At 33.2% G+C, this 72089-nt stretch overlaps 1 protein-coding gene across 1 annotated transcript; it reads right to left on the bottom strand.

Annotated features, from left to right (window-relative positions):
* Positions 1–1065: 1065 nt before the first annotated feature.
* On the bottom strand, positions 1066–35098 carry LOC143256905 (uncharacterized). Its single transcript, XM_076514749.1, has 12 exons — positions 34877–35098; positions 33843–33882; positions 30692–30768; positions 27984–28108; positions 25060–25208; positions 19967–20065; positions 18046–18163; positions 15015–15102; positions 9879–9942; positions 7526–7623; positions 7100–7169; positions 1066–1856 (listed from the first exon to the last, which is right to left on the bottom strand). Exons 1-12 carry the CDS (start codon positions 35089–35091, stop codon positions 1674–1676), a joined length of 1326 nt encoding a protein of 441 aa, XP_076370864.1. The 5' UTR covers positions 35092–35098; the 3' UTR covers positions 1066–1673.
* Positions 35099–72089: the final 36991 nt, after the last annotated feature.

Below are 72089 nucleotides of genomic sequence, written 5' to 3' on the forward strand. Positions count from 1 at the left end.
TCATATAAGTTTTAATTGTTTAACATTTTTTGTATTTACCTTGATTAAGATAAATAGCTCGAAATAGGAAATAAAGGAGGTTTTAAGTCTGTTCATTAAGTACTGTATATTGTAACACGAGTTACGATGATTTATATCATAGCCAAAAGAACACTGAGAAAATAATAAACAATAGTTGTTAGATTTAACTGAAAAATTAAACATTCTTAATCACTCTTTCAAGTTGAGAATTACAACGAAGGCACACAGGTAAACAAAAAAAGCAGGGTTAAGAATATTTATGATAATAAAATTTAGTTCAAATAGTTTAAAATGTTTGTGATAATAACCTAGGGGTCGCGGTTTTGAATCCCACCACCGAAAATGCTCAACCTTTCAGCCGTAAGTTGTTATAATTTGACGGTTAATCTTACTCTTCTGTTATAGCAGTCTAAGAGTTGACGGTAGATTAGTACAGACTAGCTTACTTCTTGTCTTTCACTTCTTAACAAGGGCAGTTAGCCCTCGAGCAGCTTCGTACGATGTTCACCAAACAAACAGACGTCTTTTACAATCACATAATAATAACACTAAATATTATAGGTAAGTAAAGATAAACTTAAAATACACCCTGTTACTGAAGAGATGGAATTAATTTCTAAAGAATAAATTATTACTATATGTTTTAGCTCATACAATAATGTTCAACAACAAACACTAAAACCTCTAAAGAACACTTGCCAAGTAGAGTTCGATGTATTTTTTATTAGAATTGATTTCATTAATATTTTTCTTTATTCTCGTTTTGCAAAATGTTATATGAAAAAAACATTTTGAAATAAAATTTAAGCATTATTCAGTGAAAACCTAAGATAAAAATTCAGTCAAGGTAAATAAAAACAATAACTTTAATCTATCTACTTTATATGTAACACTTATTAGTTATTTTTGTGATTATTCTGAAAAATAAGAGGATTTTTAGAGTTTACAGAAAGATTTATATACTCTTAAGCAAAAAAATCATATACTATTTTCATATATTCTACAATAGAAGCTAGATGTAACATAAGCAAAAAAATTCTCTGTTTATATGATGTTAAAATTTATTCAGTTGTGGCTAAATTATTTTGTCCTTATAATGAACAAATGAGATTGGTTTAGGCTTAACTTGGTTGCAATTATTTGGTTTTCATGAAGTAGTATTTAATCTTAACAGTATTAACTCCAGTTTTAATATTAATATATTACATTACAATCTTTCCTTGCTGGTTGGGCTACTGGCACTATCACATTACCTAAACTTTGTTTAAAATATAAGAGTAATTATTAAAGCCATTCAAATGTTTAAGTACAATTTCGGAAAGATAGGGAAACTTAAAATTATTGTGTACGGAGGAAACTGTTTTTTCTTAATATAAAGAATGCATTCAAAATATCAACTGAATCCTTCTTAACTAAATTAAAAGATGAAATACACAAATAAGATAAAACTTACATTTGCCAATTAATTACTTAAGATACATTGTATATCACAGTGACTGGTCTTGAAAGTGTTTTTTTTATATTTCACCAATTTAAATAATACTCAGTGTTATCTTAATTTAAAGAAAATGAAGAATGATAAAAATAGTGTAAGAAGAAAGATTTAAGAAGCTTCAGAGAAAAAGCATCTATTTCTTGAAATACTTCTATAACTACATGTAAGGGTCAATGAGAACTGGTTTTGGTCTTGTCTTTTCGTTCGTTGTTTCTGATTTCTTGTTCAGTTTCTTAATCACAGAACCGATGAACTCGATAACCTCGCTGCCAACGCTGAATGAGGATAATCCTAACCACATACCCAAATATCCACCAACATATCCAAACAACTCAATATCCTGAGAAAATAAAAAAAGCATTAATTCGATTTTACAACACTTGACTAATACATAGTTACCATTTACGTTGAATTAATAACTTCTAACGTTTAATACAAAAACAGTGATATATATTGAGTCGCTATGTCAGAAGAAACAGTTTATTTAAAAAAGTAAATATATTTAAAGCTTGTTAATAAAATATTTTTAAATAACATAAGGCTGTACATTATGTATTCTTACTACTAGATTAGAGTTCGATAATTTCGTTTGACACAGCGCAAATACCCACTAGTTGCACAGTGGTATATCTGCAGTCACAAATCACTAGAAACCGGGTTTCGATACTTGTGGTGGTAGAACATAGATAGTCCATTGTGTAGTTTTGTGTTTAATTCCAAACAAACAAAACAGCGTAAATATTCCATTGAGTACCTTCATTCTTATCGAGAAAAGAGGAAATTCTAAGTTGTTACGATTGTTAAAGTATGAAAATGATTTGTCTTAAGAAACCAACGTAAAGTTAAGCAATTCAAACGTATTGATGACGTTAACAATAAAACAACAGACGTATAGATAGATATTCTATTAATATATTCGACTGTATAAGTTATAAAATAGAGGCATATTATATAAGTCCATGTCAAGAATAAAATATATTCAAAATGTATAATTTTTCAATTATTTTATTAAATTTTAATATAAGTAAGAAGGATTGTTTGTTTGGTTAAGTATAAAGTGACATGCACAGTCAGGGTTTTTCGCTGTACCGATCGTTAGGACTGAATCCTATATTTAGTGTTACGATGTTTACCACTGAGCTCCTTGAGGTATCAGAGGTTTCAAATAATACTGAGGGAGTTGGAGATAAAATATAAAATAATTTTTGACATAAGATATTTTTTATTTTAAAAGCGTTTGAAATTATAAATAGTTGGTTAATAATAAGATTTTAATATTTATGAAAAAATATTTAGAATATTTAAAAACAGTTTTCAGAGATACGCCTTTATTCCCACAGCCAAAATAAAAACACAGTAAAGTTTTTGTTCAATTAATAGTACTGACAAAATTTTCATGAATTATTTATTGAAAATTTACTTCACTATAAAACATTTGTAACTTAATAATATTTTTATTTAGCTGTAAAATATCTTTGAGTTTAATCATCTTTGTAGCAGATTTCTTCCTTTTTTCAAACGTGTATTTTATAATCTCGCTAAAAACCTTACTTATTAAAAGATCTTACTAAAAACACGCTACTTGGAGCAGTACTGTGTTTCTGCGCTATCAGAACTTTACAGAAACTACTGTGTAGTACCACGTTATAAAAAATAACTTGAAACTTGAAATTACAATGCAGGAATATGCTGTCAAAACGTCACTTGAAATCTGAGACTGTATACCAGAGTTTCTCTACAGGGATCACACCTTAAACTATATATGATAGTGCAGAACCACACCATCACAATCTTACCTAAAGCTTATATATATAAAAACAGCTGGTTTAGGTTGAGAAAATTTTCTTAACCCAAACCAGCCGTTTTTACACATATTTTTCTCTACAAGTGGGTTTTCTCGTCAACACTGGTTACCTGAATCTTAGAGTATAGTGTTATAACGACGCTACAAGAACATATCTGAAACTGGATACTATAGTGTAGAACCACACTGCCAGAACCTACTTGATAAAAACACTTTTTGAACGTTATCTAATACGTGGTTTCCCGCTAGTACAGCGGTAAATCTACGGATTTACAATGCTAAAATCAGGGGTTTGATTCCTCTCGGTAGGTTCAGTAGATAGCCCGATGTGGCTTTGCTATAAGAAAAACACACACACACCTAATACGTACTTGAATTATACTGTAAAGTGACGCTACCAGAACCAGCTTGAAACTTGAGACTATACTGTGGAACCACGCTATCAGAAAATTACCTGAAACTTGAGACTATACTGTAGAACCACGCTATCAGAACATTACCTGAAACTTGAGATTATACTGTGGAGCCACGCTATCAGAAAATTACCTGAAACTTGAGACTATACTGTGGAGCCACGCTATCAGAAAATTACCTGAAACTTGAGACTATACTGTAGAACCACGCTATCAGAAAATTACCTGAAACTTGAGATTATGCAACAGAACTACGCTATCAAAACCTTACATCAGACTTGAGACCATACTGTAGTGTCTCGTTATGAGAAGCTGATTTGAAACTCGAGATAATACTATAGAAATACGCTAATTACTTCAAACCTTAGACTATAGCCGAGGAACCTGCCCAAAACTTAAACCTTATACTGCAGAACCACGCCATCAGACACATTCCATAAATTTTAGAATTCGTGTTAGAAGTACAATATGCATATCAAAGGTTTTTCAGCGTTTCCATCAAACTCATTTATAATATGTATATTAATTTACGTTTTTTATGTAAGAATTCCTTTGTTTGTGAGCGCAATCTTCCAACAGATATGGTGATACCTAAGCCAAATGTTTTAGGTAAATTCGAGATGGTTTGGAGGTAGAGAGGAAGAATGTCTTTATGTTCTTATCTATATGGCATATAACTTCTACCAAGAGAATGTAAACGGCCTGTTGTCACTCAGGCACTATGGCCTCGGATTTCATGTTTTCGGTCCCCTTCAAGAATGTGGAGGCGTATTTTTTCACACTCTTACTCTGAAGCAAAGGGGACCAAATATGGTATAAGTTCCTCTTGGAGCATCTACCGAAGTAGGGGGGATAATGTATGACTTTGATCAGTACAGTGAGGCCTCTGTGAATTATCACGGGGTCCATTGAACTAGTTAGTTGTCGACGCATATTGTATGTTAGTATTTTAAAATAAATCCACTGCACTTCAAAATATTAGGAAGAATGTTGTAGAACCACACAAGTATCACAATACCTTGAACATAGAATTGTAGTATAGAACCACGCTATCAGCACAACACCTCACACATGGAAGATGTAAAAATACGTTATCGGTACAATAGCCTTATTGTAAGTTATAGTTTTTGCACTAAGGGAGAAAACTTTTTAAAACAGATACGACTTTTTGATCACTAGTCTGATCATTTTCAAGTACTCAGATTTTAACGGTAAAAAAGGTTTTTGCATTTTCTGAAAACAATATTCAGCAATCTAACAATTTATTTGAATCAGTAAATCAATAATTTTTACTTATGCATGTGCGTATCAATTCTTATAAATTGACAGATTATTTGCATCTGAACAGGAAAACAAACAAACAGTAAATCAGTATGAATATATGGAACATGTTATTATAAAGATTTCTATAAGTTTAGGAATGTTCCTGTTTGTTAAATGTGGGATTATTTGATTTTATTAATAAGGCTTCTCTGTTGGCTTTTTGTTTGTTTGTTAATGTTAGGATTCTGTTTTATTAGTGTGATATTCTGTTCAGATAAACTCTGGTTGTTTTTACTAATGTTCATTGTCTTGGGAAGACGGTTTACGGTATTCTTTTAACTTGATCTTTAAGCAATGCCATGTTTCACCTAAGTAAAATAAAGAGCAACCATTAGACTGTGTTTTGTAAATGTTTCATGATGGGGGAGGTTCGTTACATAGTTTTTCTTAACGTGTATTTAATTTTCGGTCCAAAGGTAAAAACCAACCTCACCGTTACCTTAAAATTATATTTATGTGCTGGTCTTTCTCAAACTTCTGTCATATATTAGCTAATATTTTATACATCTGGGATAATGCAAATGATTTGGTTTACTTTGCTTGCCGCGTGTTTTTTTTAGTTTGTTTGTTTGCTTAACGTGCATTGTTTACGTCTTCAAATTCTTTAATAATTTGTTTAACTACCGTAATAGAAAATTAGTTTAAGTTTATTAAGCCCGGATTAAATGTCAACCATTTCATCGATGTTGTCTAAACTGCATATAGTTCCTACTAAATTTAGAAGTATTTTAAGAGCACCTAGTTTCTTGTGAATTACAAGATTAACAAATCAGCTTACGTAATTTTGGTTGCTTGTGTTTTCTTATTTCAAAGCCTTTGGAGATTTGTGTGATGTAACGTTTAAAAACATCCTGTAGTTATTTGCCATTTCAATTATGAATTACATATCTTTGTATGGATAGTTTATGTGTTTAAGAAACCTTATTTATTCATTTTGAAAAGTAAAAGGGTGCATTCATATCCCACATTACAGCTTGTACCCTGGGATCCTTTAAACTAGTGCAACGGTTTTATTTTTCTTGATTTTTGTTTTGGCCTATTTTTGGTTATAACAAACTGATATAATTAGTTAGAGGTCTGGATTGGCTGTTTTTAACGCAGTCCTTCCTTTTTGTTTTGTATTAATTTAATTTACTTAACTTATCACTATCAATTTTCTCTACAAATATCTGTATAAACAAGCCAAATTGAAAACTTGTATATAAGATTGACTGTGGCAAGTTGTTCTATGTGATGTAAGAAAAGAGTAGCCAAAAGTACCTTGTAATGGATTTTTTATGGCAAGTTTACGTTATTAAAGGAAGTAGAAATATCGGTAATGATAATAAATAAATGTGGCTAATTGTAAGAATTGAATTATGCGTTCTTGTTTTATGTTGATTTTCATTTTGGGATATGATTTCTGCAGTAAGTTGTATTGCCTCATGACAAGAAGTTTGAGGGACTAGGTGTACGACTTCAAAGCTAGATGTAATAATATTACTGTCTAAACTATGCAAGCATTGTCGGAGGTCAGAATTGTTTCTTAACTGTGGCTTATCTTGGAATACCTTTATCTTCACCTCTGAAATTTATAGAATAACACATATATAAGAAACTAAATAAACTTGTTTTTAAATAACGTAATCTATCAGAAACTAAATACTCTAACAAGCCTCCTGAACTTAACGTACGCCACAGGAAACATAAATAAACACCTAACTAAATCCAATCACTGGCACTATCCAATTCATATATACACACATATATATATAATACTAGCATATCTCTATCAGAAGTTCGAACAATCCTAGCACATAAATGTAACCTTAAAAAAACAACGAAATTCAGCTTCGGAATGGAAATTAAACACATATTAACAAAATTATATGATGAACTAATCTCACCATGAAACATTTATAAAACATAGTGCAACAATAACCCAACTTTTTACTTAGGTGAAGAAGAAGGTTTAATCTAAAACCAATAGAGAACCAAATATCATTGCTTTTACCACACATTTAATATTTGATTATGGAATCAGATTATTTGGTCCTTACTTACCTCAAACTTTGGATTGTACTGGATAATCACATTATCTGCAGTCCTTGGAATAATCTTGAGATAAAGTTCTCTAGACAGTAGAAAATATAAATGTTGTTTTCATATAAATAATTTATGTTTTCTATGAATCACGTGGCTAATTTAACCTAAAATACGTACAAACTTTACTAACGTGTAACGAGATCGTATCTATTTAATCAAAACTAGAATTTCAACAATACGTATACGTTTGGATTAGATTTACCTAACTAACTATCAGAGATCAAAGTGCTAACATAGTATTACGAAATAAATTGTTTGATATGTTTTTAGATGTCTGACAATCAAATTAAAACACTTTTATTTGAAACGTTAAGGGTAGTGAATTTGATTTGATATGACATATTTTATCTCCAAAATGTATATTAACAGTCAGTAGTGACTTACTCAATTTTCGGTTTACTCTCGGGTTCTTCGTCATCAGTCCCGTTTTTACGTAGGATGAATCTCTTTAGCCTATGCACTGATGTTTTAAAAAGATGTAGCTGAAAATAACGTTAAAAACTTTACACTAGTTAGTCAAAACTCAGCGTATGTAATCCGCTATAATGAGTTTTGTTTATGACTAAGATATAAGGCTTAAAAATCTTTATTCATTTGAATGTTATGTAGGTTGTGTTTGTTTGTTTATAATTAAGCTATGAGCTATCTGTACTCTGCCTACCACGGGTATCGAAACCAGTTATGTAGCGGTATGAGTCCAGAAATATATGGCGTAGGCTGTATATTCATGAAAAAAAGGTTCGTATAAATCAACTTTATTAATCAATCATGCTGAAAAACAGTTTTTAATAACACTATGTGAAATATTTATACTAAAGACAATCCTAGTGGCTCAGCAAAAAGCTTGAAGACGTATAGTACTAAAAATCAAGGTTCAATCATTGAAGTGGGCATGTAGAGATTGTGAGGTTTGCTCCTAATGCAAAACTAGCCCATAAAAAAAGACACAAGGACGATATTAGAGTACTAAATGTGTATAATAAGCCTTCTTTAGCTGTCATAAAAGTGAAGCCGAGTAATAACATCACTAACTTCAATTTTAGAGTAATGTAATTAACAGGCTTTAAATATGGAGTTCTACGAGAATAGCATGCTTTGAACCCAGAAGAGCGTAATATGTTCGTAACTGTAGAGGTACTTACTCCAATCCCAGTTTCCCTTACCAGTTTATGTAAGTCATTACGTGTTAAACGAGGGTTCCTACTAACTTCTCTGAGAACCTTCCTCTTGGTTCTCTCTGGAATTTTGGTGGGGTGTCCGGAACGAGGGAGGTTAGCAGTTAATCCTGTAAGCTTAAACTTGTCAATTATGCTTTTAACAGTAGTATTTGGCACATTAAGTTATGTAGCAATACAGGAAAGAGACATATGAGAGTTGTATTTTACAATAATTCGATTTTTTAAATCACTGGACAGTTGTTTCCTGTTCGCCATGATGACCAAACAGATAATGACGGAGACGGCGTTAAATTGCTGGAAGTACATTTTTTGCTGGCTAAATTCCAATAATTATGAACTCAGTGTCTAGTTCTAGATAGTTCTAGAATGGTATAATGCAGTTTATTTGCTAAACAAAATGTTTACGGGAATATCAGTTTTTTCACACGTTCTGAAATGTACGAACACTTTCTGCTCCTCCTATTTTTGGTTATTTATTTATAAACAGTTTATTTTTCGTTTAATTTACATAAAAAATGTATGTAGATGTGGGTTAGTATAATATTTATGATGTATTTTACTTCTATTAGCCTACTCGTGATACTTTTTAAGTTATGAGCAAAAAACCACTCAGGACGCAGGTGTACGAACACTTTCTGTCGTAACTGCATTTATACAGCTTAAGAGGTCAACACGCATTATAAGCTTTTTATACTCTACATGTGATGATAAAATTAAAGCAATTCACAAATGAGCAGAAGGTATTCTAATAAAATTTTCAATCTGGTTTTGACCAAACACAAATTTGCATTCCACTTACCATTGCAATGAACCGTATTTTTGCAAACTGGACAATGTAACACGAATATGTTACTTTTTTGTCATCATAAAGAACATAAAGTTATAATTTTTGTAATAATTTCACATTACTGAAACACCTATTTTTTAGTCAAGTCAATCAAATCATTTTCAGTGTAATCTTGCAAACACACAACTTTGAATATTTGTTTGTTTGTTTGTTTTTTGAATTTCGCACAAAGCTACTCGAGGGCTTTCTGCGCTAGCCGTCTCTAATTTAGAGGGAAGGCAGCTAGTCATCACCACCCACCGCCAACTCTTGGGCTACTCTTTTACCAACGAATATATAACGCCCCCACGGCTGAAAGGGCGAGCATGTTTGGCGCGACGGGGATGCGAACCCGCAACCCTCAGACTACGAGTCGCACGCCTTAACACGCTTGGCCATGCCAGGCCTATTGAATATTTCAATACTGTTTTCAAACATGGCTAAAACATATAATATTGTATTGGAAGTTTCATAATTATAAGTGACATTGTGTTTACAAAGATATGTGTTTTAATTATTTTGACACATTTTTATGTGGAGTTGTGGTTCCTTGTTTTTTCATTAAAAGCAATAACAAAAATCTTGTGAAACGTAAAATTCTCAAAAATTATTCATATTTCAATACTGTTTCATCTGAAAAAATACAGGTTGCCTTAGTATAGTAATATATCTTAATTGTGATCACTTTCAGTTCGAAATTCATAACATTGTCTCCATTTTACACTGTACTTACTATCTCCTTTTGCGTGCCCTTTGCTAAAGCTGTAGTCTCTCGTACAATATGATAGTTTACCTTCCTGAAATAAATTTAATAAGCATTAATTATAAAAATTGTCTGTTGCAGCTTTTTACGTGAATATATTGTTTTAAATAACAATTCTTACAAACGTAAGTGTTCTAAATATGATATACATAGATATACAAATACAAATTTGTTTGTTGTTGAATTTCGCGCAAAGCTACTCGAGGGCTATCTGCGTTAGCCGTCCCTAATTTAGCATTGTAAGACTAGAGGGAAAGCAGCTAGTCATCACCACCGACCGCCAACTCTTGGGCTACTCTTTTACCAACGAATAGTAGGATTGACCGTCACATTTTAACTCTCCCACGGCTAAAAGAGGTAGCATATTTGGAGCGATCGGGAATCGAACCCGCGACTCTCAGATTAGGAGTCGACGCCTTAACCCACGTGGCCATCCCGCACCGTGGTACACTCTTTAAGTAGTTGGATATCCTCGCTGTTAACGATATGTTTGGTTACAATCACAATAATATCTCACAAAGTTCGGTTAACTTAGAAAATAATAGCTAGTCTTCAATTCAGACATCAAGTTATAAACGCAAAATCGTTTCTAAAATAAAAGTAAAGGGAAAAAAACAAGTAATAAAATTATACACATTCAACAGTCTAACCAATACTACGAACGAAAGCAAACAAAAACAAAGATATGACAGAGTATACTTTACTTTCGAAATAAATAAATACTAGCTCATAAAGATGTAAACACTCAAGTTCTGTCGCCGATTAAATATTTGAGGAAAAACTTAACGTTATAATATAAGGTACAAAATAATAAGTTAAATGAGTAACTGAAGTCTAGCTAGAACATTGTTTGTTTAATGCAAATCTAATAAAATGAAAAGTAATAAAAGGACAAGAATTTGACGACAAATAATGAATAAAACTACATTTTCTGTAAAATCCAAAGTATATGCGTGATAAGCCTCGAAAGTTAAATAGTAATAAGGCTAAGAAAGGACGGATATAACAATCTTAAATATGGTAAAGAAGGTAATGAGAAAAAAATGATGTTATGTGATACTCAATACGGACATAGCTAATTTATGTAACACTTTATATATTACATTGTTCATTTTGTGTTTCCAATGTAAAAATGTCATCATTATGAAAGCTAAAGCTTCAAATTTATTGTTGTATGTTTTAGGTTTGTCCATTATTTTTTCAGCTTGTGTTGCTGTTCCATTACTTTTATTCTAAACTAATTATTCTGCATTCTCATTGTTCGATTATTTAACAGCTGATAACACTATGTAACACGTAGTGTGTTCCTGGATAGTATGTATTATTTCTTATTTTCTCATGTTGTAAAAGTTCAGAAAATGGCCATTATTCCCTTCAAACTTTGCTTTTGTGACCTCGATAATGAAATTTAGAAATTAGCCTGTTTTCTATGTAAAACCTGTACCTATGTATTTATCCTAAAGTTATACAAAAGTTAACAAAAATTTTTAGAAGTGAGTTGTTTCTCGAGATTAGCGACTGTACTGTAAATCACTTTCACGTATCAGCCCCCAAATCTAGTCTCCCATCATGTTTTCGTTATACTTTCCTGGATGGCGGGTTTAAAGTCCAGTATATCTTGGTGAAAGCTCTCGCCTTGCCCTCTGAGTATGCTCCCATCTTCTCCTTGAATTTATCGAGATGAGCTTCAAGGGTATAAACTTTTAGGGATATCCCACAGCCCATTTTACCGTAGTTCTTCACCAGAGCCTCAAACGGTTCCACATAATTTTCGGCCTTGTGATTACCCAAGAAACTCTGAACGACTGTGATAAAGCTACCACAAGCTTTTTTCCCTTCCTACGAAGATCTTTGCGAATTCTGTGAACTCCAGGACCTTCTTTATTTGTGGTCCAACGAAAACACCAGTTTTGACCTTTGCCTCAGACAGCTTAGGGAAGAAGTCTCGAAGGTACTTGAAGGTTGCAGACTCTTCATCAAGACCTGTGACAAATTGTTTCATAAAACCCAATTTTATGTGTAATGGTGAGAACAGCATCTTTTGGAGGTCCAGTAGTGTCTCACACTTGACATTGTGTCTCTCCACAGAGAACTCGGTCTGTTGTGGCCAGTGCTTCCTGCGGTGTCTCTACCGTCCCAAAGGTAAAGATAACAGGGAAACTTGGTAAAGTCTCCTTGGAGACCAATCAGGAATGCCACTATTTTGAAGTCTTTTATAACATCCCAGGCATAGTCATCATACTTCAAGGCTTCTAGTAAGGTATTGACACTGTTGTGTTCCTCTTTTAGGTATACCGAATGAGCTAGGGGAAGAGACGGATACTTATTCCTGTTATGGAGCAGCACAGCTTTGAGGCTTCTGGATGAGCTATCAATGAAGAAGCACCACTCGTTCGGGTTACAGGCAATTTTAATTGTCTCGCACTGACCGGATAAATTGTGACAGAAGCAGAGCTCATCTTGGAGAGTGAAGTTCTACAACATTCTAGAAAGTTCGAGAAAATTCTCTATCAGTTACTCAACACTGAATCTACCTGGAATGTTCTGGTAAAATGGGCAAATTTGAAAATTTTATTACTAAGTTCACAAAAGCAAACTTTGAAGAGAAAAATAGGTCTTTTCCATTTACTTTAGGCAAAAGCAATTGGGAAATAACACTTTCTGCCCAGGAACAAGAAAAAGTAAAAATTTTGTTACATAATGTTATATACGGACTTGACATATGAAAAAAAAACAGTAAAACTCGTTTAACTAAGAAAAAAAGTAAATGTAGTTCTGATGGTGCAAGGAGCTGGAAGTGACGTACTGATATCGATAAATTTCTCATGAGGGAAAATCCAGTCATATATTATTTAGGAATGTGGAATTTAGTAGGAGCTGAAAGTTGTTATGAACATGTTCATCCAACTACACAGCATTTATATCCTGACAAATAAGTTAGTAATGCGATAATCTTTCGTGCTTGTATTGACCTAACATGGATCGAAGAGTAATGCAATAGCTTCTATCATTTTACTTGTGAAGCACAATCACCAGATCTCACTCAGATTACACATTGTATTTGCCTATCAAATCCAGCATATCAGAATTAGTTACAGACTATATTCTTCAGTAAATAATCTTGAATCGAATAAACTAACATTTGAAATCTACAACACGTCATAACCAAGCTAAAAATAGTTCAACTAAATATTAGGTTGGCTTTATGATAAAGTGGATAGTCAGTTTATGTACAAAATAGTGTCTAAGTTAAGCCTAGAGTTGAATGAATAAACTCTCAGATCATTCCAATTTTTTCTCTCCCTTAGACCACTTATGATTGTTTGGGCACTTTTACTGTTGATCTATCATCGGTAAATTCTTGGGCTGGATTAACTGGGAAGAAGACGGACGCTGAATATGCTCGTCTTTTCAGCCATGGAGATTTGAACCTGAAACCCGTAGATTGCGAGCCAAATGCTTTAACCACTAAGATATATCAGGCACTCCCTTTGTTATAGGTAAGAAAATAAGACATCTATAGTAAATGGTTATGTAAAAACTATATGTTAACTTATTATTGTAAACAAACCACCCAATAGAATTGTTGCAGTATCGTTTATTCCTTTCAGTAGACATTCTGGCAGTGTCAGAACAGCTAAGACTACTCACAAAGTGGTGGGTTTTGGGAAAAAACACACTATATAACTTAAAAAAGGAAGGTTTTAGAATAGTCATGGCAACGCTTCAAGAAGTTGTCAAAACAGATAAGAATATTTAATACATGAAGGTCTCAGAACAACTGTAAGAGCACAAGTTCATGACCTTTTCAGGCCATCTCTGTCCGCGTCGTGAAGGTTTCAATTCAGCTAGAAGAATTAAACACGTGTAGTGTTTCAGGGTTAGAAAACTCAAAACGTCGTCGTTTCAAAACAGTAGTGAGAACGTGAAAAGCTATTAAGGTCGTTAAGACAAGTAAGACATGAAGATTTTCATAATTCCTTAGATAATTCATCGGATAATTGTTTCAGAATAACTGTAATAACTTATCAAATAAAAATCTTAGAATAACCAAATTAATGTTAAAGATCTGTAATTATGGCTGTAAATGCATAACGAATAGTCATTAGAATAAGTGAAGCAATTTAAAAGGTGACAGTTTCAGAGTAGCATTGATTGTTTGTTTGTTTGTTTTTGAATTTCGCACAAAGCTACTCGGGGGTTTTCTGCGCTAGCCATCTCTAATTTAGCAGTGTAAGACTAGAGAGAAGGCAACTAGTTATCACCACTCACCGCCAATTCTTGTGCTACTCTTTTACCAACGAATAATGGGATTGACCGTAACGTTATAACGCTTTCACTGTTAAAGGGGCTAGCATGTTTATCGTAACAGGGATTCAAACCTGCGACCCTCGGATTACGAGTCGAGTGCCTTGACCACCTGGCCATGCCGGGCCCAAGTCACTAACAGAAATGCATATTGACTTATCTTTAGTTGAAATGTAAATAAAAAAGAATTTACCGAGACTTAGAAGTGATTAATTATAGTGAAAGTAGTACTTGGAGTGATACTCATCCATGCAGAGAAATTCAATTTTATAAAAAGTATCATGTTTGTTTCAATGATTGAATAAATGTTAAGATTCTCCAAGACTAAATTATCGATTTGTTATTTCTAATCCTTAGTTCGTGGTTTATATGTATAAGGATTACATATTATAGCATCACTAGATATTCTAAACAAAACTTTTATTGCGGTTTGATATCCGTTTGATTTTCATCTCTGTATAAAAAATAAATTGTTTGAAATAGGTATATTTGTGCAATAGAGTTTTCACGGATTATAGAGGAGGAAATAACTTAGAATTCAAATCCACTTAAAGTGACTTTGTCCAGTTTCTTAAAGAGTGTATCTTGAAAATATTAGAAAACATAGTTAGTTCACTAAACCTTACATAACAAAAGATGCTTAACAGATAAAGTACATAATTCAATATCTACTTATCTGTGTTTACACAGTAACTCGAAACGTAAAAAAAAGCAGCAGCTAACTTACACAAATATAAACAAACTCCACACTTGTTTACATGTTTATATGATTTAAAAGCCTAAAATGAATACATGTACCTGCAAGGAGCACGGCAGAAGTCATTACAATACTTCGCGAATATTTCTTGTTTCTCCACTTCTTCAAGGCATGGAGTTCTTGTATGAGCTATCGTCGAAAACACAATAGTCTCGTGTTTATATAACTATTAGCAATAGTATAGTGTTTATGATAAAAAATACGATAAAATAAAGAATAGAACATTTCACTAGCAAAGGTTATTGAACATTCAGAAACGTTGGTAGAAGACAGATCATAAAACAAACTCATAATCAGAAGTTTAAAGGTAAAAATGGTCATGATTTTATAAGTATAACGGACTTACTAATGTCTATTTATTTTAATATTTTTGTTTGTTTCAGTTTAATATATATTTAGAAATGCGAATAACTTTACGATGTTAAATGTGTTTTGCGATAGTCCCACCCATTCTCTAAATTTGTAGAACATTTTCCAGCATAAGAATCAACAGTGTGCGTTGTGTGTATATAAAATATCAGTACTGTGCAAATGAACTTTCGAGAACCTCGTCTTAAGGTTTATAAATTGCAACACGCGAAGAGACAGGGATATATTGTTGGTTTGCTACAGTCAGTATACTATAAACCTAGAAAGCCCTAATTGTGATAACGCGCTTATTAATCGGAAAACTACAAATATGTGACCAGGGACGTTTATAGATTTTGAACATTACGCCCCTATTAAAGCTGAGAAAGAGTAAGTAAACTTCTGTGGGCCGGACAAACCCGTATCAAAGCCGAAAAAAAGAAAGAACAAGTTTGTGTCGAAGCAAAGAAAGAAATTAGGCTTAAAGAAATGGAAATTGAACTCAACTTCGATTGATCAAGACAAAGTTTCAACTCAATCGATATATTAAAGTACCACCAGTTAACGAAAATGTAGGTGACAAATTATTCTGACACTTTGGAAACTTGCCAAAACTATGGAATGGCCCACCGAAAAATAGTTATAATTATTACAGAGTGTTTTAACTAGTAAAGCACAAGAAGCTTATGTCGTTCCGTCTCTAGAAGACTGTAAGAATTGTGATAAGGTTAAAGCCGCTATTCTCAAAGTATACCAGTTAGTAATAGAGGCTTATCACCAAAGGTTTCGAGGTTTTCGCAAGCAAAATAGTCAAACATTCATGGAAATCATCCACGTAAACGAGACTTATTTTGATCGATGGTGTACTTTTGTGCATATTAAGAAAACTTTCGACAAATTAATTATATTGTTGTAGTTGTTTTTGAATTAAGCACAAAGCTATCTGTACTCTGCCAACCACGGGTATCGAAACCCTGTTTTAAGCGTTGTAAGTCGCAGACATACCGCTGAGCAAGTGGGGACAATTAATTATGTCTAATAAAAAATTAAATGCTGTACCAGTGACGAACACAAAACGTACTTGAATGAAAAGAAAGTTGAAACATTACAAGAAACAGCTGCTCTTTCCATTTATTACACGTTAACACATAAAGAATATTCTAGAATTAAGGAACTTATAACAATTGTTTTTGTATAACATTAACTTGAAAAATAATCTAATTGATTTAGAATTAAATAAACAATTTATCATTTTGAAAGCGAGTTTAAATTTAATATTATGACATGGAGCAGGCAATAATAGATATATATATATATTTTCTACAACGGTTACATTAGTCAATCATTAATATCAAACAAAATAAATGTTATGATAATTGTTTCAGTACTTTGGATACAAAACAGGTCAACATTTTGTTTTTCTGAATAAACGTAATTTTTAATGTAAACTGTTATGAAATTATTGAAATATTCATTGCTTGCTACATTTGTTTTCTAAAACAACGAAAATATAATAGTTTGAAACCCCTATTAAATGTCTTTCATAATGCGTAAAAGAAGGCATTACATTGGTATTTGTATGTTTGTTTGTTTTTGAATTTTGCGCAAAACTACTCGAGGGCTATCTGCGCTAGCCGTCCCTAATTTAGCAGTGTAAGTTTAGAGGGAAGGCAGCTAGTCATCACCACCCACCACCAACTCCTGGGCTACTCTTTTACCAACGAATAGTGAAATTGACCGTCACATAATAACGCCCTCACGGTTGGAAGGGCGAGCATGTTTGGTGCGACAGGAATTTGAACCCGCGACCCTCGGATTACGAGTCGAACGCCTTAACACACCTGGCCATGCCGGGCCGTGGTATTTGTAAGCCCCTGTAGTTGCAAGTTAATTGTTTGTTATTTGCTTTTTTCTGTTTCAGTATTAACAAACTCTTAAAAATTCACAACATTTTACGTTATAACTATAAACAAATCAGGATGGAATACCTAAATATTACTTGAATGGTTTGTTTTGTTACCACTGAACAGAGTATGTAAGTTTTATTTGTTATAAATTAATGGACGATTTGTTGTATTTTACATTGAGTTCTTCAACAAAAATGTGTGCATTAATAACGAATGAGAAAATACATTTGTAATAAAGAGTATATATAAATATTTGTTCTAAATAATACGATATGTAACCAATAGGAAGAAAGGAACAATTATAATGGACTGAACAAGCCTAACAGAGGGTTAAGTAAAGCTTTAACGAAATAAAAAACATTAGAGAGAAAGCGGAAAAACCAAACTCCACGAGGAACTTGAAATTGTGGTAGGTAAATTTTTTGAAACAAAGTCAAAGTTTTAAAAAATTATACGAAAGTCGTCTGGTTGCTTAAAATATTTTATCCCAAAACAACGTAACTATTGAAATACTCGTTAAACCAGTTAAAATGTTTAAACTACAGGAAGTTTTATATCGTAAACAGTAAGCGAATTATTAATATAATTTATACATTCACAAACAATGAAAACTGGTTAACTTACAGAGTTGCTTATAACTCAAAAACAGTAGAAGCTGTTCAATTTATGGAGTTACTTTAAACTTCAGTACATTAAAATTTCGTATTTCATGGGATAATTAAGGATCATTTGCAAGACAGATTATCAAATTCACCAATATTGAAATTAATTTATAAGTAGAAGTGAAATACTATTTGTAAAGAAGTTATCAACTTACCGGAACTAAAGTTTCTGCCCAGTTTTTCTTTTGCTTCAAATGCTAACGGGTAGAAAATTACATTCGTAGTTCCACATTTTTCGTATGTTTTGTTGTACACACATTCAAGGTAACACAGCTAAATATCAAAACAAAATAAGGTTATATGTACTACCTTTTGTTTTATTTTCCACTCAAATAAAATACATGTTGTAGATTAAGCTAATTTTAAAAATTATTAGAGGGAAGGCACAAGTCATCGCTACCCAGGGTGGAATTCTTGGGCTAGTCTTTTATGAATACTGGGATTGATTTTCACATCATAATGCCCCACGCCTGAAAGAGCGCACATGTTTGAGATGAGGGAGATTCAAATCCCGACCCTCAGATTGCGAATAGAGTGCTTTAATCACATGGCCATGACTGTTTTCATCATGTTACATGAGTAACATTTTCATTATTCTGAAGTGACGATAACTGAAAAATTATATAATGTTCATTTAAATACACTGTTATATTATCTAATGTTCATTTAAATACACTGTTATATTATCTAATGTTCATTTAAATACTCTGCTAGATTATCGAATGCTCACTTAAATACACTGCTAGACTATCGAGGCCAGGCATGGCCAGGTGGGTTAAGGGGTGCGACTCCTAATCTGAGTCTCGCGGGTTTGCATCCCCGTCGCGCTCAAACATGCTCGCCCTTTCAGCCGTGGGGGCGTTATAATGTGATGATCAATCCCATTATTCGTTGGTAAAAGATTAGCCCAAGAGTTTGCGGTGGGTGGTGATGCATAGTTGTCTTCCCTCTAGTTTTACACTGCTAAATTAGAGACGGCTACCACAGATAGCCCTCGAGTAGCTTTGTGCTAAATTCACAAACAAACAAACATACACTCACACATGCATGTATGAGAATGACAGTGATCGAAACGTCATAGTTTTTTAAGTAAGATTTCTTATTGTAAAAGCTGTAATTTGTAATAAAAATAGTTGAATTATTTTTCTGTTTAGATGTTAACTCTAATTCAAGAGTAATAACGTAAAACAAATGTTAAGTAGTTGTAACAAGAGGCTCTTTTTTGATGTTTGTGTTTCAGAACCCTGCTACTAAGACAATAAAAAGCCTTAAGAATTGAAGTTAGAATGACAAGTGGGGGGGGGAGATTTATGGGACTTTTTGTGGTTCAACGCTATTTCTTTGAGAACTATTTAATTTATTAAATTATGAATAATAAGATTACGAAGTATTTTTTATCCTGTCATTTTTTCTGACTACTTATTGTTGTTAACATTATTTTGATATTTTTGGTACGTCAACGGTATATTTACTGACTTGTTTGTTTGTTTTAAATTTCGCGCAAAGCTACACGAGGGTTATCTGCGCTATCCGTCCCTAATTTAACAAGACTAGAGGGAAGACAACTATGCATCACCACCAATCGCAAGCTCTTGAGCTACTTTTTTACCAACAAATGGTGGAATTGACTGTCTCTTTAACGTCCCCACAGTTGAAAGAACGAGCACGTTTGTTCTTACAAGGATTCAAAGCCGTACCCTTCAGATTACGAGTCGAGTGCCCTAACCATCTGACCATGCCGGGGAAGTATTACGTTTAATAAATATCTTAATTTCTAGCATTCTTGCAGTAGTGTTGTTATTTGAAATGCTTGAAATCTAATAAATCACCTTTTTCAAATGAAGACCTAATCTTAGAAGTCGGTGCAACTCCAAAGTCTGGATTTTCCCCATTCCAGTTGAATTACTTTACTTTGTAATGTATACATACAATGCTTAATATATATATATATTGTTGAACAAGAAGTTCAATGTAATCACATCAAAAAGAAAATATATCGTATATATTGGTGCTTTTATTCGTTTACCTACTTTCTATTACATATTATATCTATTACAGTAAAAGAATAATTCCTACCTTCTGATCTAAGAGCCCAGGCCTCACAGTTGACAAGCCAATTTTATCGTAGTCCGTGCAGTTCGTATGGTATGGAGGAGGTAAGAGATACGAAGTTTGCTATGAGGTAAATATAGTAGTATTTTAATGGTGTAAACATTAACAAATCATAACGTAAATCGGCTACTCATAATTAAAGCATTTACTCATAAAACGTACTACTTTAAGGACTACATTAATTTCCAGAACTATGAGAGTATCTTTAAACACTTTTACAGTCGTTATTTTTAACACCGCTGTTGCTGTTGTTAATTTAGCGAATAAAACTATACAACAGACTTCCTGTGCTTTGTCCATCTACATTTTAGTGTTGTAAATCTTAAATCTTAATGCTTGATCTACTTTGAGACTACTCATAACGTAACCTCAAACTGAATTTCTAGTCGTAGTTTGATAGTTAAATATACTGAATAGCATACCTTGATGATTAAGTGCGGGATATTTATTCTTTTGACTCTGCTTCTATATTGGCACTTAAACTAAACTGTTTGGACAACACGAGTAAATCAGTATTTAAGCTCTCATACTTAGACATTATAAAATAGTCATACTTATGGTGGTACAAGGGTAAACTAAACTGTTTGGACAACACGAGTAAATCAGTATTTAAGCTCTCATACTTAGACATTATAAAATAGTCATACTTATGGTGGTACAAGGGTATGTTTGCAAGGTTGTAACGATAAAAATCGGCTTTCAATCTGCTATGTCAAACCTTATCAACTTTACAGTTTTTGTATATGTATAACAACTGTCTTACAAATATAGGACGGTGATTTGAAGGTGGATTGTATAACTACTAGTAGTGTTGGTTAGGCAGATGGTGTTAGTCGGCAGATGGTCTTACTAATGATAATGCTTTTGTAAATGGACAGTGATGTTATACTTTTGTAGGATTACATACAGATATTTCAAGGCGTCTCAAATTATGATCATAGTTTTCGTCTGTCTAATTAACATCATTATATGTTTAAATAGATGGACAGTGTTACTATATTTCCGTCGGATTGCGTACAGATTACAGCTTGTCTCAACTTATGTTTATAATTTTCATTTATACATTTATTGAAGATCTATAAGTGTATGATATTAGTAATGTTACTACTTCTACGACGGATGTTGTTTTTATAAACGGATAGTTCATTATAGGATGTTTCAATTAAGATTATTATGTCATTAATGTGTAGATTTAAGTATATGCTTCAAAAATCTAAATTTCTAATTCGTTTAATATAATAATAGAATTGTTCATGACCAAATATTTAGTTTTGCTTATAAGTAAAGCAAGAAATTTGCTATTCTGATCTTATCAGTTTCATAGTGTTTGCAAAAGTGAGTAGTGTTTATATAGGTGGATAGTGTTAATATAGGTGGATGATATTACTAAGGGCATTGTTAGTATAGTTCATACGATTATTGATGAATCAATAATAGTTTACCTTATTCGAATAGTGTACGTTTCACAAACCCTAAAAAGAACAGATTTTTTATGATAAGATCCCAAAATATTGTAAAGTAGTTTCACTTAAACTTACCCTAGTTTGACTTTGAGGATGAAATATATTTTATTGTGCTTGCTATACCCACATAACTACGATTGTTATTGTGCTTGCTATACCCACATAACTACCATTGTTATTGTGCTTAACAGTAAATGTGTTCATGACAAAATACTTCATTTTGTACATGTTGATAACTACTTCATAGTTTTCAGTTACTTATGATTTATAAAAGCATGTCATGTTACCAGGTAGGTTTTGTTACAAAAGTTATTCTACAGCGGGTAGTTATTCTAAATGTATTGTGTAGGTTTTACAGAAGTGAATGGTGTTTCTATAGGCAGACAGTGATACTATACTTCCATAGGACTGAAAACAGATTTCAACATGTCTCAATTTATGTTTATTTATATATTTAGCTTTATTACATGCTTTATAAAGACATATGATATTTCTATAGTATTACTATAATCTTGTTAGAGAACATACACATTTCAGCTTTTCTCAACTTAATGTTTGTAATTTTCAGTTATATATTTAATTTGTGTGCGTTTGTGTTTTCATATAGCGAAGCCACATTGGTCTATCTGGTGAGTCCACCGAGGGGAATCGAACCTCTAATTTTAGCGTTGTAAATCTGTAGACATTTAATCTGTATGACATAAGTTTTGCTATTTCTAATGATAAATATATCCTGTCAAACAAGAATATCATGAATACATATTTAGTATTATATAGCATTTAAAAACTAGAATATCATGAATACATATCTAGTGTTTTATATCACTTGTAAGCTAGGATATCATGAATACATATCTAGTGTTTTATATCACTTGTAAACTAGAATATCATGAATGCGTATTTAGTGTTTTATATATTACTGTGTAAAATGATGACCAATAAACTACTGCTTACTGACTAGAGTACGGTGAACATTAAATTTTTGAACTTAGGTAAGAAATATACGATTATCTTGATTTCGGAAAATTTATTTTCAATATTAAGTACTAGGTAAATATAGGTATGAGCTTTGTATGTTAGTAATGAATCTATAATCATAGCTAGCAATTTATATTATGTGTTATAACTGTTTTTTTCATAAATCTTGTTGTTGTTTTTTCATATTGAACTTTGAATTTTATCAGTCCTCTCTCTTCTTAGTAGAAGGTCGACATACCATGGACTGTGATGAGTGAGCCTAAACACCCAATGAGATTGAAATGTCCACATCAGTTGACGATTGTATATGTTGATCTTTCTATCGTTTGCATTCATTGTGAATGACCTCAGAGTGGAAAGAACAGTTATACATAGAGTGTAGCAGTTCATTTAATGTTCAAAATGAAACTATCTACAGACAGGTAACAACATACTTTTCTACGATAGTAATGGTTAAGGATAAATATTGACATAGATTTTTTAAACTATAGTAAAACAGGTCAAGTTATAAAGCTGAATGTGATGATTAATTTATGTTATTTAGAGACTTAAATCCTATTCAAGATAAACAGATGTTATACAATACGAGGGCTGTTCAAAAAATACGCGGACTGTTTGAATTGCGCGGCTCCAGTTGGTTCCAGGGGAATCCGCTTGGTGTCGCTAGGTTTGCACAGATCAGCTGATTACGACGCCATTTCCCGATTGCAGATATCTTCATTTGTGTATTAGCTACGCGGTTTTAAGTGAAGTGCGATTTTTTCGTTTGGCGGATTTCAGAATGAATGACCTGAAGGAGCAACGACTTGCTGTGAAATTTTGTGTTAAACTTGGAAAATCTGCGACTGAAACTTTTGCTATGCTTAACACGGCTTACGGTGATGTTGCTATGAAGCGTACGGCATGTTTCAAGTAGCATGAACGTTTTAAGGATGGTCGACAGTCCATTGAAGATGATGAGCGTCCTGGACGTCTTTCCACGTTAACTGACGACCCACACGTCGAGAAAATCAACACCCTGGTGCGGGAAAATCGACGTCTGACTGTCAGGGAGCTTGCTGAAGAGTGTGGGATATCAGTTGGATCTTGTTACGAGATTTTGACCGAAAAATTGAAGATGCATTGCGTTGCTGCGAAATTCAGCCCTCAGAACTCGTGAGTTTTTTGGCCAAACACTCGATCACTGTTCTTCCCCACCCCCCTACTCACCTGACCTTGCTCCTTGCGATTTTTCTTGTTTCCCAAACTCAAAAGACCCTTGAAAGGAAGAAGATTTGAGACGATTTCCGAGATTAAGGCAAATGCGACGAAGGAGCTGGAGGACATTACAAAAGAAGCGTACCAGGACTGTTTCAACAAGTGGAAACACCGTTGGGATAAGTGTGTGCGTTGGGGAGGAGAGTACTTTGAAGGGGTCCCAGACCTGTCTGTAACTTCTAAATAAAGTACATTTTGTTTTATGACGTCTGTCCGCGTATTTTTTGAACATATTTCGTATATTAATTCTAGAAATAAATTAGCTAAGCGTTTTACTTCGTGTAGCTTTGCGCGAAATTCAAAAGAAACAAAACAAATCAAATCTGTGTATCCATCACACCAACGCTTCCTCTGGCAATTGACAAGTCCGTGGTTCATAGTACTATGATAACAACTAGACTAGACTTGATAAACGATTATTTTGAATAGTAAGTTAAAGAACCTTCTTTCATAATGATGCTTCTTCTCTCTGTGTATATATTATGCCCCCTTGTCTTCAAGTTTTAATATCTATACAAGCCGTCTTTAGAATATATACTTACTGCAAGTGGGTTTCTCGTCGTTGTGGACGAATATGATCTAATACTGATCCAAATTATGACTCTTCAATAGTTTGAAACTCGGTGAACCCTTTCAGTAGCCTCGATATTTTTAAATTATGATATTTTATATTTATTCATATGTCATTTTTATTATATCATTTGCACTCACCGGCAGGGGGGCTTACCCTCCAAAACATTTTATGATAGTGATTTTAGGTTGTTTTAATAATTTCTGATGGGGTAAAAGGAATAAAACGTAATTTAATCTAATTCACAGCATTATACTGTTATTTATTTTCATTTGATATTTCTGTGTTATGTTTATCCTTTGAATAAGCCGAGTGAGATATAAATATTTGTTTTTCTTTTCTTAACTTCGTTTTTTTTACAGAAATACAACACCAGACAACTATTTATAGCCTGGCACGTCCATCGTTTTGCACAGAAAGGCAAACTAGTTATTAAAATATGCCAGGCCTGGCTAAAGGGTTAGGGCACTCGACTCGTAATCCGAAGTTCATGGGTTCGAATCCCCGTGACACCAAACATGCTCACCCTTGTAGCCGTGGGGGTGTTATAATGTTACGGTCAATCCCACTATTCGTTGGTAAAAGAGTAGCCCAAGAGTTGGCGGTGGGTGGTAATGACTAGCTGCCTTCCCTCTAGTCTTATACTGTTAAATTAGGAACAGCAAGCGCAGACAGCCCTTGTGTAGGTTTGTGCGAAATTCAAAACAAACCATATCAAACCAGAACAAACAAATTCTTAAAATATAAAATATGATATATATTATAAGAGGAAAACTTCGTTTTCTTACCTGAGTGAAAAAATAAGTGTATTTTAAACCTAGTTTCAGCTTGATGCTGTCATGCCGTGTGTTTGGAAATACGTATGGTGAATGAACGATTATAACTGCTGAATGAAAGATGTATTCGTCGGTCGGCATTTGAACAGAAATGCCAAGTTCTGGCAAGATGAAAAAAACAAACTATTAAATATTAAGCGACTGAGTAAAGTGTTATTTTAATCATTCATTTTATACCAATAGATATAATAAAAACAAACCAATAGTATTTTACGTGGATATTTCACATTTGAATGAGAATATCTTCTCACTGACATAAAGTATATTTTGTATTAAAATCATCAGCCCTATGAAGTCTTGCAAATTAAACAGTAATTACCATTAACTTCTGATCAAAACAAGTTACTAAAAATTTACCGATATATAAACGCAGCTAATTTAATATACTTTTCTTACGACTTTACTTGTAGTGATGAACAAATACCGTATACCCAATTCTGTACCTCAACTGTCAGCGATATTTTCGGCCATAAACCCAAGAATATCTCATGAGGTTTTTACCAGTTTATAACATTAGGTTAGGATAGTTTTAAATCCATATCCTAAACTAAGATTGCAAAATAATCCTTAGAATAAAGTACATAATAACAAAAATCATACATAAATATAATGGAAATAATAAGGTAAACGTCCTGCTCATCACCGATACCGAGAGTAAGATTAAAGAAATATTAGAGTATAACCTTTAATACATGTAAGCACTAATGATTTGCTTCATGTGTTATCGTACATTAAATGTTTCTTGAATATCTTGACATCAGTACACGCTTAACGTAATACAATCTCCCCTAACAACAATAGCTTCAAATTAGAAGAAAACTAAACATCAACCTGGTAATGAGCATAACTAAATAAAACCACTTTGTTACATTCTTACTTATAAAGATTTGAATGCATTGTTTCATTTCATTGGTTGTGTACCGTCGTTGTTATTGATATTTTCGAACACAAACTCAATAATATCTTACGAGGTTCGGCCAGCAAAGGAGTTCCAAGTTAGTCCTGAATATACATATTAGCCAAACAATTCAGAATAATTCGTGTAATAAATGAATGACGACATTAAAATAATAACGTTTGATATATTAAATATTTTAACCAGTACTGCTAACGAAAGTAATGATAAATAAATCATATTGTATATCTTATTTATGGAACACATAAATAATAGCTGTTAACTTTGAGTACTCTCGTACATTTAATGTTTGTTGAAGAGTTGCACATTAGTACAGTAATGTTTAAGAAGAACCTCCTTCAGTCCGATTTTAAAACATGTTAAACCAGTAAAATCCCACTAACAGTTTAAACAATGTAAGTTTAATAGAGTGTATAATGTGAGATAAACTGCTACGACACGTTATTATGTAGGTGTTTATGAAGAAATAATGAGTTTAATAAATACTTGAATTGTACGATAAACAGCTATAACATTAGTTCTGTAATTAAAATACAACAATGTTAAATGTGATGAGAAGAAAAAAGCTAAATATACTTTTTTAACACGTCTTAACACAACGACACTCACTTTAAACAACCTCTACCCATTAACCAAAACCATAAACGGGCAACAAGAAATAATAAATTTTGTATAAACTGAAATGTATAAAAAAGCTATGATCCTCAAGAACCTTCAGTAATAATAATAATTAGATTTAGAAAGAAAAGTTACATTAGTGATATGTACATTAAATATAGGAATTGGTAAAAATCAGGATGACTTTACTAATGACGTAATGCTATACTATAGATAATTGTTACACAGCTTACATTAGCTATAGCAAGGGAATTGCTTAACACTAATGGAGATTGTCCTGCTGTAGTTGTTCATTATTACCTAAAAATTGAAGTTGGTAGCTTAAAGTGTTTAATAGGTCGTGATATTCTGTAACAACTAACCCCATATTTACATCAAATTGCGTATAGCTAGATATTCACTCTTATCAGTAGTCTTAGTTGATTATGATACAAACGATATGTATTATAATCTACAATGTATTGTACTGATATACGGCGAACAGCTGAAGATGTTATCTATATCAGCGTAGTTTAGTAGTTGTTAAAATTACCTGTAGTCAATGTTTTATGTATGATTTTTCTCCAGAAAAGTATTGTCATGTTTACAGAATGAGTTATTTGTTGTTGTGAACAAAAGTTTGGATTAGATTGTAAAGGAAACAAAATGTAATAATGCTTTCTGCGTAATTCTTCGTCAAGGTTAAGAAATATTGCACGTCTAAACTGTCCATGATATGAGACCAAACAAACTTCATACTTACACATGTAAAGAATTATATGTTAAATCTTAAGAATTATGAACATAATTAATTTTAGTTAAAGTTTTGTACGTCACATTAAAAAAGAAAATAGTTTAGTTTGACATAATTAGTGAGACATAACACAGTAAAATGACATAAAATATCGAAGTAAAAAATTAAAACATAATATCAGTTTATGTACATTTAACAGATATTATTCAAGGTAACAGGACAAAGTTTAGTCTTCTAGGAATAAATTTAAAATATGTAAATATCAATATTTCCTTAAGGATGATAAAAATTTAACGCTAACCGAATAATTTATATTTTGTAAAATAACAGTATATATAATAGAAGAAGAGCATATTTTATAACATGTTTATTTTAAGACAACTTAAAATATAAGAGTAGCAAAAATTTTGTTTTATAAACAAGCGATAAATCTGTATATGTTCACAACTATAAGTAAAATAAATTGTAAATTTAGTTTTTGTGAAAAGTCTGCGTTTATTAGTTGGTCTTGCAATTTTAATATAAAAATATTTCTATGGGCATTCAGAATTAAACTAATAAACCGTTAAACAACATTTTGGTGTTAAGTAAATAACTTGATTTTCTTACTTTCTTTTTTATTTTTATTGTTCTTCTTTGGTGTTTTCACCATCTTCGAACGATTTAACCAAGCAGCGTTAAAGGTGAAACAGTTACCGTACATCGAATCAAAATACTCAGCCACAGGTTCTTTTCTGATAATTAAGAAAACAAATAATGAATTTAGTAATATTTTATCTTTAGCTAACCGTAAAATACAAAGAATGAGATGATCTTTCAGTATACGTATTTGGTATGGATGTTATAAAAAACATGATATTACCTTTCACAATATCAAATTATTTGATTATAAAATACTTAAGAAATTTAAAAGTAAAGAAAAAAGACAAAATTGAAACGTGAAAAACGAACTAGTGAAATGTTTATAAAATTTTTAATATAACTTATTGGCATTTTAAGTACATTTTCACTAAACTATAATGTTTTGCCAGTGAATGGATTAGACTGTAAATAAGTTTTGTTAAAAGAAAGAGAAAACTGAACATCGTCTCACAGGAAACTCGTAATTATTATGGATCATTAATCTTTGGGTTTTAACGGTGCTGTTTTATAGGAACGAGCCATTACAATACGGTGTAAATAGTAAAGTAACAAATAATTACTTTATATTGTTTTGTTAATCTGAATAAAGTAAATCACATTATATTATATCGAAAAATAAGGAGATTTCCAAAACTAATTAGTAATTTTTCGGGAAATAATGCTGAATAGAAATAGCATAATGAATTGGTAGGTCGATTCTTAATGTTTTATATTGTTTCATCATAAATGTTAGAGACTGATGTTCATCTTTTCACTACAATATTCGCATTGCACAGAGAATTGAGTAAATTGTATTGAAATGACTGTGAATATGCAGAATTGCAAGGCATTATATAAAGTCGCAATGAACAGGCATTGTCAGGAGGATATTTTTGGCATTTTCCACCGTTATGTAATTGATGTGAGATCACAAAAAAATTGTAACTGGTAGTATGTAGCAGTCTTTTTCAACACAAAACATTCATAGACTAAGATAACAAGGATGTTGTCAAGATAGAGATCAAGAATTCCAAGACGGGAATATTCTTTGTCCTTTATGGCTTTGGAAAACATAGAAATATGGCTCAGTCTGGAGAACTAGGACCATTCAAAAACAAAGCTGCAACAAGTCGTAAGCCAGTTGTGGTAAAAAAGTGCAATGTTTTGTAACAAGCGACAATTTATAAATAAAGATGATTTGTAGCAACAGCCACCGCATATTTGTTCCAGGCAACAGTGAACAACATAATTACAAATTAATACGTCTCTCAGGAGCCAAGGGGTAACTTTACACTACAATTTGTTGAATGTTAAAAGTAAGTTCAATCCAAAATCTTTCAAAGAGGGAAAAGTTTCCGTTTCTTAATTGATAAATATTTAAGTGAAATACAGCTTCCTCTAATCTCCATAGTATATACTATTAATGTCTACTCGCTGGAAGTTAATTAAATATCTTTCAATAAAGCCACATCCTCGGCGTCATTAAATAAGCAAATGCCAAGTTTTTATGCTTCTGCTATCACCATTTTATGTTTAGCTTTCCAACGAAATACAAACAAATTCACCTGCGATTCGGTAGAAAAGATCGAAGCATCACTAGAGTCAACAGTAGAATGAGCAAACAGGAACATCTTAAAAGTGGCTACAGGCCCAATATTGTGCTCGACTTGTTTCACAATATGTAGCAAAGTGTTTCTAAACGGTTACTGAATACTTATGCATATCGTTTGGAGATTTCCATGTTTTTTGTGCTTGTTCGTTAAGTTCGAAATGTTCTGAGTGATTTCAGTCACCTTACAACTTTAAATCGCTTTTCGCAGCCTCAACATCAAACGTTTGCGGAAAAATCCCTTCTTTTTAGCCAATAAAAGTGTCTAAAAATAATTTCAAACAAAGAAACAAACTGAGTAGGTGTTTTTTTTTTCAACAAACATGTCTTCCACTGGCTCGTGTAGTGCCTGTTAAAAGGATCTGGAAAAACGAGACAAGTCACATGTAAACAAGTAAATTCATGTCTTCCACTGGCTCGTGTGGTGTCTGTTAAAAAGGATCTGGAAAAACGAGACAAGTCACATGTAAACAAGTAAATTCATGTCTTCCACTGGCTCGTGTGGTGCCTGTTAAAAAGGATCTGGAAAAACGAGACAAGTCACATGTAAACAAGTAAATTCATGTCTTCCACTGGCTCGTGTGGTGCCTGTTAAAAAGGATCTTTGTCTGGAAAAACGAGACAAGTCACATGTAAACAAGTAAATTCATGTCTTCCACTGGCTCGTGTGTGCCTGTTAAAAGGATCTGGAAAAACTCACATGTAAACAAGTAAATTCATGTCTTCCACTGGCTCGTGTGGTGCCTGTTAAAAAGGATCTTTGTCTGGAAAAACGAGACAAGTCACATGTAAACAAGTAAATTCATGTCTTCCACTGGCTCGTGTGGTGCCTGTTAAAAAGGATCTGGAAAAACGAGACAAGTCACATGTAAACAAGTAAATTCATCATTACATTTTTATTATAACTACAACTATCATTTTTAATACAATCTTTGTCTTACTTGTTAAGTACATAAGTATTTTAATTCGATTATAATTATACTTGTTTAGTTTTAGCATTGAATTATCAGAGGTCTGATCCTTTTTAGAGTAGTTAGACAGAGGCTCCATAATAAAATATGTTAATTCGCACTAAACAAAAACTTACTCTTCCATGTAAGAATACTTGTCTAGGAAAGATTCACGAGACGTCGATTGCTTCTTAGCATAACTGTAGTTTATGCTCTAATAAGAAAAATATGTAATAAACAAGTCTTATAAAAACGAACTTTGTTAATAATTAGTCATTAATTTGTTAAGTGTTTAATTACAAACAATATCTGACCATCAGTTAATTTATATAAAAATTCAAACCTATTTTATCTAAATATTTAATAACAAATATGTTTTTTGTATATAACCCTGTTTTATACAGGATAAACGTGTCTAAGTATTTATAATGATCGTAACCGTTGTATAACATGTCTATGAGTGGTATATTAATTATACGTTCTCACATTTTGTTACTGGTTTAAAAAAATAGTACAAACATAGTTCAATGTGTTTTATATTTTATAACGCCGTTCTTTAGAACACACTTAGCTGGATATTTCAAAACGTACTATATTTGTTGATGTCTGTCTCTCCATTATGGTTAGAATTTTAAATTAATGTTTTTTTCCAAACTTTTATTATTACAAAAAAATATTTTCTGATCATTGTATGCAGTTTATACAAAATGTGTCTGTCATATGTCTGCACATTTCTAAAGTTTAAACATAATTACCCCCTTCGAAGTTCATGCAAATAAACCTCAAAGACAATATAACGAGCGAATTCTCCATTCAAATATTTTTTTGCGTGAAGGTACTTCAAGATACTGACATACCTTAAAATGATAATTACAAGCCTATTAGACACATTTTCAGAGCCTGTTGTTTAACACTAAACTCTTGTAAGTCCATTATTTTGTTGATTACAGATGAAAATTTAAACACAAAATTAGTTTCATAATTATTATTGAGATTTCACACATCGCTTTTGTTCAGTTCTTTATATTGAGTCTTGTGACAGGCAAAGCACAGACGTTTAAAGAATCGTCCAATATGTCGATTCGAATGTTAATAATGGTATCTAAAGATATCGATAATTTGAGAGTTGACCCGGCATGGCCAGGAGATTAGGGCGCTTCACTCGTAATCTGAGGGTCGCACATTCGAATTCCGGTCACACCAAATATGATCGCCGTTTCAGCCGTGGGGACGTTATAATGTGACGATCAATCCCACAATTCGTTGGTAAAAAGAGTAGCTGAGTTGGCGGTGGGTGGTGATGACTAGCTGCCTTCCCTCTAGTCTTACCAAACCAATCTGAGAGTTAATAAACAATAATTTCTGTAAAATTACCAACAGACATTTTATAACACATTGGATGATAGTTTAATAAAACCTATTAAAACCAATTTCTACCTTTCTAGTAAAATTTTATATTGGTATTTCTTTATTGATAATCAGAAAACATACTTGTTGAAATCTGTTGTAGACAAGTAAAGAAAAAGAAATTCCAAAAGAATTCTTTGTTTGTTTATGAAACTTGTGCAAAGCTACACGAAGGGTAGCTGCGCTAGCCGTCCTTTTGCAGTGTAAGACTACAGAGAAGGCAGCTAGTCATCACAACCCACCGCCAACTCTTGGGCTACTTTTTTCGCAGTGAATAGTAAAATTGACTGTCACATTATTACGCCCCCACGGCTGAAAAGGTGAGCAAGTTTGGTGTGACGGGGATTCGAATTCACGTCCTTCAGATTACGAGTCGAGCGCCCTAACTACCTGGTCATGTCGGGCCCTTTCTACATGAAAAGAAGTAAGTGTACGTATGGCTAATATTATCCCTTCATAAAGAATGCAAACAAGATTAGGTCCGGCATTGCCAGGTGGATTAAGGTGTTCGACTCGTAATCCGAAGGTCGCGGATTCGAATCTCCGTAGCACCAAACATGCCGCCCTGGGCCGTGGAGGAGGCGTTATAAAGTTACGGTTATTCCACTATTCGTTGGTAAAAGAGTAGCCCAAAAGATGGTGGTGGGTGGTGATGACTAGCAGCCTTCCCTCTAGCCTTGTACTGCTAAATAAGGGACAGCTAGCGCAGATAGCCCTCGTGTAGCTTTGCGTAAAATTTAAAAACAAGCAAATAAGATAGTAGAGATAACATTTGTTTCATCTTTACATAATAAATAGCACAGATAAAAATTAGCATATAGCAATCACAACTGAGTTTAATTTATCCTGTTTTAGTCCGTTAATATTCTACTACACTGTGTGTCTAGGCTATTATGCAGAGATGATGCAAATACTATCTCTACTATCTTATTTGCATTGTTTATGAAGGATTGATGTTAGTTATACCTACATTTACTTAAGTTTTTGAAAAGGTTTCTCTTTGCTTTTTTTAATGAAGTATTTTAACAGACGTGGTTATAATACAATCTTTCTATGTTCTATATACAATGAAGTTCTAACTATATTATATGTTACTTATCCTTTATTGGCTGGTAATTCTTGTTTCACCCCATACTTAAGTGTTTTAAAGGAACACTAAATTTATGTTAGAAAGCTAATTTTAAGAGGTAATGATAACATCTTTTACACTAGAATTGTGATTTTTTTGCAATTACTACTCTTAATAATACTTAAAAAACTATGTCACCATTGTTTTAGTTTTTGAATTGCCATGTAATAGAAAACAAGTAGCTAAAGAAAAACAACAAATTCAAACTTTTTACTATGATTTTACATTCTTAGGAGTTCTGACTCAGTCATTACATAGATACTGAGCTTAACATTGTATAGTATTGTAAAGTTTCCATGGTCTATTGAGGATATATTTAAAATATCATTTCGGTGTACACTCAGAGTCATCCCTATATAGGCAGTGCTACCGCCACACTTAATAATCACACACGCTTTCTATTAAATAGCTCATGTAAATGAAAACCACTAACACGAACATCATTAATTTAGGATATCTAAGTAGAATCCTGCCCTGTTCGACAATCATTACTGAGCTATACTTGTATTTGTTACTAAATCAAGGCTTTACCATGTTTCACTACTATCAAAACAAATAAAGCTATTTTCGTAATGTTTCTAAATTAAAACTAACCAAGTTCGACCACGACTAAACAAGTCATGCCAGTTTCTTGATGTTTCACGTATTTAAATGAAAACATGATTTTGAAGTACTTTACATTATTAGACTAAAGTATTATGTTTAATTACATTGAAATCAACTTTAACAAACAATACATGTCTGTACCTTACCTCCAGAGGTACATATTCCAGACCTGTACTTAAGGGAAATCTTTAAAAGAAAAAATACATGTCGTTTAGTCTTGAAAACCGAGTTTATGATTAAGACAAAAAGATTAATAACATTGACCAGTTGTTTAGACATAATTAATACTAGAAACAGCCAAAGTTGATAACAGATATTGGTTGAAACTGTATGTTAAAAATTTAATATATTTTGATTACACAATCAGAAAGTGTCTTATATGTGTTTAAAGATATCAAAGAAACGATTTATATCTTCGTACAAGTGCAGGATAAAAGTTAGTTTCGGTATTTTATAAATTTCAAGGGCCCAGCATGGCCAAGCGCGTAAGGCGTGCGACTCGTAATCCGAGGGTCGCGGTTTCGCGCCCGCGTCGCGCTAAACATGCTCGCCCTCCCAGCCGTGGGGGTGTATAATGTGACGGTCAATCCCACTATTCGTTGGTAAAAGAGTAGCCAAAGAGTTGGCGGTGGGTGGTGATAACTAGTTGTGTTCCCTCTAGTCTATTTATGTTTATTCATTTCACTGCCCTACTCGTCGCCTAGCAAAATCCTTACTTTCAAATCAACTGTACTATTCCGTGATATTTTTACAACATAAATAACTTTTTCCATTCCTCATGAATTTTAAACAGATTTTGATTATTTATCTTATTCCCTGGGGTTGTTATTTAAATATATTTCTTATTAAATTGCACGAAATTGTTAAAGAGTTGCTGTTTTATTCATTTATTCTTACAGGAGTAGTTTACAAAAGATACAAATTTATTTAAATTTACACTAAAAGCTGCTGAAATTAAAACTACATATAGAGAGACATAAAAAATCTCGACATTTCTCTAACTTTCCAATGTACTGCATAAGGATCCTATTATATAAGGCAATACTTTAATAAGACCAGAATAATTAACGTCTGTTTTTGCAATTAGGTATGATTGATTTTAAACGTTCAAAAACAATATCATTATGATTTAATCAGGATGTACTTTATAGTTTTGAATGAATTAGAAAATAATAGTTACTTTGAACTTGCACAAAGCGTAACAGCAGGAAAATCTACATCTTCAGGATCTTGTACAGTGAAGTCCACAGTAACCTGATAACTCATACAAATCTGGTAAAATGTGATACACTGATAGAGAAATCCAATCATGGACAAGATCATTAAAACTTTCTGAAAATATTCTATATACATCTTTGATGTACACCCTCTGTCAATGTTTTTGTAATTAGTCATCTCGACTCAGTACCTGTGAATAATAAATATAATGAATGTTAGTCATTAATAGTTTGATAATAATTTAATGAAAATTATAATTATTATTTTGAAAATAATTATAGAATTTAATAACGCAGAAGTTAAAGAAATTTCCCTTTACAAAATTGTAGTTTAATTCTTAGGTTATTATTTACCTTTTTGGCTATTGTTAAGCACAAAGCGACACAATGATTTGGCTATCTAAAGTTTTATATAACGGGCATTAAACACTAACGTTTATTGTTGAAATACACTAATGTGAGTCAATATCAAGACATCAGGTACTTTTTAAATATAAAATCTTAATCTCCATTTATTCTGAGTTTCGATTCTCTGTGTTGGAAAAACGTAAGTGTAAATGTTATATGATATTATGTTGTTCTTTGTGTCTTTCTCCAGGAGTTTATAGCACTGAGCGCAATGGTAGGTAACATTCTCTGACTGTGACGCGTTTTTGCTCAATTTAAAGGCTTAACAAGAGTTTGATATGCTGCAGTTTGATGTGTATTAAGGAATCAGCTAAAGTAGCTATAATGTCCTTCCTCAGTTCATCTTGTGACATTCGTGATTTGAAAGTAAAGGCCATATGCTATTTATGTAGTGGGCTTAAGAGATTTTAAACGTTGGTAATTACAAGAACTGAGCCGATCTTATATTCAATGAACGAAGTTCGTAATCGTTTCTCTGCTTTTTCAGAAATGAAAATGTGGAGTCATTTTGTTTGTTTGTTGTGTTTTGAATTTGCGCAAAGCTTCACAAGGGCTCTCTGCGCAAGCCGTCCCTAATTTAGCAGTGTAAGACTAGAGGGAAAGCAGCAAGTCATCACCATCTAACGCCAGCTCTAATACAAAAGAATAATAGGATTGACCGTAACATTATAATGCCACCAAGGCTGAAAGGACGATCATGTTTGGTGTTACGGGGATTCAAATTCGCGACTCTCAGATTACGAGTGAAGCGCCCTAACCACCTGGACATGCCGGGCCTGTGGACTCAGAGAACCCATTTTATGTTTACAAAAAGATCGTATTTAATGGTAAGAAATTCTAATCCGTCATATTCTGTTATTTTCTTTACATTTTACAAATGAAAAAGCTGGTTTTTTAAAAGCTTTATGTCATGATAATCTAGCATTCTGAGTTGGAATTACTCTCGGGGATGGAAAATAAGTGGAATAAACAAGAGTTAGGTATAAGATGACGTTTTTTTTTTCTTTTATTCCACTACACAGCCTTCCCCTTGTGATGCAAGATATCCTTGGTGGTACCTCAAGATCGTGGGCTCACATACTACTAGCGAGGTACTCATTATATGTTATTTGTTTTTATAGAGCCCTTTTAAAGTTGGCTCTATTTTAAAGACACATTTCAATTTATAGACGTAATTGTTTAATGTATGAAATAGTGTCTAAATATGGTATGACTAAAGTAACAGTTTTCGTTGAAGCATTTAACAAAATATTGAGTTTTTCTGTTTCTGTATGATTTGGCGGTGGATGGTGATGACTAGCTGCCTTCCCTCTAGTCTTACACTGCTAAATTAGGGACGGCTAGCACAGATAGCCCTCGAGTAGCTTTGTGCGAATTTCAAAAACAAACAAGCAAACAGACAAATAACTGAGGTGGTTGGTTTCTTAGTTGAGCCTCCAAGTGTTTCAGGGAATTAGTTTGAGTGCTCATACGGCTACAAACCACGTTTCGATACTCGTGGTGGGCACAGCACAAACAGCTTTGTGCTGACAAACAAACAAATAAACTGAACATTAGATGGAAATTCTTATACTACTCATGTATTTTTTCAAAGTACATTATACACCCATTGTCACCCAACTTCAACTTCTGTCTACATTTAACAAACACTTTATCCTCATGTTCGTGTTGCTTTTGCTCACGAGCTTGATTGTTTAAACTATTTTGGATTAAACTAATTTTGTACTTAAACAATTACAACTTTAAAACCACAGTCTTTTTTTACTTTACCGAAACATGAAGATGCAAAGTTCTTCAATATGTCCATGTGTCAGAAAGAAATAAAGTAGAGCACACGTAATCATTTTATATATATACATGTATTACATTAGACGTATCCCTACAGTATATTTGTTCCGTTTCCACATAAATAATTTTAGTTGCTATTTTTCAAACTTTCCCTTGAGAAATAATATTTGTATTACCAGTCAGTTACTTATTTATAGAATTTTCTGTCCGAGAACTCCTTGTGTGAAACGTACATGTTGTTCTGTGTCACTTGTAACTTAATTATGCTAGGTAAAATACATCATGAAAAGAGCGAGTTAATGCTTGATATAGAGCTGGCAATAAATGCCATTCTATTTCACACAACCCGTAACGTAATGTAATCTTGCTGCAAGTACCCACAGCGGACCATGTGCTATATGTTAACGATACCTGTCTTTAAATATTCAATGATCGAGGGAATTTTAGTAAATTAGAATATTTATGATGGCCATATAGACGACTTTGCAATTATTATTTAACATGCTTAGGACTGACATGAATATTCTATAAGATCTTGGATGCATTAACTTGCAAAATTAACATTTGTTTCTAAATTTCCATGCAGATCAACTCATATGTTAACATGTGTACTTTTCCCTTTTGAACTTAGGAGCTCTTTATGTAATATGATCAGTGATGTTATACAACCCCTTCCAAACATGTGGTCAGCTTCCGGTCAGTTACCTCTTTCTTTGCGAACCTGACGATGACCGAAGAAGGTCGAAACGTTGTTCGCTCTTCTATGTAAAATATTTTCTCAACCCAAACGAGCCGTTTTTGATATATATTTACGTAATGTGGTTCCTATGGTGTTGTTAGTTTAACTAACCGATAATAAAAACAACACATTGTGACGATAAAGTCGATAATAAAGTATTAAAATTCACGAGATATAATTATATATTTTTTTTATTTGCTAGAAGTATTTTCAATGAAACATTATGGGAGATTACTGTTCTGTAAGTTAAGTTCTATGATAGTTATATTGTAAGGGAAGAATAATTGTAGTTTGGATGTTTTTGATATATGTTTTCATACACTGTAAACAGTATATAACAGTTTACTTTACAATTTACGTGTAATATAATTTACTGAAGAGACAGATTATAATTACTAGCCCAGAGAACATATATGATACTAAAAGAAATGCTGGTGATTTGCTATCATTGAGATCTCTCGCTGTAAAGTTGGGAAACTAGAAAAGGTGTTCTGCCACCACAGAAATAAAGACTATAAGCCAACTGATAGAATTAACCTGAAAACTATAAGCCAACTGATAGAATTAACCTGAAGACTATAAGCCAACTGATAGAATTAACCTGAAGACTATAAGCCAACTGATAGAATTAACCTGAAGACTATAAGCCAACTGATAGAATTAACCTGAAGACTATAAGCCAACTGATAGAATTAACCTGAAGACTATAAGCCAACTGATAGAATTAACCTGAAGACTATAAGCCAACTGATAGAATTAACCTGAAGACTATAAGCCAACTGATAGAATTAACCTGAAGACTATAAGCCAACTGATAGAATTAACCTGAAGACTATAACTGATAGAATTAACCAACTGATAGAATTAACCTGAAGACTATAAGCCAACTGATAGAATTAACCTGAAGACTATAAGCCAACTGATAGAATTAACCTGAAGACTATAAGCCAACTGATAGAATTAACCTGAAGACTATAAGCCAACTGATAGAATTAACCTGAAGACTATAAGCCAAGATAGAATTAACTGAAGACTATAAGCCAACTGATAGAATTAACCTGAAGACTATAAGCCAACTGATAGAATTAACCTGAAGACTATAAGCCAACTGATAGAATTAACCTGAAGACTATAAGCCAACTGATAGAATTAACCTGAAGACTATAAGCCAACTGATAGAATTAACCTGAAGACTATAAGCCAACTGATAGAATTAACCTGAAGACTATAAGCCAACTGATAGAATTAACCTGAAGACTATGATAGAATTAACCTGAAGACTATAAGCCAACTGATAGAATTAACCTGAAGACTATAAGCCAACTGATAGAATTAACCTGAAGACTATAAGCCAACTGATAGAATTAACCTGAAGACTATAAGCCAACTGATAGAATTAACCTGAAGACTATAAGCCAACTGATAGAATTAACCTGAAGACTATAAGCCAACTGATAGAATTAACCTGAAGACTATAAGCCAACTGATAGAATTAACCTGAAGACTATAAGCCAACTGATAGAATTAACCTGAAGACTATAAGCCAACTGATAGAATTAACCTGAAGACTATAAGCCAACTGATAGAATTAACCTGAAGACTATAAGCCAACTGATAGAATTAACCTGAAGACTATAAGCCAACTGATAGAATTAACCTGAAGACTATAAGCCAACTGATAGAATTAACCTGAAGACTATAAGCCAACTGATAGAATTAACCTGATATAAGCCAACTGATAGAATTAACCTGAAGACTATAAGCCAACTGATAGAATTAACCTGAAGACTATAAGCCAACTGATAGAATTAACCTGAAGACTATAAGCCAACTGATAGAATTAACCTGAAGACTATAAGCCAACTGATAGAATTAACCTGAAGACTATAAGCCAACTGATAGAATTAACCTGAAGACTATAAGCCAACTGATAGAATTAACCTGAAGACTATAAGCCAACTGATAGAATTAACCTGAAGACTATAAGCCAACTGATAGAATTAACCTGAAGACTATAAGCCAACTGATAGAATTAACCTATAAGCCAACTGATAGAATTAACCTGAAGACTATAAGCCAACTGATAGAATTAACCTGAAGACTATAAGACATAAGCCAACTGATAGAATTAACCTGAAGACTATAAGCCAACTGATAGAATTAACCTGAAGACTATAAGCCAACTGATAGAATTAACCTGAAGACTATAAGCCAACTGATAGAATTAACCTGAAGACTATAAGCCAACTGATAGAATTAACCTGAAGACTATAAGCCAACTGATAGAATTAACCTGAAGACTATAAGCCAACTGATAGAATTAACCTGAAGACTATAAGCCAACTGATAGAATTAACCTGAAGACTATAAGCCAACTGATAGAATTAACCTGAAGACTATAAGCCAACTGATAGAATTAACCTGAAGACTATAAGCCAACTGATAGAATTAACCTGAAGACTATAAGCCAACTGATAGAATTAACCTGAAGACTATAAGCCAACTGATAGAATTAACCTGAAGACTATAAGCCAACTGATAGAATTAACCTGAAGACTATAAGCCAACTGATAGAATATAACCAACTGATAGAATTAACCTGAAGACTATAAGCCAACTGATAGAATTAACCTGAAGACTATAAGCCAACTGATAGAATTAACCTGAAGACTATAAGCCAACTGATAGAATTAACCTGAAGACTATAAGCCAACTGATAGAATTAACCTGAAGACTATAAGCCAACTGATAGAATTAACCTGAAGACTATAAGCCAACTGATAGAATTAACCTGAAGACTATAAGCCAACTGATAGAATTAACCTGAAGACTATAAGCCAACTGATAGAATTAACCTGAAGACTATAAGCCAACTGATAGAATTAACCTGAAGACTATAAGCCAACTGATAGAATTAACCTGAAGACTGATAGAATTAACCTGCCAACTGATAGAATTAACCTGAAGACTATAAGCCAACTGATAGAATTAACCTGAAGAATTAACCTATAAGCCAACTGATAGAATTAACCTGAAGACTATAAGCCAACTGATAGAATTAACCTGAAGACTATAAGCCAACTGATAGAATTAACCTGAAGACTATAAGCCAACTGATAGAATTAACCTGAAGACTATAAGCCAACTGATAGAATTAACCTGAAGACTATAAGCCAACTGATAGAATTAACCTGAAGACTATAAGCCAACTGATAGAATTAACCTGAAGACTATAAGCCAACTGATAGAATTAACCTGAAGAACTATAAGCCAACTGATAGAATTAACCTGAAGACTATAAGCCAACTGATAGAATTAACCTGAAGAACTGATAGAATTAACTATAAGCCAACTGATAGAATTAACCTGAAGACTATAAGCCAACTGATAGAATTAACCTGAAGACTATAAGCCAACTGATAGAATTAACCTGAAGACTATAAGCCAACTGATAGAATTAACCTGAAGACTATAAGCCAACTGATAGAATTAACCTGAAGACTATAAGCCAACTGATAGAATTAACCTGAAGACTATAAGCCAACTGATAGAATTAACCTGAAGACTATAAGCCAACTGATAGAATTAACCTGAAGACTATAAGCCAACTGATAGAATTAACCTGAAGACTATAAGCCAACTGATAGAATTAACCTGAAGACTATAAGCCAACTGATAGAATTAACCTGAAGACTATAAGCCAACTGATAGAATTAACCTGAAGACTATAAGCCAACTGATAGAATTAACCTGAAGACTATAAGCCAACTGATAGAATTAACCTGAAGACTATAAGCCAACTGATAGAATTAACCTGAAGACTATAAGCCAACTGATAGAATTAACCTGAAGACTATAAGCCAACTGATAGAATTAACCTGAAGACTATAAGCCAACTGATAGAATTAACCTGAAGACTATAAGCCAACTGATAGAATTAACCTGAAGACTATAAGCCAACTGATAGAATTAACCTGAAGACTATAAGCCAACTGATAGAATTAACCTGAAGACTATAAGCCAACTGATAGAATTAACCTGAAGACTATAAGCCAACTGATAGAATTAACCTGAAGACTATAAGCCAACTGATAGAATTAACCTGAAGACTATAAGCCAACTGATAGAATTAACCTGAAGACTATAAGCCAACTGATAGAATTAACCTGAAGACTATAAGCCAACTGATAGAATTAACCTGAAGAACTGATAGAATTAACCTGCCAACTGATAGAATTAACCTGAAGACTATAAGCCAACTGATAGAATTAACCTGAAGACTATAAGCCAACTGATAGAATTAACCTGAAGACTATAAGCCAACTGATAGAATTAACCTGAAGACTATAAGCCAACTGATAGAATTAACCTGAAGACTATAAGCCAACTGATAGAATTAACCTGAAGACTATAAGCCAACTGATAGAATTAACCTGAAGACTATAAGCCAACTGATAGAATTAACCTGAAGACTATAAGCCAACTGATAGAATTAACCTGAAGACTGATAAGCCAACTGATAGAATTAACCTGAAGACTATAAGCCAACTGATAGAATTAACCTGAAGACTATAAGCCAACTGATAGAATTAACCTGAAGACTATAAGCCAACTGATAGAATTAACCTGAAGACTATAAGCCAACTGATAGAATTAACCTGAAGACTATAAGCCAACTGATAGAATTAACCTGAAGACTATAAGCCAACTGATAGAATTAACCTGAAGACTATAAGCCAACTGATAGAATTAACCTGAAGACTATAAGCCAACTGATAGAATTAACCTGAAGACTATAAGCCAACTGATAGAATTAACCTGAAGACTATAAGCCAACTGATAGAATTAACCTGAAGACTATAAGCCAACTGATAGAATTAACCTGAAGACTATAAGCCAACTGATAGAATTAACCTGAAGACTATAAGCCAACTGATAGAATTAACCTGAAGACTATAAGCCAACTGATAGAATTAACCTGAAGACTATAAGCCAACTGATAGAATTAACCTGAAGACTATAAGCCAACTGATAGAATTAACCTGAAGACTATAAGCCAACTGATAGAATTAACCTGAAGACTATAAGCCAACTGATAGAATTAACCTGAAGACTATAAGCCAACTGATAGAATTAACCTGAAGACTATAAGCCAACTGATAGAATTAACCTGAAGAACTGATAGAATTAACCTGCTATAAGCAACTGATAGAATTAACCTGAAGACTATAAGCCAACTGATAGAATTAACCTGAAGACTATAAGCCAACTGATAGAATTAACCTGAAGACTATAAGCCAACTGATAGAATTAACCTGAAGACTATAAGCCAACTGATAGAATTAACCTGAAGACTATAAGCCAACTGATAGAATTAACCTGAAGACTATAAGCCAACTGATAGAATTAACCTGAAGAAGAACTGATAGAATTAACCTGAAGACTATAAGCCAACTGATAGAATTAACCTGAAGACTATAAGCCAACTGATAGAATTAACCTGAAGACTATATAGCCAACTGATAGAATTAACCTGAAGACTATAAGCCAACTGATAGAATTAACCTGAAGACTATAAGCCAACTGATAGAATTAACCTGAAGACTATAAGCCAACTGATAGAATTAACCTGAATTAACCTGACTATAAGCCAACTGATAGAATTAACCTGAAGACTATAAGCCAACTGATAGAATTAACCTGAAGACTGTAAGCCAACTGATAGAATTAACCTGAAGACTATAAGCCAACTGATAGAATTAACCTGAAGACTGTAAGCCAACTGATAGAATTAACCTGAAGACTATAAGCCAACTGATAGAATTAACCTGAAGACTATAAGCCAACTGATAGAATTAACCTGAAGACTATAAGCCAACTGATAGAATTAACCTGAAGACTATAAGCCAACTGATAGAATTAACCTGAAGACTATAAGCCAACTGATAGAATTAACCTGAAGACTATAAGCCAACTGATAGAATTAACCTGAAGACTATAAGCCAACTGATAGAATTAACCTGAAGACTATAAGCCAACTGATAGAATTAACCTGAAGACTATAAGCCAACTGATAGAATTAACCTGAAGACTAAGTGCTCAACTGATAGAATTAACCTGAAGACCGTAAGCCAAACTGATAGAATTAACCAGACTGACTATAAGTCAACTGGATAGAACTAACCTGAAGACTATAGCCACAACTGGATAGAATTAACCTGAAATAGAATTAACCTGAAGACTATAAGCCAACTGATAGAATTAACCTGAAGATTATAAGCCAACTGATAGAATTAACCTGAAGACTATAAGCCAACTGATAGAATTAACCTGAAGACTATAAGCCAACTGATAGAATTAACCTGAAGACTATAAGCCAACTGATAGAATTAACCTGAAGACTATAAGCCAACTGATAGAATTAACCTGAAGACTATAAGCCAACTGATAGAATTAACCTGAAGACTATAAGCCAACTGATAGAATTAACCTGAAGACTATAAGCCAACTGATAGAATTAACCTGAAGACTATAAGCCAACTGATAGAATTAACCTGAAGACTATAAGCCAACTGATAGAATTAACCTGAAGACTGAAGACTAAGCCAACTGATAGAATTAACCTGAAGACTATAAGCCAACTGATAGAATTAACCTGAAGACTATAAGCCAACTGATAGAATTAACCTGAAGACTATAAGCCAACTGATAGAATTAACCTGAAGACTATATAGCCAACTGATAGAATTAACCTGAAGACTATAACTGATAGAATTAACCAAGACTATAAGCCAACTGATAGAATTAACCTGAAGACTATAAGCCAACTGATAGAATTAACCTGAAGACTATAAGCCAACTGATAGAATTAACCTGAAGACTATAAGCCAACTGATAGAATTAACCTGAAGACTGTAAGCCAACTGATAGAATTAACCTGAAGACTATAAGCCAACTGATAGAATTAACCTGAAGACTATAAGCCATAAGCCAACTGTATAGAATTAACCTGAAGACTATAAGCCAACTGATAGAATTAACCTGAAGACTATAAGCCAACTGATAGAATTAACCTGAAAGACTATGCCAACTGATAGAATTAACCGAAGACTATGTAAGCAACTGATAGAATTAACCCAGCACTCAAGCCAACTGATAAATTAACCTCCCGAAGACTGCAACCAACTATAGAATTAACCTGAAGACTATAACAACTGATAGAATTAACCTGGAAGACTATAAGCCAACCGATGGATAGAATTAACCCGAAGACTATAAGCCAACCGATAGAATTAACCTGAAAACTATAAGCCAATTGATAGAATTAACCCGAAGACTATAAGCCAACTGATAGAATTAACCCTGAAGATTATAAGCCAACTGGATAGAATTAACCTGAAGACTATGCCAGCTAACTGAGTATTAACCTGAAGACTATAAGCCAACTGGATAGTATTAACCCAAAGACCGTGGCCAACCGATAGAATTAACCTGAAGACCAAAGCCAACTGATAGAATTAACCTGAAGACTGTAAATCAAACCGATAGAATTAACCTGAAGACTATAAGCCAACTGATAGAATTAACCTGAAGACTGTAAGCCAACTGATAGAATTAACCTGGAAGACCGTAAGCCAACTGATAGAATTAAATCAGAATAAGCCAACTGATAGAATTAACCTGAAGACTATGCCAACTGATAGATGGAATTAACCTGAAGACTATAAGCCAACTGATAGAATTAACCTGAAGACTATAAGCCAACTGATAGAATTAACCTGAAGACTATAAGCCAACTGATAGAATTAACCTGAAGACTATAAGCCAACTGATAGAATTAACCTGAAGACTATAAGCCAACTGATAGAATTAACCTGAAGAACTGACCTGAAGACTATAAGCCAACTGATAGAATTAACCTGAAGACTATAAGCCAACTGATAGAATTAACCTGAAGACTGCCAACTGATAGAATTAACCTGAAGACTATAAGCCAACTGATAGAATTAACTATAAGCCAACTGATAGAATTAACCTGAAGACTATAAGCCAACTGATAGAATTAACCTGAAGACTATAAGCCAACTGATAGAATTAACCTGAAGACTATAAGCCAACTGATAGAATTAACCTGAAGACTATAAGCCAACTGATAGAATTAACCTGAAGACTATAAGCCAACTGATAGAATTAACCTGAAGACTATAAGCCAACTGATAGAATTAACCTGAAGACTATAAGCCAACTGATAGAATTAACCTGAAGACTATAAGCCAACTGATAGAATTAACCTGAAGACTGCCAACTAGAGAATTAACCTGAAGACTATAAGCCAACTGATAGAATTAACCTGAAGACTATAAGCCAACTGATAGAATTAACCTGAAGACTATAAGCCAACTGATAGAATTAACCTGAAGACTATAAGCCAACTGATAGAATTAACCTGAAGATAGAATAACCTGAAGAGACTATAAGCCAACTGATAGAATTAACCTGAAGACTATAAGCCAACTGATAGAATTAACCTGAAGACTATAAGCCAACTGATAGCCAACTGATAGAATTAACCTGAAGACTATAAGCCAACTGATAGAATTAACCTGAAGACTATAAGCCAACTGATAGAATTAACCTGAAGACTATAAGCCAACTGATAGAATTAACCTGAAGACTATAAGCCAACTGATAGAATTAACCTGAAGACTATAAGCCAACTGATAGAATTAACCTGAAGACTATAACTGATAGAATTAACCAAGACTGATGATAGAATTAACCTGAAGACTATAAGCCAACTGATAGAATTAACCTGAAGACTATAAGCCAACTGATAGAATTAACCTGAAGACTATAAGCCAACTGATAGAATTAACCTGAAGACTATAAGATAGAATTAACCTGAACTATAAGAACTGATAGAATTAACCTGAAGACTATAAGCCAACTGATAGAATTAACCTGAAGACTATAAGCCAACTGATAGAATTAACCTGAAGACTATAAGCCAACTGATAGAATTAACCTGAAGACTATAAGCCAACTGATAGAATTAACCTGAAGACTATAAGCCAACTGATAGAATTAACCAACTGATAGAATTAACCTGAAGACTATAAGCCAACTGATAGAATTAACCTGAAGACTATAAGCCAACTGATAGAATTAACCTGAAGACTATAAGCCAACTGATAGAATTAACCTGAAGACTATAAGCCAACTGATAGAATTAACCTGAAGACTATAAGCCAACTGATAGAATTAACCTGAAGACTATAAACCAACTGATAGAATTAACCTGAAGACTATAAGCCAACTGATGGAATTAACCTGAAGACTATAAGCCAACTGATAGAATTAACCTGAAGACTATAAGCCAACTGATAGAATTAACCTGAAGACTGTAAGCCAACTGATAGAATTAACCTGAAGACTATAAGCCAACTGATAGAATTAACCTGAAGACTGTAAGCCAACTGATAGAATTAACCTGAAGACTGTAAGCCAACTGATAGAATTAACCTGAAAGACTATAAGCAACTGATAGAATAACCTGAAGACTATAAGCCAACTGATAGAATTAACCTGAAGACTATAAGCCAACTGATAGAATTAACCTGAAGACTGTAAGCCAACTGATAGATTAACCTGAAGACTATAAAGCCAACTTAGAATTAACCTGAAGACTATAAGCCAACTGATAGAATTAACCTGAAGTATAGCCAACTGATGAGAATTAACCTGAAGACTATAAGCCAACTGATAGAATTAACCTGGAAGACTATGGACTGATAGAATTAACCTGAAGACTATAAGCCAACTGATAGAATTAACCTGAAGACTGTAAGCCAACTGATAGATTAAACCTGAAGACTATAAGCCAACTGATAGAATAACCTGAAGACTGTAAGCCAACTGATAGAATTAACCTGAAGACTATAAGCCAACTGATAGAATTAACCTGAAGACTATAAGCCAACTGATAGAATTAACCTGAAGACTATAAGCCAACTGATAGAATTAACCTGAAGACTAAAGACTGTAAGCCAACTGATAGAATTAACCTGAAGACTATAAGCCAACTGATAGAATTAACCTGAAGACTATAAGCCAACTGATAGAATTAACCTGAAGACTATAAGCCAACTGATAGAATTAACCTGAAGACTATAAGCCAACTGATAGAATTAACCTGAAGACTATAAGCCAACTGATAGAATTAACCTGAAGACTATAAGCCAACTGATAGAATTAACCTGAAGACTATAAGCCAACTGATAGAATTAACCTGAAGACTATAAGCCAACTGATAGAATTAACCTGAAGACTATAAGCCAACTGATAGAATTAACCTGAAGACTATAAGCCAACTGATAGAATTAACCTGAAGACTATATAAGCCAACTGATAGAATTAACCTGAAGACCAACCAACTGATAGAATTAACCTGAAGACTATAAGCCAACTGATAGAATTAACCTGAATTAACTATAAGCCAACTGATAGAATTAACCTGAAGACTATAAGCCAACTGATAGAATTAACCTGAAGACTATAAGCCAACTGATAGAATTAACCTGAAGACTATAAGCCAACTGATAGAATTAACCTGAATAAGCCACTGATAGAATTAACCTGCTATAAGCCAACTGATAGAATTAACCTGAAGACTGTAAGCCAACTGATAGAATTAACCCTGAAGAGACTATAAGCCAACTGATAGAATAAGACTATAAGCCAACTGATAGAATTAACCCTGAAGACTATAAGCCAACTGATAGAATTAACCTGAAGACTGTAAGCCAACTGATAGAATTAACCTGAAGACTATAAGCCAACTGATAGAATTAACCTGAAGACTATAAGCCAACTGATAGAATTAACCTGAAGACTATAAGCCAACTGATAGAATTAACCTGAAGACTATAAGCCAACTGATAGAATTAACCTGAAGACTATAAGCCAACTGATAGAATTAACCTGAAGACTATAAGCCAACTGATAGAATTAACCTGAAGACTGTAAGCCAACTGATAGAATTTAACCTGAGACTATAAGCCAACTGATAGAATTAACCCGAAGACTATGCCAACTGATAGAATTAACCTGAAGACTATAAGCCAACTGATAGAATTAACCTGAAGACTATAAGCCAACTGATAGAATTAACCTGAAGACTATGAAGACTGTAAGCCAACTGATAGAATTAACCTGAAGACTGCCAACTGAGAATTAACCCTGAAGACTATAAGCCAACTGATAGAATTAACCTGAAGACTGATAGAATTAACCTGAAGACTATAAGCCAACTGATAGAATTAACCTGAAGACTATAAGCCAACTGATAGAATTAACCTGAAGACTATAAGCCAACTGATAGAATTAACCTGAAGACTATAAGCCAACTGATAGAATTAACCTGAAGACTATAAGCCAACTGATAGAATTAACCTGAAGACTATAAGCCAACTGATAGAATTAACCTGAAGACTATAAGCCAACTGATAGAATTAACCTGAAGACTATAAGCCAACTGATAGAATTAACCTGAAGACTATAAGCCAACTGATAGAATTAACCTGAAGACTATAAGCCAACTGATAGAATTAACCTGAAGACTATAAGCCAACTGATAGAATTAACCTGAAGACTATAAGCCAACTGATAGAATTAACCTGAAGACTATAAGCCAACTGATAGAATTAACCTGAAGACTATAAGCCAACTGATAGAATTAACCTGAAGACTATAAGCCAACTGATAGAATTAACCTGAAGACTATAAGCCAACTGATAGAATTAACCTGAAGACTATAAGCCAACTGATAGAATTAACCTGAAGACTATAAGCCAACTGATAGAATTAACCTGAAGACTATAAGCCAACTGATAGAATTAACCTGAAGACTATAAGCCAACTGATAGAATTAACCTGAAGACTATAAGCCAACTGATAGAATTAACCTGAAGACTATAAGCCAACTGATAGAATTAACCTGAAGACTATAAGCCAACTGATAGAATTAACCTGAAGACTATAAGCCAACTGATAGAATTAACCTGAAGACTATAAGCCAACTGATAGAATTAACCTGAAGACTATAAGCCAACTGATAGAATTAACCTGAAGACTATAAGCCAACTGATAGAATTAACCTGAAGACTATAAGCCAACTGATAGAATTAACCTGAAGACTATAAGCCAACTGATAGAATTAACCTGAAGACTATAAGCCAACTGATAGAATTAACCTGAAGACTATAAGCCAACTGATAGAATTAACCTGAAGACTATAAGCCAACTGATAGAATTAACCTGATAGAATTAACCTGAAGACTAAGCCAACTGATAGCCAACTGATAGAATTAACCTGAAGACTATAAGCCAACTGATAGAATTAACCTGAAGACTATAAGCCAACTGATAGAATTAACCTGAAGACTATAAGCCAACTGATAGAATTAACCTGAAGACTATAAGCCAACTGATAGAATTAACCTGAAGACTATAAGCCAACTGATAGAATTAACCTGAAGACTATAAGCCAACTGATAGAATTAACCTGAAGACTATAAGCCAACTGATAGAATTAACCTGAAGACTATAAGCCAACTGATAGAATTAACCTGAAGACTAACTGATAGAATTAACCTAAGCCAACTGATAGAATTAACCTGAAGACTATAAGCCAACTGATAGAATTAACCTGAAGACTATAAGATAGAATTAACCAAGACTATAAGCCAACTGAGAATTAACCTGAAGACTATAAGCCAACTGATAGAATTAACCTGAAGACTATAAGCCAACTGATAGAATTAACCTGAAGACTATAAGCCAACTGATAGAATTAACCTGAAGACTATAAGCCAACTGATAGAATTAACCTGAAGACTATAAGCCAACTGATAGAATTAACCTGAAGACTATAAGCCAACTGATAGAATTAACCTGAAGACTATAAGCCAACTGATAGAATTAACCTGAAGACTATAAGCCAACTGATAGAATTAACCCAACTGATAGAATTAACCTGAAGACTATAAGCCAACTGATAGAATTAACCTGATATAAGCCAACTGATAGAATTAACCTGAAGACTATAAGCCAACTGATAGAATTAACCTGAAGACTATAAGCCAACTGATAGAATTAACCTGAAGACTATAAGCCAACTGATAGAATTAACCTGAAGACTATAAGCCAACTGATAGAATTAACCTGAAGACTATAAGCCAAGCCTATAAGCCAACTGATAGAATTAACCTGAAGACTATAAGCCAACTGATAGAATTAACCTGAAGAAGACTAGAATTAACCTGAAGACTATAAGCCAACTATAGAATTAACCTGAAGACTATAAGCCAACTGATAGAATTAACCTGAAGACTATAAGCCAACTGATAGAATTAACCTGAAGACTATAAGCCAACTGATAGAATTAACCTGCCAACTGATAGAATTAACCTGAAGACTATAAGCCAACTGATAGAATTAACCAAGACTATAAGCCAACTGATAGAATTAACCTGAAGACTATAAGCCAACTGATAGAATTAACCTGAAGACTATAAGCCAACTGATAGAATTAACCTGAAGACTATAAGCCAACTGATAGAATTAACCTGAAGACTATAAGCCAACTGATAGAATTAACCTGAAGACTATAAGCCAACTGATAGAATTAACCTGAAGACTATAAGCCAACTGATAGAATTAACCTGAAGACTATAAGCCAACTGATAGAATTAACCTGAAGACTATAAGCCAACTGATAGAATTAACCTGAACCAACTGATAGAATTAACCTGAAGACTATAAGCCAACTGATAGAATTAACCTGAAGACTATAAGCCAACTGATAGAATTAACCTGAAGAATATAAGCCTGATAGACCTATAAGCCAACTGAAGAATTAACCTGAAGACTATAAGCCAACTGATAGAATTAACCTGAAGACTATAAGCCAACTGATAGAATTAACCTGAAGACTATAAGCCAACTGATAGAATTAACCTGAAGACTATAAGCCAACTGATAGAATTAACCTGAAGACTATAAGCCAACTGATAGAATTAACCTGAAGACTATAAGCCAACTGATAGAATTAACTGATAGAATTAACCTGAAGACTATAAGCCAACTGATAGAATTAACCTGAAGACTATAAGCCAACTGATAGAATTAACCTGAAGACTATAAGCCAACTGATAGAATTAACCTGAAGACTATAAGCCAACTGATAGAATTAACCTAAGACTATAAGCCAACTGATAGAATTAACCTGAAGACTATAAGCCAACTGATAGAATTAACCTGAAGACTATAAGCCAACTGATAGAATTAACCTGAAGACTATAAGCCAACTGATAGAATTAACCTGAAGACTATAAGCCAACTGATAGAATTAACCTGAAGACTATAAGCCAACTGATAGAATTAACCTGAAGACTATAAGCCAACTGATAGAATTAACCTGAAGACCAACTATAAGCCAACTGATAGAATTAACCTGAAGACTATAGAGCCAACTGATAGAATTAACCTGAAGACTATAAGCCAACTGATAGAATTAACCTGAAGACTATAAGCCAACTGATAGAATTAACCTGAAGACCAACTATAAGCCAACTGATAGAATTAACCTGAAGACTATAAGCCAACTGATAGAATTAACCTGAAGACTATAAGCCAACTGATAGAATTAACCTGAAGACTATAAGCCAACTGAATTAACCTGAACTATAACCAACTGATAGAATTAACCTGAAGACTATAAGCCAACTGATAGAATTAACCTGAAGACTATAAGCCAACTGATAGAATTAACCTGAAGACCTGAAGACTATAAGCCAACTGATAGAATTAACCTGAAGACTATAAGCCAACTGATAGAATTAACCTGAAGACTATAAGCCAACTGATAGAATTAACCTGAAGACTATAAGCCAACTGATAGAATTAACCTGAAGACTATAAGCCAACTGATAGAATTAACCTGAAGACTATAAGCCAACTGATAGAATTAACCTGAAGACTATAAGCCAACTGATAGAATTAACCTGAAGACTATAAGCCAACTGATAGAATTAACCTGAAGACTATAAGCCAACTGATAGAATTAACCTGAAGATTATAAGCCAACTGATAGAATTAATTGAACCTGAAGACCAACTGATAGAGAAGATTATAAGCCAACTGATAGAATTAACCTGAAGACTATAAGCCAACTGATAGAATTAACCTGAAGAACTATAAGCCAACTGATAGAATTAACCTGAAGACTATAAGAACTATAGAATTAACCTGCCAACTGATAGAATTAACCTATAAGCCAACTGATAGAATTAACCTGAAGACTATAAGCCAACTGATAGAATTAACCTGAAGACTATATAAGCCAACTAAGCCAACTGATAGAATTAACCTGAAGACTATAAGCCAACTGATAGAATTAACCTGAAGACTATAAGCCAACTGATAGAATTAACCTGAAGACTATAAGCCAACTGATAGAATTAACCTGAAGACTATAAGCCAACTGATAGAATTAACCTGAAGACTATAAGCCAACTGATAGAATTAACCTGAAGACTATAAGCCAACTGATAGAATTAACCTGAAGACTATAAGCCAACTGATAGAATTAACCTGAAGACTATAAGCCAACTGATAGAATTAACCTGAAGACTATAAGCCAACTGATAGAATTAACCTGAAGACTATAAGCCAACTGATAGAATTAACCTGAAGACTATAAGCCAACTGATAGAATTAACCTGAAGACTATAAGCCAACTGATAGAATTAACCTGAAGACTATAAGCCAACTGAATTAACCTGAATTAACCAACTGATAGAATTAACCTGAAAGCCAACTGATAGAATTAACCTGAAGATTATAAGCCAACTGATAGAATTAACCTGAAGACTATAAGCCAACTGATAGAATTAACCTGAAGACTATAAGCCAACTGATAGAATTAACCTGAAGACTGTAAGCCAACTGATAGAATTAACCTGAAGACTATAAGCCAACTGATAGAATTAACCTGAAGACTATAAGCCAACTGATAGAATTAACCTGAAGACTATAAGCCAACTGATAGAATTAACCTGAAGACTATAAGCCAACTGATAGAATTAACCTGAAGACTATAAGCCAACTGATAGAATTAACCTGAAGACTATAAGCCAACTGATAGAATTAACCTGAAGACTATAAGCCAACTGATAGAATTAACCTGAAGACTATAAGCCAACTGATAGAATTAACCTGAAGACTATAAGCCAACTGATAGAATTAACCTGAAGACTATAAGCCAACTGATAGAATTAACCTGAAGACTATAAGCCAACTGATAGAATTAACCTGAAGACTATAAGCCAACTGATAGAATTAACCTGAAAAGAAAAACCCAGAAGATTAGAAAGAGTAAACGTGTGTTGCTTCTTACCTCTTATTATCATTGTGTAAAAACGACACAAATATATGGATGGTAGTCCTTCAACCAAGTAACCAACTTACACAAGTGCTATTATAGAATGTATGACTCATATTTAAGTAACTCTTGAATGACATCTTCCATGCAAGAACTCAGAAGCACCAAAAGAAGAAATGAGCCTTGGCAGTGTATTTTTAATTGAAAAACAGGGCCAATAATTTCAAAATCTAGTTGTATATACATTACATTTGCACTTACGACAGTCTCTTGTATATGCAACATTTAATGAAAACTTTGGTGCTCAAGAAATACTATCCCTTCTAAAATAAAAAGAAGAGAAGCATCTGATATGTTTCACATACTATTTCCTCACTTTTAATTGAGTCGTATGTCAAAAGCTTGGTTTCAGTGCCTCTATAACATAAATAGTAATTCTTTTGCTGATAAAAGAGAAAACAACAACACAAAACATGTATAAGTCCTTACGTCATGATAAGAATTTAAAGTTTCATTGAGATATACAAAATTTTCAGTTCATTTTAAATCTATATACACAAACATTAACACCATTGTTATTGAATCTGTTTCATAGAGTTTTCACTTTGTTGATATATAAAGATAATAAATGTCATTTATCGTATTCTTCTATTTTCCTCTGCTCCAGTATGAATGTAGAATATAACAGAGATATATTTCCCAAGTAGACTGTCGTAATTTACAGGTAGCATTCTTATGTATCTCGTGCTAAATGTTTTCTTGTGGTTCTGACAAAACCAACAAATAATTTTAATATTAAGCGATCACCTTACTTATTTGAATAAACCTTTCATACAAGTTGACGATACCATAGTTGAATAATGTTCTAAAATTTGGGGCTTGATTCCCCATATTGACAAAGATCAGATTGTCCATTATGTGGCTTTGCGCTAAAACAAACAACTTTTAATCAATACTGTTAATGGAACTAACATTAGAATAGACATAACGTACTTGTATGCACTATTACAGACCAAATATCAACAAACCACTTACTGAAGTAAAACATGGATCATCTTAGCGAGTCTTTACAGTTAGTTTTCCTTTAAATTAGAAGTGATCAGAAAGACCAGGCCGTAATGACCAGTAAGTTTTTACACTCTGATGTAATAGAGTGCTTATTTCAACCCTGGTTCCTTCTAGCATAGAAGTCTCGATTATTTCATCTATTCAGTTGGAGTAAGTTTTGAATTTGGTTACATATACTTCTTCTCACATCGTTTCATCGTCATGATCTGTTTTATTTTGTTTCTATGGGCTAGGACAGTAAACGTTAACTCATACCTTACACAATTCAAAAGCAATTGTTGTTACTATGATATGGTCGAGCAAGTTAAACAATTTTTTTCGTGTTTGGGAAGTATGAGTAGACGATGCGGATTTAGTGTTTTAAAGAAAATGGTAATAGGGACTGGCGCTGCTCTAGTTGAGATCCAACTTAGAGAAAAACTATAGTTGCTAGCCTACACTTGTCCTATCTATCTATAAATGTTCTTATTTAAATTTCAACATCTCGTGTTACTGTCGAAACATGACTTCCCTATGTGTATTTCGTATATTATTTGGGATATTTTTTTTCGTGAATATCTGATCACTTAAAATGTTTTTGATATTCTGCAATATTTTATCACAGGGTGGAAAACGTTTTAATTTTATCACTTTAATAACTTTTAAGGACATAAACAATCAAACGTGCTGTCTATTTTTGTAGCTCATGGAATAATTAAAAATATTTATATGATACAAAACAGTTCAAATTAAATATGAAAACTAGGTTTTACACGAATAAGACACAGAAGAGAGTAATAAGTATCATTTTAAAGAGATCGTTTTCTAAAAGTATGCATACATAAACGACCTGTCGAAATGACGTGAATAATAAGATAAAGACGAAAGGCGGAAGACTTTCGAAACGTCGTCTCCTACATTTGTGTCTCCACAAAAGGCAGTTGCCGTCCATTCTACAAAGTTTCATCAAAATAAAGGACATTATTCAACTATGGTGTCGTCAATTTATGAAAGGTCGTTTCAACTAAGTAAGGTGATCGCTTAATATTATAAATATTTATTGATTTTGTCAGTACCACAAGAAAACGTTTAACATGAGATACATAACAATGTTACGTGTAAATTACGGCAGATTAGCCTGGGAAATATATCTCTTTTATATTCTACATTCATACTGGGGCAGAGGGAATGGGAGGAACAATATAATTTAAGTTACATATTATTTGAAGTGCATTCTTTCAGCTGTATAATAATTTTTTTGATAACTATTACTATAACGACTCATGCAAGTCTCTTCTAGCAAAATGGCGCACTGGGGCGCATTGCCACATTTCACTTGGAGCAAATTTACATGCGTGTCAACCAGCTTGACAATGAAGAATTTGCATCCACTTTTATGCTTTTAATAGAAAGAAAGATACAATATGAAGATATTGAAATACCTTTTCATTAATTTTTAATTAATGCTAAATGCTGAAAAATTTAACTTGTTGCAATTATGACCCTCTAGATGTGAAGAGTAAACAACTTTTTTTCCCCTGATTTTGTTAATTCTTTAATATTATTCATTGATAACTCAATTGCCTACTATGCAATAAAATGGTTAAAACAGTTAAAGTGATTTTTCTTCATTTACTTAAATGCGCAATAAATACAGTAATTATAAATGGTGTTCTGGATTTAATTTTATCCATGTCATGTTCAGTTCTGAGAAACATAGGAAAGAAGTTCTAGATATATATATTTTTCTTTGATAACTATCTGTTTTCAACTGCTATTTTGTTTGCTCAGTTTTATCACAGAAGTAGCTAAACTAAGTAAGATCTATCACCCTCTCACAGGAGGGAATTGTTAAGCACAGAAAGTAATATTAAGTCAGTAGATTCTGTTTCAAATTATACAAGAGAATATTTCATGTTTTTACGTAAAATAGCAAAACAACCTAATAACATAGCAAAGGTTGTGTGAAGATTTTTTGTTCTTTTTAAAAAGATATCAAATTATCAGTCTAGGTTTCTCTACTAGCAGGGATCAAGCATTGAACTTTAGTTTAATAATCCCTTAAATTTACAAACTCATGTGTTGTGTAAAGATGAAAAACTCAAAATTCTATTAACTGAAAAAAATAACAGTAAATAGTAAACAATATTTCAATCATCGATCCTCTTTTAAACAAAGGCCGGGTGTGACCTTGTGGCTATCATGCCGAATCATGAATTCAAAAGCCAATGATTCGCATTCAGTTGCTGCAAAAAAAAAAAAAATCTTAAACACCATTGTCGAACAGTGAAATATAACTGCCTTCCCTAGCACATCAGTTCGAGACTAGAGACGGTTAGAAGAGATAACCCCTGTATAGCTTTGTACGAATATCCTACACAAACATTTTAAACAAAGTAGAAATTTGTATTTGAAAATACAGTCAACAACACTTAACAATCTGTTTTAACAATATATCTAAATTTATTACTACGTCAAGACGATTTTTGTTTTTTTTATACGAATTTTCAACACTTACCGACTACACCTCAGTGGTGGAAACTTCTTTGTGTCATAATATCCTATGGTGTTTGCAACTGAAACTGTTTCTGGAGGTTTATATGTTTAATTAGGTTAAAAACCAAAAGTAATACTACCTTATCCCTAATATAAATACTGCATGAAGCTGATGGTCAAGTATATACATGCAACCTTCTCATTTATTTATTGTTAATTTCCCACAGGTTTGTTTATCATCACGTAATACTTTTAAGACTGGTTGATTTGACGTTACGTATCTTTTTATATTAATAATTTAGTAAATTAGCTTTAATATAAAACGAGTAACTGAATCGTAAAGAAGGAGAAAAAATTAAATTATTGTAATATTTAATAAGAGTTAAAGCCACAAGAGACCTAGAAATGTATCGTATTACATATATAACGATATGTAATTAGAAAATAAATGTTTCAAAGTATTAATTAACTTTTATTACTAACACATGAAACATTCCGTGCGGAGGTTCACGATCTCTATGTCATGTGATAAAATCAATTTTATATATTTAGGGAAACATTTCTGGTACAAGGAGAGCTAGAAAATTTTCCTTTCTGGAATGGAAATGTATTCACTCCAGTACTAGACAATATATAATGCTTTTATTAAACCCATTTTCTCGCAAAATATTAATTTTCACACTTCTATTAAGCAAAGTAATTTTGTTTTTAAATAAAAAGTACCCATATTATTGACCCTTTCCTAATGACACAGAGTTAAAAATAGGGTATCGATATCCGTGGTATGGAAAGTACAGGTAGTCCATTGCGTATATTTGTGCTTAATAGTAACCAACCCATAATACTTTATGACATCTCATCGATGTTCTGCATTCTGTTGACTGGTTTAGTTTGGTTTCTTTTGAATTTCACCCAAAGTTACACGAGGGCTATTTGCACTAGCCGTCCGTAATTTAGCAGTGTAAGGCTAGAGGAAAGGCAGCTAATTATCACCACCCACCGCCAACTCTTGGACTACTCTTTTAACAACGAATAGTGGGATTGACCGTTACATTATAACTCCTCCATGACTGAAAGGGCAAGCATGTTTAGTGTGACGAGGATTCGAACCCACGACCCTCGGATTACGAATCGAGTGCCTTAACCACCTGGTTATGCCGGGCCGCATTTTGTTGATAAGAATAAAAGATTAAGTTATTAAGTAGCACTCATATCAATTTAAAAGATTATGATATCTCTTTCACTTAATGGCATTGGAAAATAAAGGAATATGGGTTACCTTGGTGCACCATAACCATCTAAAATATACTTGTTACAAGTTAATTCCAAGTCGTAATTAGGAAAGTAAAATGTGATTATAGAGGCACTGATGTAGCATAATGAAAAATAATCTCTATCTGGAAAGTTACACAAATCACGGGTACAGAAACTGTTTTCACGAGAAACCCGTTCATCCGTAGCATAACTCAAGCAGTTGAATAATAGAATATATATATATATATATATTAATGCTGTTTAACACGAAAGCATACTCAGGATGTTAGGCGCAGCGTTTATGGATTTCAGTGGGATAGGACTGCTGAGATGGGCGTTATACACTAGATGTTCTATAGAAAGTCAGCATGGAGGAATGGTGCGTTTGGAACATGATGATTTTACGAAGAAGCCACTTGCAATAGAAACTGCACTTCAGGGATATTAAGAAAATACACTGGCATCAAAAAGAGCATGACTCGATGTAATGATACATACTGTAGCGACGTGGTAATGCTCCCAAATTGTTTTAATATACTGTACTCAACATTTATAGTTGTCTTGTTCTGTTTATATAATATAGGTCTAGGATGTTTTAAATTCTGACTTTTATATAATTACAAGTATAATGTTAAATACCACGAGTGAGGAATAAATTATAGGCTGTAGTGTATGATAATGTACTAAGTTATAAAATGTAAGTTGTTTTTTTTTAATAGAAAAAAGCTGTAAATATGAGAATGTGGCGTTACTGCTCAGAGTGCACAAAGCTGATGTAAGCTACCACTCTGGAAAAAATGTAAATGATAGATCATATTGTGAGGTTAAGAGGCATACAATAGTGCTTAAATATTTATTTTTGTAGATAAATGGAATTTAGTAATACTAATTTAAGTTTTTTTAAGAATGTATTATTTATTATATCTTATAGCCTTGTGAATGTGTTCCAATTTGTATTTTATCCCCCCCCCCAACATCGACTTAGAAAGCTGTAAGCTATAATGTTACATCTGAGAATATATGACCTTGATTTTGGGGGAGGGAAGCGTAACAAATTTAGCGTGATACGTTTATTTCAATACCTACGCTTGTTTCAATGTAGCTTTTTTTTTTTGCATATGATACATATTTTTCATTGTGTATTGCACAAGTTCTCGAAATTTGTAGAAGATTCTTGAAAGTAGGAATTAAGAATATTTGTTTTACAAAAACATTGGCACGTTTTCGAACATTGTTTAAACTTCTAGAAACTCGCGTGATTTGTATAAACGTTGCTAGCTCAGAGACAGAAGAAGAATATTATTAGTCAGATATATTTAGTGTGCTATAGGCCTTGGAAGCTATAACTGTGATTAACGCCCATTAAATGGAAAACTACTGAATGTTTGTAGATTTCGAACATTACAAACCATTCAACCTCAATGAATTAACTTCGGACGTTGGTAGTTCTGCGAGAACATTAGGTATGTCGCCAGCGAAAACTTACGGGTGCTTCAAGCTTAGCCAACCGTCAAAAGAAATATATAGGTGTATCAACAAAGAATTAATTCGCTCCTCATGAACAGTTGATAAAATATTCAGTTCCAGACCTGATAAAAGACTCATTATTGTTTGTGAGTTTGTAAAGCTTTGGTATATAAATCATTATTTGTAATATCAGTTATTATGAATTGTGTTAAAATATATTGGGGGTCAGAATGAAAACGTATGCGTATCAGTTTTGTTGGCAAATATTACAAATGTGATACATATCGACATTAAGTTAACTTCTAAATTGAAGTTCATATTTCCGGCCCCACAGTAGCAGGCATGTCTGTAGACTCTCACCGCTAGAAATCGGGTTTCGTTACCAGTGGTGGGCAGAGCACAGATAACCCATTGTGTAGTTTTGTACTTAATTTTAAACTAACAAATAAAAATGTATCAAATTTTCGGTTATTTGAAACCGTAAAACGTAACGCACGTACCAATATATAGAACCAATTTTATCAGATGATATGAAAAACGTGAACTTCCGCATGGAATGTGCTATATCTCAGTATTAAAACCACTCAAACCTACTAGATTAAAGCATACGATACATTTCTAGGCCTATTATTTTTTAATTCTTATTAAATATTACAACAAATTTAACTTGTTTCTACTTCTTTACGATTCGCGGTGCTCTTTTAATGTTAAAGTGAATTCTTTATTGAATTTTTAACATGAAAATTAACGATACGTAACGTCAAATCAGCCAGTCTTAAGAGTGTTTTATGACGATAAACAAACCTGTAGGAAATTAAAAATAAATAAATGAAAAAGTTGCATGTATATACTTGGCCTTGGCCCGTCAATATTATTCAGTATTTTTTTTTTGAGGTAAATTGTTTTGGTACAGTATACTAACTAAACATGTAAACATCTGGAAACAGTCTCAGTCACAAACACAACAGACACATAAAAAAAAATCCGACACCGAAATGTATCTGGTAAATGTACAAAACTTGTGTAAAAGAAAACAAAATCGTCTGGACCTATTAATATTATAGATATACTGCTACAAGAGATTCTGAGGTATTTTTTATTATGTAATTAAATATGATTTTTAATTTTGTTTAAAACGTTTGTGTGGGATATTCACATATAGTTACAAAGAGTTTATTTGCGCTAGTTGTCCCTAATTTCGAATTGATATACTAGAAGGAAGGCTACAAGTGAATACCACTAACCGTCAATTATTAAGCAACCATAGTCGAGTTAAACTGTTTATAACGTACTCACAGTCTCAAAGTGCGTTAAGATGTTTTCTATACTACAGTAACGGAATGCAAATCATTGACTTTTTATTTCATAGTTCGGCACAATAGCCACAAGGTTAGGATTTTGGTCTTAAAGACCAGGTAGTATCGGGCTTACTTCTTCCTCCTGTGTGTTCTATTGTTTTGCTTCCTGTTGAATGTTTATGATGATACCACATGGGGGTCGCAATAAATTACACTTGCTCCGATCTCTTTCAAGGCAAATGTCTATGTAGGTATTTTCTTTAGCGTTCTTATAGAAACCCTTTATTAAATGTTATCATATTAGCCCAAAACTTGTATGGGTTTTATTGTCTAGTAATATGTGGCTTTATTATTTATCCTAAAATAAATGTTATCAGGTGTGTGTGTTTTTCTTATAGCAAAGCCACATCGAGCTATCTGCTGAGCCCACCGAGGGGAATCAAACTCCTGAATTTAGCGCTGTAAATCCGTAGACATACCGCTGTACTAGCTGGGAGCCATGTTATCAACAGAGGTACTTAGGTCTTACTTTCATCATGTATGTAGTAGCGATCAAGTTCACATAGCAGATCTTTTTTTTTTTTTGCCAGTTGTTTTAAAATAATTTACAAAATTATGCAAGAGTCTGTTAGCTGTGTTTGTATCTATGTGTTTAACTTTTGACAGTGAACTGCAAGTGACTTTTTATGCTGTAGTAATTATTGAGTTTTGTACTGGTTTAATTTTATTTATGTGTTTAAGTGTTATGTTTAACCATGCTGGGCATGCATATTCTACAAAGATTCGTGTATATGTTGTGTAGATTTTTATTATATTTTCCGGTTTCTGTTGGTTAGACTTCTTGCATAACTTGTGCATTTCCAAATTTTTGTTTCACCTACACTAACATCATGTCGAAGGTTAAATTTAGGAATTTAACCAAAGTTGTGGTATGGAGAAGTGTTCCCTTCATAGGAATTTAACCAATGTTGTGGTATGGAGAAGTGTTCCCTTCATAGGAATTTAACCAAAGTTATGGTATGGAGAAGTGTTCCCTTCATAGGAATTTAACCAATGTTGTGGTATGGAGAAGTGTTCCCTTCATGTATTGTTTTGGAGGATTTTTTTTATGTTTTGTTTGTCTTGTGAATGCTACTAATTCAGTTTTGGTACGTTTATTTTTTGTGATATTTTAAAGGATTTTTTAGTATTATTTAAGATGACTTAAGAAGGTCGAAACTTTGATTTGTACTTTATTTTTATTAAAGTTTTGATACCCATACCAGCCGTCTTAAGAATACTTTTCCAGTCCAGTTTGGGTCTTTTAAGGGCATACTGCTCACATACATGATGAATAGAATAGGTCTAACTACCCTTCCGTCTTGCACACCAGTTTCTGAAGTAAATTACTCCGAGAAGGTTCCCCTGACATTTACTTTATCTTCTGTCTTTCAGGAAGTTGGATACATTGATTTGTGGTCTGTCTAAAACTTTTAAAATTCATTGTGAATTTCTGATAACTTGGAAGTTATTTCTAGATAATTTGAGAGTCTACAGCTAGTCATTCTTTCGAGAATTTTCCCTACACATCTGATCAGGTTGATTGGGCGATGGTCATTTGACTTATTTGCTGGTTTTCCTTCTTTATGGAACATGAGATCTATTGCTTGCTTCCAAGAAATCATGAATATCCAGAACTGAATGCTAAATTGATAGTGCTCTTAAGTGTTCATGCAGTTTTTGAGTGCTGATCTATTTATAAATTTTTGACTCATATTCTACAAACACAGGCATATATTCACCATATCACTGGTTCCATAAGCGTATGAGTATGTGTCGGAATAGCATCGTTTAGTAGAACCGTGTTTGTGTCTAATGGGGTACTTGTATAGAATTCTGCCATTAGCATTTGTTGACTTAAAGACAAGATGTTTGCTGTTAAGATCAGTGGTTATTATTGTATTGGTGTATATTCCTGCTACCATAACAATGATTTAATTTTCGGTTTGTACATATATGATAATACATTCATTTGAGGAAGTTTTTGTACGTCATTTACAATCAGTTCAGATTTGTATAAGATAAGTGTTAAGGCCATTATTATTTGTTCGGTCTTTTATAATCATTGAGTAGCCATTTATTTTAAATCTATGTGTTACATATAAGCACGTTTCACTAATTACAAATATTGGTTTAATACTCTTGGTTATATCTTCAATCTTGTGCTTCTTAAAATCAATTCTTGACGTGAGCCACCGTGAATTTATTTTGTGATAAAGTCGGTAACATAATGATTGGGAGATGGGTTTGTACCTTTATGATTTTGTCTTTTTTAGTATTTCTTTCATATTGTCTGTTTTATTTGGTTTTGAGTATTCTGTCGTTGATATTTTAATTATGCTTGTTAGAACTTCCATTAGTGTTTTCTGTTTTCTCTTTATGTGGTTGTATTGTTTTATTTAGTTTTTCTATTGTTGTTGTGGGGGGTTCCTACTTCTAGTTTTTGTGCGTTTCGTCCTTTTCACTTGTGTTCTTGACTGCTGTGACGTAGGTGTTTTTTTTTCTTAAGCTTTCTCGCCCTTTCGGCCGTGGGGGGCGTTATAAAGTAACAGTAAGTCCCACTATTCGTTGGTAAAAGAGTAGCCCAAGAGTTGTCGGTGATGAGTAGCGGCCTTCCCTCTAGCCTTACACTGCTAAACTAAGGACGACGATTAGCGCAAATAGCTGTCGTGCAGTTTTGCGCGAAATTAAAAAAAACAATTAAAGTAAAATAAGGACCAAACCAACGCATTTAATTATTGCTCTATTCACTCCAAACTTTATCTGCATTAGCTTCCCCTAATTTCAAAGAGAAACCTAGAGGGAAGGCAGCTAGAAAACATCATTCACGGCCTACACTGTACCAATGAATAACAGAATTGACCATCACATAAAAACGTTTCAAAAGCTGAAAGGACAACCTTGTTTGTTGAGGATATTTGATTTCACGAGTCGAATGTCTTATTTAGCACACCATATCAACTCGACTGATAGTTCTAAATAATGGACACTTATGCCTATTTAGCCATAATTTGAATAAGGTTCTGTTGAGATTAAAAATGTTTAATGCTCTGAAATATTTTAAAAGATGTCCCAAAAATGTACATATTTCTACGTGGCCCTAAAATTACAAGATATGTTCATTACTAAATAATAAAACACTATTTAAACACTAATGATGAGAATCTTCCATAACCCCTTTTCACACTACACGTTCAACGTAGGCTCCAAGTTTGCGAATAACAACGTGCATTTGGACTGTCATTACTTCAGAATGTTCCGGCGGATATTGTTCTTGAGATCATTAATAGTTCGACGTTTGATATTATCTTAAACACAATACGTTAGTTTAGCTCCCTTACAAAGTAGTCTGGCGATGACAGATCAGGTGCACATGGAGGCCGTTCCATGTCCTCCTAACATTTCAGAAGTTCATTCTACTAATTCTATTGCTGAGACAATGTGCAACAAAAATACTCACTGCGCAGGTGTCTGCTTTGATAGCTGTAGAATACATTATAATAACACGTTTCCATGGCGATATTATACAGTACTATCTTCTTCTACACATTGCAAATATATATTTAATAAAATCTGATAAATTCTAATCACAAGTATCGGTCTCGAAGATAATACATTGAAGAAATTATAGAAATTAATCATCGTCATTATCATTAAATACGTGTGTAAAATAACCAGTTATCACTGTGTAATTTATGAATTGACACCAACGTCAAAAGTAACTTTTATAAACAAAATTGAAGAAGAGAAAAATATATAGATCACGAAACTCTTCATTTTATTACATTTGTCTGTTTGTGTTGTATATAAAACTGTAGTAGTACATTACACAATAACCAATCGTAAGATACACAGTTATATAAAACTAGAAGTAGTAGAGTATATGATAAACGATCGTGAGATACAGAGTTATATAAAACTACAAATGGAACAGTGCACGATAAAGGATCCTGAAGCTGAATGAGTACAGCCGTTGGAATGTGAGGCTTCAAGAAAACTAGAACATTGAACATTTGTTTCACACTACTGCAACTGGACTACTGGTGACTGAGTCAGGAGAACAGCGTTCAGCTTGTCATCATTGAGCAACGAGGTTCATCAGGACAGTCTGAAAGCAAAATTGGAGACATCCTGTAACAAGTCTTCAGTGGGCCATCACACTGGTTGTCCGCATTACCTAGAGAAGACAATAGCAAACTTGGCTTGGCAACATCCAAGGCAGCAGCTGGTTAGAAAAGATTGAACAACTCCATTTTGATAGGAGAAATACTAACTACAGTAGAACTTAACTTCATCTCGTACAACATTTACAGACGAGGAGTATATGATAAAAGCCTGCTCAAAGAGAGGCGAGAAGGGTGGTTTTACAACAAGGGAAATGGAAAACGTTGCTCTAGTTCTGTAGCTCATGTGGATGGCTACTTAGGAGAAATGACAACACCATAATAACCACAACAAATAACACAGATGACAGTACAATCAGTCGCATCACAACTAAAAATCAAGCATCTCAAGCACTTGGACATAACACAATCCTTAGATAAGTATCTTTCAAGGCTACATGTCCAATAAAAGCACACTATTTGTGAGCTGGAATACTAATCTGGACAATTTTATTTTCTCCCCCATAGATGAATTATATCCTAATTATTTTTAAAATTGTTTTAGCAATTACCTTCCCACATCTGGCTGTAAACTGCAAGAGGTGGTAAATATCTGGGATGTTGTGTGCCGGAGCACCCCCATTTGAACCTTTTTTTAAATTATAAGCATATGAGACCGGCACAGGTGGGATTAAACTGGGTGGTAGATGATGTATTCCAAATACAGTTTGGGCCTTACCTCTGTCAGCACCTCAAAAAACAAGGTCACGTTACATAATGTCCCACCTTATGATTTGTGTATCAGTATTGGATGTTTATTTTATGGCTGTGATTTTTCCTGTTGTTTTCGTGTTTTTCACCACCATAAAAGTACATTTAATTATATTCCATCTAAATATGCTGGATGAAATTCACGTTATCCTTACTTTTGGTTTAAACTGTTTTATAAAAATATTTGTAGCTTATTAAATAACTATATATATATTACTTATATTTACCTTCTTTACTTCTTTGTTAAGAAAACTTTAGTAACAAATAGCATTGTGGACCAATATTTTGTTGTTATAAAATAATTTGTTTTTGCCTTGCGGTTGCTATTGTCTTATTGAATTAGACTTCATCTTAAAAAATGGAACAACCTTTAACTTCTTTACAAATGTTGTAGAATTAAATGTGTCATCTATTAGGCATGACTGTGAGTCTAAAAAGATGCAGATTGAAGAGGTACATTGTTCACACTGAAAGAGTAGAGACTGTGAACAACTAATGTAGCTTGTGTTGAAACATGCCAATATCTTTAACAATAAAGTTGGTCTTACAGGTTCGTCTGAACACAGCATTATAATCAGGACCCAATGTTTAGTAAGCCTTAACATTATTTTCTCACTAAATTACAAGTGCTACATGATCACTCAATAAACGCTTTGTGATAACTCAGTTGAATCCTTCATTCCTTCTGGGATTTCTGCAAAAGTTATTGTCACGAAGAAAACTGATTTTAGTTTCTGTGTTGAACGGAGGAAACTAAATATCAAGTCTTAGAATCTGAATGCTATTCATTGCAATCAGATAAGTGATATTTTAAATATTTTCTCAGTAACAAGTTGTATTAGTATATTACGAATTAAGTGGATATTGACATATGCCTTTTAAGATCGAGTGCCAACGTAAAACTGCTTTCATAGCAGATAACGGGCTTTGTTAATTTAAAGTGATGCCTATTGGTTTCAAAAATGTACCTGCCACCTCCCAAAGACCTATGAATAAGGTTTAATTGGAAACAACTGGATGTTTCAAGGCTCATATTATATTATAGTGTTTTCATCCAGATTTGAAAGACCTTGAACTGGTCTTATACAAGCTAGCTAGAGCTAATGTTACTGTAAATGTTTTTAAAACACATTTTTCCAATTAGAAGTATCATATTAAGGATTTAAACTCTCTTTTTAAAGACTTTTACACTCTCTACAATTGCAAATATTTAAGAACACTATTAGGTATTTGTGCCTGGCACAATCAGTTCGTTCCAAACATTACTGCAATTGCATAACCTTTAAATCAATTATGTAGGAAATGTATCAGGTGGAAATGGGCCTCCAGTGTGAGGTGCATTCCAGAAATTAAAGCAGGCTTTATGTAATACGTTTTCTCAAGCATAATATCTTAATTTGATAAAAGTATATGCATCCAATAATTTATATTACTTACTTTTACAATTATCTGTTGCTTTATATACAAAACGCAACCCAGTGACAGAGCAGCATGTTTGCGGATTTAAGCGCTAGAAACCGGTTTCCATACCCGTGGTAGACAGAGTACAGAAAGACAACTGTGTAGATTTGTGTTTAACAACAAAGAAATAAACATCATGTATAAAACTCTCATTAATATCTCATATTTACTAGTTTTGTAATTTTCATTTTCAGATTAATATAACAATTTATAATTATACGTTCTGAAAAACAGTTAATATTTATGTTACCTAAAGTTTCGGTTTAAAAAAAAAAGCCATTACTTCAGTGAAACGCTTACATTGTTATTCGATAGCAGATTGTGTTTTTTGTGAAGTAAATGTTTTGTGTTTTTCTCATAGCAAAGTCACATCAGGCTATTTGCTGAGTCCACCGAGGGGATCGAACCCCTTATTTTAGCGTTGTAAATCCTTTTGTGAAGTAAGAATCGATTTAGCGCACATTTATCTTTATGTACTTTGTTGATTACATTACAAAGTTGTTTAAACAAATCATGTTGGACTTTCACTAAAGTTATTGGATCTAAGATGCTCAGTCATCGTCTCTTCGTGTGGAAATTTTCCAGATTATAAACACTCTTGAATTCAATGAAAATAAACGACAAACGTCAACTAGTCTTATTTAATATCGTTTTGAGTATTGATTGAATACTTATGCTTTCATACTAATTAAAAATGGGATTCTATCAGTGTGACACGGAAAATATAACTTCAAAATAAAGTTGGGAAATACAGGGGTCTCTTGGGTCATAACGCTATAAAAGTGGGTTTGGATGTACACAATGGGCAGAACACAGACAACTCACTATTTAATTAAGTGCTTGACAACAAACAACCGAAAGCAACACTATTTCAAGACTATTTGTCTGCAGGTCGTTGTCGTCATAACAACAAATTGTTTGTTTTTGGAATTTCGCACAAAGCTACTCGAGGGCTATCTGTGCCAGCCGTCCCTAATTTAGCAGTGTAAGACTAGAGGGAAGGCAGCTAGTCATCACCACCCACCGCCAACTCTTGGGCTACTCTTTTACCAACGAATAGTGGGATTGACCGTCACATTATAATGCCTCCAAGGCTGAAAGGACGAGCATGTTTGGTGCGATGGGAATGCGACCCTCAGATTACGAGTCGCACGCCTTACGCGCTTGGCCATGCCAGGCCTACCATCACAACAAATATATATAAATAGTAAAAGCCTATCTGTGTGTGTGACCGGTGTATCTTGAAGAAGAAAGAACCTAGAGACCTGAAACTCTGTAGCTATACTAAGGGGATTCTGAGGCTGTGCACCTGGATATTGTTTTTGAAGTTTGATTTTTTTTTAAATTGGTCAATTTTTGCACTTATAATTCCGCTTCCTGTTGGTGTGTAGGGTCTTCTGCCAAATACTTTTGAGAAACTATAAAATGACCAAGAAATGTAACAAAATGGACCAACTATTGTAAAAAAAAAAGACATATTTTACTAAATATGAACAAACAACGATAGGATATGGTGCCAAATATTTCTTGAGAGAAAAAGTTCCTTTACTTATTTCGAATGAACGCAATAAAGGTATTCTAAAAGGAATCAACCAAAAAAATTATGTTTTCTGGTGCGAAGCTCCCAAAGAAGTACTAAATTTCCAGTTTTAATATGCACACTGTATTCACACTTATTTCATCGTATTCTGAGGGTGCACATTTCGCTGTTATTTTTTACAGTTCACTCAAAAAAGTTGGCAGTTTTTTTCCCTATAGTTTTGTCATACAGCCTAACAATTATTATGTAACCACACCATACAATTTATTAATATGGCAGAACCACAAGTATTATATGATCATTAATGAAGAAGAAAACTATAAATATATCCCCACAACTGAACATAACTTACCAGCATAATAAACCTGAAAGTGCGAGCATGTTTGGTGTGACGAGGATTCAAACCCGCAACTCTCAGATTATGAGTCGGGAATCCTAACCACCTGTCAATGTCGGCCCAACGTAACTGAATGGTGATCAGTATGAAAACTTGCATGATATACAATATCTAATATATCATATGAAATTTTAAAGCTTAGAAAACAAGTGAAAGTGGGTGTTATCTATATTTTGTCTAATACTGTTATTTTCTTGGTGGTTTATGCGATGCTCTGATATTACCATTTTATACATTGTTTTATGAATAAGACAACACTCAAAAATATAATAAATAATCAATCGTAATACAATTTTACGTAAAAATAATTTAACTTTTCTCATGTGGCTATAACCATAATGATTTCTTAATTTTAGAGACATTTTAAACAAACTAGAGGTTTGTGGGAATTATTAACAGATCACGTAGTGTAATTAGTTATAGGTGTGATTATCATATATAAGTTAGTTTTAGTGGTTCAAAGATATTACTGACAAGAACGATAAAATATCCATATATTAGTTTAGTTTTCTTATTAGCTTGTAGTTAAGCACAAAGCTACACAATGGGTTATCTGTGATCAGCCCACGACAGTTGTGGAAACTGGGTTTGTAGCGTTGTAAATTCGCATACATACCACTGTGCTATTGGGTGGCTATTAGTTTTGAAAAGAAAAAAGTTTTATTCTAGTAATGAATTAATGAGTTTTCTTTTATTACACGGAAATGACAACATTTCCATAAAGAACACGAGACTTCTTCTAAAAAAAAAAAAAGCGATTTCATATTGTTTCTTATATTCTTACATTAAAGTTTCAGGTCATGAAAGGAAAAGTTTTGAATGTTTTAATGATATAAGTTTCGAGCATTACGTACAGGATGATTTAAAGAAAACCGTTTAACCAAAATAATTGTATCTTGTCCTGTTTTATTTTTTATATATATAAGCAACCTACTGTTTGTAGATATGAACAACTGTTTTTCACATCAGTTCAAACCTGTTTTATGTAATAGTTTGTGATGATTGATAGAAGAATAAAAAGAGCTTAAAGACAATTTATATTTAGCTGTTCGTGTGGTGTTGTACATTAATGCTTGACAGTACGTACATACCACACAAAGAACTTAACAGAAACAATAGATCTTTATCTAAACTGAAGAACTCAGAAACAAAAACGGAAATCTTACCCAGAGAATAAATGTGGCAACGTAAAGACTGGTCCTAGCACTATGTTTATTATTTAAACACTTGTGATGAAGCTACAAATGGACTACCTGCACGTTGTCCAATGATAGATTAACTGAAAGAATGTGGATGAGAACATCTGTAGTCTAAAATGTTTTCATTACAGGTTTTAGGCTTATCAATACCTATGAATTAGTAATTTATGAATTGTTATTGTTGTTATTATTAAGCACAAAGCCACACAATGAAATGTCTATATTCTGCCTATCGCGGGTATCAAAACTCGACTTTTAATGTTTTACGTTCTAAGGCTTACTACTTGAGTCAGGTAATTTATATGAAATAAATAATTATTACTGTGTGTCATTATTCTAATACTGAGCGAGTAACTGTCAAGAAAAAAGCTAATTTCAAAAAGTAAAACGCTGTCAACATCAGTTCCGTAGATTTTATATCAAAATTTCATGTGAGTCATATGATTATCACAAGATTCTTTTATTGTTACAGGGCCAAATAATTAGAGAACCGAGCAAATAAAGTTAGACAAGTAAGGAACTATTTTTCTTGAAATATTTCACTTTACCAAAACGAATGTTTGTTTCTTTTTTTCTGAATTTCGCGCAAAGCAACACAAGGGCTACTTGCACTTGCCGTCCATAATTTAGCAGTGTAAGACAAGAGAGAAGGCAGCTAGTCATCGCCACCCACCGCCAAATCTTGGGCTACTCTTTTACCATCGAATAATGGGAATGACCGTCACATT

Source organism: Tachypleus tridentatus, chromosome 7 (genome assembly GCF_004210375.1).
Source record: "Tachypleus tridentatus isolate NWPU-2018 chromosome 7, ASM421037v1, whole genome shotgun sequence".
NCBI lineage: Eukaryota > Metazoa > Arthropoda > Merostomata > Xiphosura > Limulidae > Tachypleus > Tachypleus tridentatus.

What these genes read in the sequence shown, in the direction of transcription:
- LOC143256905 (XM_076514749.1), bottom strand. Translation starts at nt 35,091, where the DNA reads ATGACTAATTACAAAAACATTGACAGAGGGTGTACATCAAAGATGTAT. An exon ending in CAATAAAAATAAAAAAGAAA is followed by an intron (nt 25,209 to 27,983) that starts GTAAGAAAATCA and finishes TCATCTTGCCAG; the next exon opens with AACTTGGCATTTCTGTTCAA. An exon ending in GGGCAGAAACTTTAGTTCCG is followed by an intron (nt 15,103 to 18,045) that starts GTAAGTTGATAA and finishes TTTCGACGATAG; the next exon opens with CTCATACAAGAACTCCATGC.